Genomic DNA, 72,089 nt, shown 5'->3' on the forward strand with positions numbered 1-72,089 from the left:
AGTATCAGTAATTATACATGGTTATGGTACCGTGCGCTATAATACAATTACACACTATTCACACTCTCGCTAGACGGCAGAGCTCACGCTATCTAGCAAGATATACACGCTACTACAACAATCTTTAACACTTTTACAATTCCCAACTAATCTATTGGCCAGTACCTTGATGGACTACCTAAAACTATCTACATACGTTTTGGTTAGCCACTCTGCCCAAGCACCACATATAGCAAACTAGAGGGCGGAATTTACAACAGCACCCTTTTAGTCTATTTACTCTATCAAAAATCTAGTGGGTTCCAAATTTACACGCCTTCCCACTTAGCCAAGATAGGTTGAGATCTAGCGAACCGAATTTACACAGGCGCCGCTTAGTCTCCCGGTCCCTCTGACCTAGCGAACGTAATATACACCCTAGAACGCTAGTCTAGACAAGACACCGGTGTCCGGCTAGGGCTATTTACACCAGACTCCAAACCAAAATTAAACGGGCTGACTACAGGGCGTTTAATTGAGCGGTGCGCCTTCGCTCCTTCCCTCCACTGGAAGGGGCAGATTCCAAATAACCCCTTATGGGCCTACCGCACAATCGGTATTCGGTACCCCTAGTGGGTCCGCCGTCTAAAACAGCGGTCGTCTTACCTCCTCGTTCCTGAACCTGAGTTCACACTCATCGACGGGGACACCCCAGCACTTACTACGTAGAGGCCGATGATCTCCTGGACAACAAACCAGTGGCGCCGAGACGAAGGGTGGTCCACGCAGAAGTTCAGGGGTGCAGCCGTAGAGAACGTGGGCAAAGATAGACCGTCTCACGCCTCTGCTTCTCAGCTACCGTTGAACGATGAGCTTCACGGCCAATGCACCAAATGATACAGGAGAAACTGACAGAAGCCAAGCACAGAGAGATGGATAAAGGTTTCTTCAGGAAGGAAGAGATTCTTTATTCGATTCACCGAACGGGACTCAGAGGGACTAATGTCACCAAAATACAACAAGATCTGAGCCCCGGACAATAGTGTAGGCTCCTTATATTGGCATGTAACTCCTCCCATAATAAGCTCCACCCACACATACTCTTACCCAATCAATCGAACAAGAACTACATCCTGTATTCTCGCACATGCTCCGTACACTACTGATTGTATCTTTGCCACGTGCAACCAACCGACCGATACACCAGTATATGCACGTACACATGCCACGTGGTAATCTCGGCCTACTAAATTTATTTTTACCGAGATTCCACCACATAATGTGTTTATATAATGCAGAGTGTGTGTGTTTGTGTAGGTATGTAATGTGTGTGAAATGGGGGGGGATTTTTTATTTTACTTTTTTGGGGGGGGTTTTTGTCCCCCCTCCCTGCTTCTTACTTGGCCAGGGAGGGTTGGATATAGCATTCGCTGATGGTCCGTTGGCATGGACTCCCAAATACATAAATGAAACCAAGAAGGCTGCACTCATGCATTCATTGGTCTGGCCGATATTCAGCATTTTCTGTAATATCGGTATTGGCCTATAAGCTCTTACTTGCCTTCCCAGCAGCTCCCCTGTCTAACCCTGTCTAACTCTTGCGGCCTGCGTGCCACGAGGAGCGTTGCCATGGAAGGAAGGAATCTTGGTTAGTATCCTTTTTTTTTTTTTTAACCTATAAAAATAGGTACTTTGCCAATGATAACTCAACCTAGGTCAAGGCTGTGGCGGAACCACTGCCTGTCCGTGAATTGCCTTTCTTTATATTGTGTGTGTTTTCCCATTCTTTCATATATTGTGCCCGTTCCCCGTTCGGGAGGTCTTCCACGAAGGGAATCCGTTCACCTCATTTAGAATGTTAGGTCAGAACGTTCACACCTCGCTACACAGGTGGCAAACTACAAACCGCAAAGGGAAACCGTTAATGAGTGCTTCCCTGGGAGGTACAGACGAACACCACCAGGGAGGAGCATTCTTAATTTGTTTTCCAAATCATTCGTCTCTCCAACAAGGAACTTCCCGGTGCCCCATTGGAATGTTCGCACTTGCAACATAAACATGAAACCGCAAGAGAAGTAATTAATGAGTGCTCCCCTGGGTGGCCGCCATTTCGTATAGATGAACGCCATCCATGGGGAGCATTCGTATCCCGAAAAGAGACGCTTCCATTGCTGGGTTTCACACAGGGACCTCGTGAGCGGAGCCTGGTTGAGGAAGGTGCCACTGTGAGGTTTCCTGAGGTTGGTGGGGACTCATGGGGTACTGGCTAGGTTGGCGGGCTTGTCGGTGCCTGCATGGACAAAGAGATAAGCTCTTTTTCAGCAGGCGAGCTTTTCTGTGCCTGGGAGACAAAGGGATGGTCTCTTTTTACTATGCCTGGACTTCCAGGAAGAGGACACCCTGGCGAACATAGGGAAGCCCTGTGTTCACAGTGGCGGGCTTTGGGGACAAAGAGAACAAAGTCCCTTCCCGCGCTAGGGTCCTAGGGAGGGAGAGGATCTTGGGATGTGACCATGTCTGTTTGTCTAGGAAACCCCTTGCACGGGTTATGCATAAAAACTGTGTGTGGCCAATCATGTGTTGTTGTACCTCCAGGACTCTGTGTCGTTCAGTTACTGGGGGGAAATGGGTCTATTTGTACTTTACATGGTGCTTGACCGGCTGAAGTAAGGGAAATAGTGGAGGTAACCAGCCGGGTAACCCGTGGTCCGCTACAAAGGCGTTGGGCGAATGGAGCATCATGTGGTCCATTCATTTGAAGACATACCATGTGTACTCTGAGAATGTCTCTGCCCAGGAGAATACTTATATTTGTTTTCTTGTCGATAGTCTGTATCTCTTTAGCTATAGCCCTTAGATGAGCATGGTGTAGAGTGGTGTGGGGATCTCTTTTTTGTTAGATGAGATCTGATTGCACTCGATGAGTATAGGTAAGGGTAACTCTAGATTGCCTCTGAGAGAAGCTATGATGAGTACATTGGTTCTTCTTCCAGAGACCTCTGTAATGCCACGGTATGTACCCAAAGGGTAGGCATCTCCCTTTAAGTTGAAAAGATCAAAGATCAAAGATCAAATCTTGCAAATGATTGATTGCTCTGATCGTCCAGGATGGCATACACTTTAAGAGATTTTGCTGGAGGACCTTTGGGATATACATTAACTAAACATATTTTGTCACAGGATTTGTCACAAAGGTCATGTTCGCAGATTTCTGTGCAGGAAGAAGACACTGTTGTTGCTGTTTGGTCTGTAAGTACCATGCTTTGTCACAGGAGGGGAGTCTGCAGAAGATGCAGAGGTGTACTGAGATGGATACAGTCTTTGGCAAATTGCTCAGTAGAAGCACACCATCTGAAGCACACCCCATATGTCTTTAGAAGCTTCATGCATTCCTGGAGTGGTGTCTTTCTAAAGAAGACACACTTTTTAAAGGGATGAGGTTTCTTACGAATAGGACATAGTCAGTTAGGATTCTCAATCTTTTTACTCGGTTTGCTCTTGTCTAGAGCTGACGGGGAAGGGCATTAGTCTTTTTCCACAGATAATGGATCCCTGCTGTTTCTGAGATAAGAGCACAGGCTGTCATAAGTCTGAGGAGGGGAGCCAAGGACATTGAACGCACTGTAGGAAAAACTGGGGTCATTTTTTTTATTTCTGCAATATTCCTAATGAACTTGCAGAAGTAGGGGAATGGGGGAAAGTAGACTTGATTCTCTCTTTTATACTTTGACCCAAGTGCAGTGCACTTTTCCTAAATATTGAATTGCAGCTTGGAAACATTTGGGTTTACTCTACAAGCAGTGTCCAGATAGCTGAGACCAGGAAAATAAACATCTGCCTTGGACAGCTGGAGCTCTAAAAGAAGGTCACTGAGTTTGATTGTCCTTGCCGGATATTTTTGATCAATTCTGTAGTCATTTAAACAAAGTATTCTTTATGGCCTTTGGGGCTGCCAATGCTTCTCGTTTTTGCCTAGCAGCAATGACGCTAGGTGCTGGGTTATTGATGTGAACAGCTCTTTACATATTTTGTAGACTGTGGGCCAAACCACCTGATTGCAGTTCTAAAGGCACTTTGCCAGCTTCTATAATTTTCTGGTTGATCATCAAACAAGGAAAGGACAGTTTTGGTAAACTCACAGTGAGCCATGTACCTTGTGAACTCCGATTTCTCTGACTTTGTCAGGGAACTGCAGCTTACATAGTTCCATAACTAAAAAGACACATGAATCCATCCATTTAAGCCTAACATTTGGTTTTGCTGCTGATCCAAAAGTCGGCATAAAAACCAGTTTGAAGCACTTCTAACATGTTGTTCATGTTTTTGTGGTATTCTGTCTAAGTGACTCATCGTAGTATGGGGCACCTAGGTATTTAGCCCTGGAGTAAAGTCTATAGACCTGGTCAAGCATGCGTTTGGAGCAGAATGGTTTCCAGGAATTTGGCGCATCGGCTCACATCTAAAGTTTTGTGCCTTGAGCTTGCTGCTGCTCTGCAGCGTGTGAAGAAAGGTCAGGGTAGTTAATGGGTAGTGCATTGTACTGACTTTGAACGCAGGGTTTTGCTAAAGTGTTTGTTCCCTGTTGCTTTGTAAGAATGTCTCTACGGTCAGGAACATTTGAGGCAATAGGGGGTTCACTATATTGGTTCAGTACATAGTCTCTAGTGAGCCTAAGGGGATCCTCAATATCCACATCACTTAAGCTGGCACTGTCTCCCTAACTCCCACTAGAGGCTTATTCTAGAACCCTTAGCGTTGCCATAGCTTTCTTTAGAACTTCTATTCTATTTCTGCTCTTTTGTGACCTGCATTTTAGTCATCCTGTGCACCTGTATCTTTGTAGCCTCTGGCTTTGCACTGGCTTGGGTAAGCTGTTGGCTCGGTGTTGAACTCTTTGAATATGGTGAGGATTTTGACTGTGAAGAATCTGACAGCTTTCAATGCTTTCTAGATGTGGAATTGTGGGAAGCAGTCTCTTGGAGTTGAGCGATTCTGGCTCAACTCTTTTACTCTGGCTTGATGTACTGTTATAGATATTTTTCTGAATTAAGGCATTGCAAATTTTCTATTTCCTTTAAAATATCTTCAGAATGTATCTGTTCTAAATAAGAGACATAAAGTTAGCTGTACACAAGATAGTGTATGAGTTGTAGAAAGCTGTCCCAGCTCCCTTTAGTAATGACACATCACAAGAGAGACGTGAGATAGTGGAAAAACAACTCTTCCCCTGTTCCCAAAGCCATTTCATTTTCTGCAATGTTTCATAGTTTATGCCCTTAAGCGTTTCAATGATCTTCCAGACAGACTTTGTGCTGCATTTGCTTCTAGCTGGATTGACATTTATAATTTCCTCGACTGTGATATGTTGCTTTTCCTGTGATGATAGTGGGCTCTTCTCGCTGCCATCTCTTACACAGATGAGGTGGGTGAGAAGGGAGCTGTTGAGTAACTGGTTGGTTAGCGGGCTGTGTGGTAGAGGTATAACTAATTTCACACTGGCACACAGGCCGCAGCTGTAGGTTGTCTTAAAAGTGCAGCAGACAATGTCAGCTTAGCAAAACTGGCATGTAGAAGGCTATCTCAGGTGAAGTCTTAATCTTCAGGATGATAATCCTTGTAAATACGTACAGAAATGCAGGTGAAAAGACATACGTTCTTGCCAACATAATAGAGAAAGTGGCTGCTACATGACCAGTCTAATGAACAGCACTAGAATGAACAAGACGGTAGGAGTTGGCTGAATACAACTTAAGTAAGGAAGACCAGCCGGGACAAAATAACCATCATATGATAGGGGCCAGCAGCAAACAGCAGATACAACACAGAACACACACCAAAAAATACAAAATAAACCCTGAGTCATGGGACATGACAATAGAGAATAATGTGACAAAATGAGCCAGGAAGAGATCAACATGAAAAAGACTGGAGAGGATAAAACGAATATAAGAGAGAAAAAAGACAGTGTGGGAACGAGAGGTATGTATAACCTTATTGATGTATAGCCCTCCATGTAGGATTAAGTAATTATTCACTTAGCAGGAAATGATGGTTGACTGATAACACACCGGTAGGAACAAAAATCACTGTTACATAAGACTATATAGAGTTGCATATGTAGATAATTACCCTTTAAGTACTTTAATAATCTTTAATAGTTGATCCATAACAGTGTCACTTTATATCCATTAGCAATCAATTTGTATTCGGAGATACTTTTAAACAGAAAACAAACTTTTTGATATAACTGCGGAGCAATTCATCCCTAAACCCATAAATCAGGGGGCTTAGGGTCCGAGGCAGGCACATGAGGAATAGGAAGCTAACTTTTGATGTCAGAATATAATATTCTTTAGAAGACGTGTCTATAAAATTGTGGGTGAAGGCACTCATGCATAATAGTAGCTGTAAGGCGTGGAACATAACGGTTTTACCGGCTTTAGAAGCCGATGAGTTTTTTGATTCAATGTTCAGAGCAATTATTATAATCTGGATATATGTGAAAATGACAGTAAGCCCCACTAGCAAAAAGCTCAATATATCAGAGGCACCTTTTATGATTTGTCTCACTTGTGTATTTAAAAAAAACTGTTGGGCACATCTAAGACTAAGCAAATAGAAATTAGTATTTTCATTGTGAACCATAATAAAGAAATCTGCAATGTTTGGAATAAACCCAATTATCCATATCACTGCAATAGCAATAAGAGAGTTATGTCTGGAGCACAGCTCCATGTGTCGTAGTGGGAAACATATGACCACGTAGCGTTCCAGAGACATGACCGCAAGGTTGTATGGGGTCACCTTGAACGATGCCGCTAGCACGTTTACTATGATGTAGCAGATCGGCACTGGGATGTACAATGGGACATAGAGTGTAGACAAAAATAGAAAAAAGGACAGAGAAACAAATATTGTGTCAACGATAAGCATATGAGCAAATAGTAAATAGCGAGGTTTCTCCCGGACTTGAGCAACAGAGAAAAAGATGATCAGAATCACGGTGGCCAAGTACAAAAAAACCAAAAACAATAGCAACATTAACGTTAAGAAAAATGGTATCATCATTTCATACAAAGTTCTGTTGAATGTAGAGATTTCGGTCATATTGCTGTATGGTGGATTTTCCATTGTGGAATTCATGATGTTTATTCTCTCTGGGTAGGCTTTTGTTGGAACCTGTGAAAATCAAGGGTTTGTCATTGCAAATAAGGTCTCGGCAGCTAAAGAACATATATTCCTGCAGTGAATTCACTTAATTTCATTACAAATGTTTTTCTTTCGACTTTAGCTTAATGAAACAGTTTTGGCCTATAGATCATGCCCCTGCAGTCTCACTACTCAAATCTCTGCCATTTAGAAGTATAATCACTTTGCTTATGCACACTAGTCACACCTCCCTGCATGTGACTTGCACAGCCTTCCTAAACACTTCCTATAAGGAGTCTGTGACAAAGGCTCCTTACCCTGGATGTTTGTCATGAGCTCCTGGAGGAGCCTGCTAGCTAGCCTCCTGCCAAAGGAGTATGGGCCTCATACAAAGACCCTGTTCGGGAGTTAAATCTCCCCTGACGCCATTAGCAGCTTTCCCTGGGTGCCCCTGGTTCGGCAGTTTCCCTTCATTCGAATGGAACCAAACACTAGCTCCCTGTTGTCTGTTCGCATAAAGAAACCCATGAATTGTCCTCAGCGGTACTTAGCTGTGATCGTTATGGAACTAAATTTGGCATGAGGACTTTGTGGGTTCCCGGTCACCTCAGCGGGATTTAACCGCAAATGTTATGGAACGGTTTTTGGTATGAGGTGACCGTGCGGCTCCTGGAAAACTTGGTCCAGGGTTTTGAATGACTTTGAAATTCGCAGATCATCACTTTTTGGAGTGAAGGTGCCTGAGACCAAGGGGAACAAATACTACCCACGACCCAGGTGGAGCACCCCGTATTGCAGCCACAGGATCTCCTGAAAGTTGACCGGCCAAAGCACCAAACGCCCTGGAACTGTTTTGGGCATAGGACCATGTGTGCGGCCGGTCAGAACTTTGACATGGTGGCATTTCCTCTACACTGCATGGATCTGAGCACTGTTTGGAGAACTCGGGAGCTCAGATCAGAGCTATTTAAAGATGTACTTTCTGTGGGGTTATTATATATTTTTATGATGTTTTGGGGCATTTTTATGGTTTATGCTTAGTTATTCTGACAAAGATATCCATGGGAATGTTCTGGGCATGTTGTGGGAGTGTTCTGGGCATGTTTGACTGTATCCCAGATGCATATAAAAGCAGGCCATCTGGCCAGAATAAATTATTCCTGTTGTACCCTTCATCAAGTCTAGACTGATGTTTGGGTAGTTCAGAGCTTTAATCACTACTTTACTTGGGATTTGGGATAACTACAGCTGATATACTCAGGAAGAGTACAGAGTCATCTAATGTTTACACTTCCTCCATGGTAATTTGTTTAATTTAGAATTTCTTATATCCTACTCTGTTAATAGCTTGCTAGACGCTGCAGGAGACTACTGTGTGTTATTAAAGTTCAATTTACAGAGCAGGAGATACAAACCTTTAAAGTAAGTTTCATCTGATTGAAAATGAAACCATTTTGTTTCATGCAAGCAGTGTCAGTCACAACCAGAGAAGATGTGGCTAGGGCTGCATAAACAGAAACAAAAGTGATTTAACTCCTATATGGAAGTGAATTAAGCATTGAAACTTCAAAGGCATGATCTACACACAAAAACTGCTTCATTATCCCTTAGAGATGGCAGGCATTCTATGTCGTCCTTTTTGGGTCATCATAAACGCCGGCGGGCGGCATAGAACGTCCCCACCGTCCAGGGCACTTACTGGGTTCCCGTCGTTCCCATGTCGGCGGTCACGATCTTGGGGTCTGCCTGGGAGCTCAGGCAGACCCCCGCTCTGCCCAATCCGCCCCCTCCCCTGGCCATGTAATCGTGGGGTCTTTGCGATCACATGACTAGAATAGCCAGCTTATGCAGTGCCTGCCTGAACTATCAGGCAGTTCCCCTCATGCCTGTAAAAAAAGTTTTAAAAAGTTAGCAAAAATGATTAAACCATTTGTAAATTAAATAAAAAGTACTTGGATCATATATATATATATATATATATATGATCTAAGTACTTTTATATAATATATATATATATATATATATATATAAATAAAATAATAAATAAAATGAAAAAAATGATATGCCAGTTTTAATTTGTTCTAATTGTACTTTGATATTAATATACATATATATTAAATTCAAAATTTAGAATGACGGTATAAATACATATAAGTATCTATATATAGCTATATGCAAATAAAAATTAAAACACACATATATATATATATAAAAAGGAGAAAGTTCTTGCACTCACGCTGTAAATTGCCTTAAGAAACGGGTGCTTAGCCAGGGCTTGATTATCCAGAATATCCAACAAGGTAGCAGCACCTGTGCTGCTACCTTGTTGGATATTCTATATATATATATATATATATATATATATATATATATACATAATAAATATATATAATATTTTTACATAATTAAGTCATTTTATTAATTACAATCTGAGGGACCTACCCGACAACACAGGCAGAAAGTCCAGAGAATTTGGCTCGCAAGCCCTATATTTAACGCTGTAACTTTCCAGAACACCATAAAACCTGTACATCGGGGTACTGTTTTACTTGGGAGACTTCGCTGAACACAAATATTAGTGTTTAAAAACAGTAAAACATATCACAGCGATGATATTGTCAGTATAAATTCATTTTTTTGCATTTTTCACACACAAACTGTACTTTCACTGACGATATGATTGTTGTGATACGTTTGACTATTTTTAAAAACTAATATATTTCTCCCGAGTATAACAGTACCCCACATGTGCAGGTTTTATGGTGTTTTTAAGTTAAAAATAAGGCTTGAATTTCCTTTTTTTTTCACATTGAAATTTGCCAGATTGGTTATGTTGCCTTTGAGACGGTGTGGTAGCCCAGGAATGAGAATTACCCCCATGATGGCATACTATTTGCAAAAGTAGACAATCCAAGGTATTGCAAATGGGGTATGTTCTGTCTTTTTTAGTAGCCACTTGGTCACAGACACTGGCCAAAATTAACTTCAAAATTAATTTCTACATTTTTTGAAACATTTTATTCATATTAAATTATGTTTAATATACAAATATTTGATGTTAAATGTAAGCCCTGTTTCCCCTGAATAAAATGATATATGATAAGTGTGGCTGTACATAATATGAAAGAGGTGAATTACGCCTGAACAGACATATGCGCAAATTCAAGATTTTGTTTTGATCACAACTTGTTCAACTGCCTCACTCCTTAAGGGGTTGTGAGTGACTATAGTGTCTCTTAAAATAAATAGAGTCCAATTTAACTATTATCAATTATCAATCACAAAAAAATTATTACGGTGGACTGATGTTGCATTATTGACAGAAAACATTTAAATAGAAATGTGAAATCCATTATTTTTTTTTTTAAATAGATAAACCAGTTACCAAACTTCTGTACTACATAATAACAAAATAAATGTGTTTGAAACAAATCCAATTCTGAGCTGAATAGTTGTCATGTCTCCAAAAACATGAAGTAGGTCTGCTATGGAACTATAGGACAGAGGTAAACGGTCATCAAATTTGCACTTCTTGTTTTTTAAACGTTTTATTATACTTAATGAAACGTAATGACTTTTAAATGATCTATATTGAAATGCCAACATGGTGACTCAGACAGATAAAAAGGTAAAATATCCTCAATAATTCTTCTCTCTACATATTAGATAGGTTATCGATTCCCACTCTTCGTTTTACCTCTATATTATTTCAGCTAACAAAAAAAAATAAAATCTTTTGACAATATATTAATGTCAAGCCCCAATGGGGAGATATACATTCCCCTGATTCCTCTTCTGCAACCGTCACTAGTCTAATACTATCCTTACCTTTTGTGTCATTTTACCCCACTCCCTCTAGCATGTAAGCTCATTGAGCAGGGCCCTCAACCCCTCTGTTCCTGTGTCACTATACCCCACTCCCTCTAGCATGTAAGCTCATTGAGCAGGCCCTCAACCCCTCTGTTACTGTGTGTCCAACTTGTCTGGTTACAACTGCATGTCTGTTCGTCCACCCATTGTAAAGCGCTGCGGAATTTGACGGTGCTCTATAAATAATATTATAATAATAATATATATATATGTATCTGTTTGTTTGTAGTTAGATGCCACCGGGGTTTGCTAACTAAACAATTAATTGCTGTGAATTGTTCAACAGATTACAGGCATACCCCACTTTTAAGTACACAATAGGACCAGAGCATGTATGTAAAACGAAAATGTACTTTAAGTGAAGCAATACCTATTTTTACTTCCCAATGCATGTACTGCATTGCAATAGTCATTTACAGGCATAACTGATACTGCAACTGTAGATTGCCAGGGGGCTTTTAATCATAGTGTTAAGCCTGTGTTAAACCCATTTGTCTGCATTGAAGCTTATAAGGTACAGCATGTACTCCTGAGAAATTTAGTTATTTTATATATAAAAAAAAAAATAATTGCACTTACTGTATACAAGTCTTTAGCACCAGCATATCACTACCCTTCAAGAGTTGCAGATTATGTAAAGGCGCCGAGGTGCAATACAGCAAGATGGCATGTGCCATATAAATTGGAAAACACAGGGAAATGTTTATTGCACCATGATCCCAAAAAAAGGGGAGGGAAACTGAAGAGCTGCTCTGGGCGAGAATAGAACCTTCCATTACCTGTTCCCTTGCTGACAGAAGCGATGCGGGAATGTCCGTACTCGCAAGGCACCTTTACGCACACTCGCGGGTATGTCCATACTAGCGAGTGTACGTAAAGTGAGAATATGTAAAGCGGGGTCTGTATTAAGTATAGTCCAGTATTATCCAAGTCAGAATAATATGCCCATTTGAGTTGTTGTAACTAAAATTTTGAAATTTATCTCACAACATGTGTAATTCGTAGGAGTTATTTCAGTAAACAATAAATTGTCATCGCATTGAATTGAAAAAAAAGCAATTTTTAAGCTAAAATAGTCAAAATGTGAGAATTTTTCGAAATAAGCTATTTATGTCAAAATTTCACATTTAAGGTGTGAGTAGCTGAACTGAAAGCATCGCTGACCTTTTTCGAATTTGGCTACAGAGAAAGGTTTGTAAAACCCACTCTCGCAACCCTCGGAATGGACATTAATACAGTTAAATAAAAACTATAACGTTAGGAATACATGGTTGTATCCCTACCACAATAGAGTTCCTTTAAATGAGAAATTAACCTTGAATTATCAGTGAATAGCCCTGTTAGTGTTACTGAATAAGCCCATCGTCTCTCCTTGCCCCAATTCCAAAACTCTGTGCACCCTCTATATATAGAATTATTCACTAAAGACTGAAATGTAGTTAACTGAAAGCAGAATTGTAAGATTCATGGTATAGCAGCGACAATAGGTAAACTGGAGGTTTTGTCTACAGTTCTGCACTTTGAAAAAAATATATCCTGGAGAAAACTCTATCCGAAGACAGATAGGTTGCTGTCACTTCAGCAACTGAGGTATTCTCTGATCTGTACTTATTTATCTATTTTCATTTATCACTCCTCGTCTCCCTGCTCTTTCCAACTACTGCAGTACCTTGAGATTCATGGTTCCTTTTTCGAAACTCCTTTAGATAGGTTTATCACCAGTGAGTGAGAACAATAACTTCATTGAGGAGGGTTCACTGTCTCACAGATACTGCCCCCCTCCTCTATTTACAGGATAATCTGAGGAAACTGGTATCCATCTACTTTCATTAAGCCTCTGTGTACTACTCACTTATTTTAACCCCTTAAGGACAGACGACGGATATATTCCGTCATGATTCCCTTTTATTCCAGAAGTTAAGGGGTTAATATAGGTCTCTACCACTATACAACGTTATTTAGTCGTCGTTACCTTGTATGATGACATGCTACAGGTGCTGGGAATTTCCCAACTAGAATAACTCACCTGTCCTACACTAACCAGTGCTGCACACATTCAGTAACATTATTCACTTCCAGAATGCTGAGATTAAATCGCTGACAAATTCCTTTAATAAGTGATTGATTCGGTAAATACTAAATTTATTTTCATACTTACTGTAGCTCTGTGTTCCAATGGTTAAATCACATCGCTCTCTATCCTGCAGGCTCTTTGCTCTTAGGATAAATTCAGTCCCAGTATTTATCTCCTTCTCACACCCTGTATTATTCCTCTGTGGGCCTGATTGGAGGCAGAGTAAATCACACAGCGGGCTGTATAGACAGGGTTAAACGCCAAGAGCTTATTCTTCCGTAACAAATGCTTTTCCCAAATGATATAATGTTTTTCCAATGGAGAATAGTTTAACAAGCAACTTGTCAGTTTTAATATATTCACTATAAATTGTTTCTTGTCTGACTACGGATTGTACATAAACAATTTTGTTTTTAGAATGCTGACCAAAGACCTTTATTTTAAGGAGAGCCTGTAATGACAGGTTAAGTTTCAAGGAACCCTTTTCAAGGAATCATTTAAATAAAGTTGTTATGGTGCCAGGAAGTCCCTGGTGTTGTCTCACCTTTATAAGTTTAAACCCAAAGTCTGTGTTCCAGCACCGAATCTCCCTGCTTCTCTGTCCTTCTCATTTCCCAAAGTCTTTAAGCATTGGGTAATATTGCTCTCAGCCAATCATTGCACTGCTGTCCGAGTCTGCAAGAGCCTTCCAATTTCAAGATTTTGAAGAAAAAAAAAAGGACAATGAGGCAGGGGGATTTGGTGCTGGAACACAGACTTTGGGGTTAAACCATCCGGAAACGACAGCGCCAGAAACCTCCTGGCCGCATAGCTTTAATGCATAATTAATTTTGATGAAGTTGTTATGTGTCCAAACTGGTCCTTTAACAGAAATCCTCATAGCTACTAAATATATACTTTATCATAGAGATACATTTATATATTCAATACAAAATGTTTAGATATTAAAGAAAAACTAGTGTGTTAGTAATATAAACCTGTATTACTAATGCTTTAGTGTCCCCAATCCCCATCTGCCTTAAATAAACAAAATATGTTCTTACCTTTTTCCAGCACCAAGGTTCCCTCGGGTTGTTTATCTCTCTGCCTCCCAGGATATCATGGAGGTGGTATGGCCTCCTGTGATGGAAGCGACCACAGACTTTTGGAGAAATTTGAAGGCCAGATTCCTGCTTACAGATTATGGGATTGGTTCCACGAGCCTCTGAAAGAGGCTATTGTCACTGTGGGGAGAGGTAAGGGGGCCCTGGATGATTATTGTGCTTCCCAGATGCACTTGAGGACCTCTGGGGATCGCCTGTACTTGTTTTATACATAGTGTGCCTGACCGAGACATACTCTGGAATGGTTTCTTGGACTGGGTCTGAGCTGAGGTTCAGTCAATTTTAAAGCGGGTATCACCGAGTCCCTCAACCTCCAAATAGAGTGCAAGGAGAACAGAGTAAACCGTGCTATACCTGTTACTCCTTGTCGGATTGAAGAATAGCCACAATCCGATAAAACTTTAATCCGCAGATTAGGGAGCTATTTGGACAGCTAGGGCTAGCTGTGGGATCCTTACCTGGCACACATTTTGTGTGCTGTGCCTCTAGGAATGTGACGGCACAGCAGGAGCCAATTGTGTTAGCTCAGAATGATGTATTTACATCCCCAGACAAAGTCGCACCAGGGAGGGACAATTGTACTGTACACTGCATTGTATGGAAGAACCCTGGCAGGAAGAGTCAACTTTGCTGTGTATAATAGCTGTGTGCTGTGCAATAAAATAATTCTAACTCCTACATTCATCGTCTATTGCTATAAAAGCTATAGTGAAGCTATAATCTCAGTTTTACAAGAGAGAAAGTCTCCTGAGCTATAACCACTGCAGCCTTGTCCACCTTGTCGGGTCGCGAACGAACAACTGTCGAATGTTCGGGTTGCAAACAGGACACAGGGTCGACGCACAGATTCTCCTGTTAGAATGGAAGGTGACGGGCACCGGGGAGCTTATTCTTCCAACGGGAGTTCACAGGAAGGGGACGGTAGAGGTCTCTCTTCAGGTGGGCACGGCCAATGGGGTCAGGACACCGGGCGGCAAAGGAGGAGTGTTACAAATCGCTATTTGTAACTGGCCCTTTAAATGGAAAATTGCCCTGCTTCCCTGGATTGTGGAGAAGCCTATTTGCCAGCCTCCTTCCTCATGACTATGGCCCCTGGAAGATTGTGCCCCTGAAAACTTATTAACCTATATTGGGCTGCTGCTGACCCTTTAAGAACTGTCTGGGGCCATATTGAGACTTTGGGTAACAATACCCTTTAAGACTATGGCCCCTGGAAGGTATTACCTGTTAAAGACTCTTTTAGCAGATTGGATTTTATAAGACTGTCCCTTTACAGTGCTGCAGCTTTAAATGGGCACTTCGGATGCAGCCGAAGTGCTGAAGTATTCGAAGTGGCCGCCATTCAACAAACGAACACGTGGCGGCGGCCATCTTTGTTCATTCGAACGAGGTCAGCGGTATGTGTAGCCAAATTCATGGAACTGAAATCGGCTACACATTTTACCGAACACCGCTGACCCTTACCTTCTCCTACACTTCGTTTTTCAGCTCCAGAGACTAAGTCCCATTTGAAATGTCGTTTTTTCGGCATGAAATTGACCGGCCGCACAGCCCAAATCTATGGAACTGTTTTGGGCAGGAAATTGTGCTTGCGGTCGGTCATAAAGGGACCTCCGGCTAACTTTTGATCCGCTGGAGGGATTTGGCTGATTTTGGAAGTGTTTATGTTTGATGTATGCTGAGTCTGAATATGTAATTTATGGAGATTGAATGTATAGTTTTAAAGTTACAGTGTATGTGTGAAAACTGTATTTTTACTGTATGCTATAATTAGGTTATATGTTTATCTGAGGGGAGGAGACGTGGGGGTGGTACCATGTATGTGATTGGTTAATTTCATCCTCCCCCTGGGAGTGTCCTGTGTGTACCTTTTTGTAATAAAAAAGCAGGCTGGGTGTCCCAGTCCTCAGTTCGTCTTGACCCTTCAAAACGTAGCCTCGTCTCGTGCTCTTCGGCAGGCGGTATCTGAGGTCCGCAGGTCTAGGAAGGTTTCATTGTGGACGCTGAAGTCCTTGAGTGGCCGTTTGAATTGTGGGTAGGGTGTTTAATAGATTCCTGGCTATGGGTTGCTAGTGGTGTTTCGTTCCCTCACCATTTTTTGCGTGTCTCTGCTTCCATGAAGGCCTATTTGGAGGTCTGGTCGGTTTTTCTGGGGGATTTTAATGGTCGGGTGTTTTTTCAGGAGGCGGCGGTTGCTTCACCGGACTTAGAATTGTTCACGGATGTGGGGGTTACTCTGCTGGGCATTAAACTGCGGAACCTTGGTAGGAGGCATGGAAGGCCAGCCCGCTTATTCGCAACTTGGCATTTCTGGATTTTTTTCCATTGGTGGTGGCTTTGTGGGGGTGGCAGTTGCAGAGCAGGAAGATGATATTTTTCTCTGATAACTTGTCAGTAGTGGACGCTGTTGACGGTTTATCTGCTTCCTCCATCCCTGTTGTTCGGCTACTTCGCCATTTTGACTTGTATTGCATGAAGTTTAATGTGATTTTTCGGGCGCGACATGTGCCCGGGTTCTTGAATGTTGTTGCTGATTCACACTCTTGTTTTCAGTGGTTGAGGTTTCGTTCGGCGGCTCCGGGCGCACAGGAGGAGGGGGTTCCCTGTCCGTCGGAGGTGTGGCAGTTCAAGAAATCTTGTTTGGTGAACTTATAAAAGGGTCACTGGCGCCATCCACATGAGCAGCCTACGTCAAGGTTTAGCAGGATTGGGACATGGCAGTATCTTGTGCGTGGGGTCACGGCTCTGGCTAGATTTGAGACTCTTATGGTTCTTGTGTAGGCGATTTGCTTCAGGTGTGTCTCCTTCGGTTGTGGGGTAGAACATGACCGCGCTAGCATTCTTGTTCAAGCTTAATAGTTGGGAGGACATGACTAAGCATTTCATTGTCCGTCAAACACTTAACGGCTACCATAAGGGGCAGACGTTGCGGGTCGCGCGGCGGCCAGTATCGTTTTAGGTCCTCCAAGGTTTGATTGGCGCACTCCCGGAGGTTTGTTTTTCGTCTCATGAAGTTCTTTTGTTTTCCGTGGCATTTCGGGTGTGGGAACTAGTCAGTTGCAATCGTTTTGGTGGAGGGGGTTTGCAGCATTCGGATGTTGAATTATGGGAAGTTCAGGTGGTACTACATTTAAGTCGGTCTAAGACTGAGGTCTTTGGTACGGGTTGCTCGGTTGTGCTGTTTTCATTGCCAGGTGTCAAAGTTTTTCCAGTCTATTCAGACTATTCTTTTGCTTTTAGGGCAATACATGCGGGGGTTTGTGATTCGTTTTTGGTTCACGCTAATGGGTCCTCCTTATCGAGGTTCCAATTCGGTTAGCTTTGGCACATATGGGTTTGGCTCCGTTGCAGTTTGGGACACATCTTTCCGGATCGGGGCTGCGACGAAGGCTACCTGGCTCGGCTTGAAGGAGGACTTTGGTTAAGATGATTGGTAGGTGGGAATCTGTGCGTTTTAAAACATATGTGAGACCTGACCGTTTACTTTAGGGCCAAGTGGGTTTCTTGCGGGTACATGTGTTAATCTGTTTTCTTCACATGGTTGGAATGCCGGGGCTGGGGGGGGGGGGGGAGGAATGTGGAACATGTTTGTGTACTTGTGTTAACCTGTTTTTCTCCCAAAGGCTGGAATGCTTGGGTGATTGGACACTCATTCGTCTACTGGGCAAAAAAAAATTGCTTGAGCAGATGATGACGGATGTTGATACTTTGAGGCAGATGGTCCCAGGGGTGGTGGTCTCAGATGATTCCCAGTTTGCACTGTCATGCTAGGGACGTGAGGGCGTTAGAAAATAAGCAGGGGTAAGGAGAATAGAATTATGGCGAATTATATTTGTCCAGTTGGGGGGGTCGTTAGGCATCGGGATTTGAAAGCTAAGCTTCCTGGATATTACCGGCCTGATGGTGTTCATCTTCCCGATGTGGGTCTGGACTTTATGTTGCTAGGTTTTCAAGATGGTTTACAGAAGACTGTGTTTTTGTTGCGGGGCGCTCAGGTAGCTTAAGGAGCTGTGGCGGGGGATGGATAGAAAAGTTAGGGGGTAGGTCATTTGTTCATAGGTATGATAGTTTTAGTTCGCTAAGAACAGTTAGGTTTGGAATGTTATTGGAAGGTTCGAGCTCGTTGCTAGCTCCGAACCTGGTGTGTGTAGATTGTATCTTGATATGCCTCTACATTGTAAAAGCTGGAAAATGATGCTCTTATGGCAATGGTTTATGTTTTATGTTTACATTTATCTATAGGTAGTATCAATGATTGTCTATGTGGGTCATTGTCGGGATAGCTTTGTTAAAGGAATGGGGGTTAATATTGTATTATGTATTGTGTTGACAATGACCTTATAAGTTTATATGTTTATCTTTAAATCATTAAAGCTGTGATAATTTAATGGGGTGTGGGGTAGATTAAGCATATGCCAAAAGAGGACTATGCATATGTCATGTAATCTTCAAAGGTTTTTGGTAGACAACATGTCTCCAAAACTAGATATATTTTACCCAACTGACAGGAATGAATACAATTTCACCCCTGGCATTATTAGCATCTTATTGAAAAAAATTATGGTTCCAGACTAATTGTACAGACACTTAGGATTATGATAGCAAGGGCTATAATAATAGGCATATATCTTATGAGACATACATATATTTTATTATCTCATCTGTTTTTGGGTTCTTATCACACACAATGTAACTAATATTAAAATATAGAGATACATGTGTTTTTATCTGCTAGTAAGTGAGATTAAACATACATGCATAGCTTGGAGAAAAATATTGATAGGATTAATAAAAAAAAACTACAATTGAATCCTATATAATTATCAAGTTATAATGATATATTCTTAAGCCAACCAACCAGAGTGCTCTGAGCCTAATTGCAGGGCGGGGCAAGGCTTTATAAAGCCTTTTTTTTTAAAGTGCGACGGTTATTATGGATTTTTATTTGCCCTTTTTTGAGGCTGAAAAAAAAAGGATTTTTTTAAAAAAAGACATCAAATAGTAAGTTGTATTAATTTTTTTACAGGTACCTAGTTATTGGTCCCCCCTCACTATTTTTAGGGTGATGGGGGTAGGTAGGGGTTTATTAATTTTGTTAGGAGGTGGTGACTAGGGGACCCCTATTCACCTGGGGGGTTTACATTTTTATTTAGGGCCCCCATCCACTGCTCAAGGGAGGGGGCCGGTGGGGAGGACAATAGGTCCGCCCCCTTATTGGTATTTAGGGCCCCCACCTACTGGGGGTCCACCCTTATTCTAATTTAGGGCCCCCACCCACCACTCAGGGGTAGGGGCCGGGGGGAGTACAATAGGTCCCCCCCCCCCCCCATTATTTTACTTTCGGACCCCACCCGCCACTCAGGGGTGGGGGCCGAGGGGGAGGACAATAGGTCAACACCCCTATTCTTCTTTAGGGCCCCCACCCGCCGCTCGTGGGTGGGGGCCGGGGAGGAAGACAATAGATAATTTAGGTAATTGAAGTAATTTAGAGCCGGGAGGGGCAATTGATTTTTTTTGTTTTGTTTGTTTTTTAAACAGTGAGCAGCCACTAATATTTACTTAGTATTAGTAAATTTGGCTGAAAGACCAATTTAGGTCTTTCAGCCTTTTGGTAGATAGCTCCCTAATACCGTGGGAATTAGGGAGTTATCTACTAAGCGGCTGCAAGAGAACATCCGAAGTCCTGAAATGCCCAACCGAAGTGCCGAAGTCCCAAATTTCAGATTACCGAACCGAATATTTTCCCCATGCACATCCCTAGGCAAAATACTTCGACCCAGCAAGGCGACATCTGATGTCCTAAAAATAGCCTAGGAAACAGACGTAACGGAGGTACTCAATCGGAGTACCAGCAGACCGTTACAGCTGTCCAAGTTATAGATAGGATAATATATCCATTTATTTGTGAGGGGACTATGTCTTTCCAGTTGACTGTTGGTATACTCAATGTAGAGTTTATAATTTCTCTATAGGTTATCTCTTTCAGTCTTGTTTAGTGGTTTTTGGGACTTTATGGCTAGCTAAGAATAATCCCATAATACACCGGGAAGAGGGTGGAATAACCTCTTGGGGCTCCTTATGTCATTATTCCTGCTTAATTCCTGTTAAACATATTTGCTCCACTCTGGATTTCTTGAAACCAACCCTTATTGTTATTGGGCTGAAGTCTTTGATAAGGTGCAAGTTAAGAAGTTAGCACCCCCTCCCAACCCCACACTGCACCGATGATTGTGCTAATGATCTACTGCCTGATACCTTTCAAACCAGCTATAGATTATATCATTTATATTCTGACGAAAACAAGGCTATGGAGGATTGCATTGCAGAAGATCTTATTCGTAAATCCTCTTTGTCTGCTGGGGCAGAACTACGAATTACCATTTGGATGCATTAAAGAGGCCTAAATAAAATTACCATCAAAATTCATATACTATTCTATGAAGCATGCATAGTCAGAGTGAGCATTTTATATGGCAAGGTGTGGTAGCTATGGTGACAGCTTACACATCGTAAATTTCTGTGCATTACCAGACGGTGACTAACATGGAATGGGTCAGAAAACACATTACACGTTATTGGCTGGCAGCCGATAAAATATGGTGACTGGGTTCAAAACCAGACAGTAACTAGTAGTCATTCCATGCTACCAGCTGTTGTTAAATGTAACAGCTTAAGTTTGTAACTATATGCTGACATGGTTGAGAAAGAGCCCTTTGGTATTCACTATAACTTTGATCTTTTGGGCACTGATATATGTTCATAGATTTAATCCACACTAAGGATTTCACAACAATGGAATAGAGTTGGAAAATAAATGGCTATACTTTCTCTTTTCCTATCTACAGCAAAACTAATGTGGGAAATGCCAACCTGAAAATCAAGGAAGGGAGTAAAACAAAAGAGAAAAGAGTAGATGTTAAACAAGCAAAACCTTCAGTCTTCGGTCCACCAGTCTACAGTATACTGAATCTTCAGTTTGTCAGTCCATAGTATACAAAGGCTGAAGCCTTTGTATCCACAGTAAAATTAATCTTCAGTTGACCTGGAACTTTAACACCTTGGGAATAAAAGATGGAGTAAATAGCATTCCAGAGAGCTCACAGAGCACCTGCATCACCTTGGAGGAAACAAGTTGGGAAAATAAAAAGCCAAGAGTATTTCCTCCAAGATGGAGCTTTTGAGAAACAGCAAAACAGACCTATATCACAGCATTTATTTGTTGATTGCTTTTGAATTAGAATTGTGGACACATCTTGTCCGATCAGGGCCAATCCAAGTGTCACAGACGCCTGGGTGCAAAAACGGTTTGGCCCCCCTGGTGGGCGTGGTCATATTACTAACCCCTCCTCTATTCAAATGTCCAGTCTAGACATGCATATTTCTATGGCAAAAACTCCACCTCTCCATCTGTTTACTCCTTTTTGTAATCAGACACACTCACTGAGAGACAGAGACACACACACTGATTTGACACACACTGACAGTCACATACACACTGAAAGATACACACTCAATGACACACACACACACACACACACAGAGAAACATACATAGTGACAGACACGCACTGACACACACATTGACACATACACTCACTGACAGATACACACTGACAGACACACTCACTGACAAATTCTTGCTAACACACTCACAAATTAATTTCCTTACTTGTTGATTTATGGTTTGAACCCCATCCAGCCACCCCTCTCCCTCTGGTAAATTTCAGCAGAGTAGACATGTGCTATAATATTGATAACAATAAATTAAAGTCATTGCCCAGCCCCCATCCCGCCATATAACATCATATGTCCCCAAAACAAAAGGCAATGACCCATCCTTCCTGTAAATATATAATTAACAAAAACAACAGTAATAACAAACATCATAAACATGGTATAAGTGCTAAACTTTGTTAAATAGCCACGGTAGCGGTATACCTGGATATTCTTACCACCCACCAGGTTATGAGCCACCACCGACCTCGAAACCTACCAAAGTTCATAATGAACCGTTTAACCAAACTCTTCACAAGCAGCCTAACTGCCCTATTCTATTTACACTACCCCAGAGCCTGTTTGTCCCCTATCTTTTCTCCCTCTAGCCCCGCCACAAGCTCAGACCTTGATCCCTTAAGCCGTCTGAGCTCCGCCACCCCTAATGAACAAGGCCCTACTCAATCCTTCTTGGAACCCCAGATTCAAGAGATCACACCCCACGTCCGTGAGGTGGACCCCGTACTGCCTTAAATACCCAGGACAACCTGTCCTCAAGCTCTCTGTGTCGAATCACCACCCCCTGACCTTTCTAACAAAATTGGCCTTACACTTTACCCGGCAGCGCTCGATAACGGCCGTATCCCTGGCATGACGGCACTGGAGTCGGGGGACCATTTGGGACCAGATGACCTAAACCCCAGGGACCAAGTCCCATAGCCAGTTAATGTCCTGTTTCATCCATTTTACTAATAGTCTTTGGGACACCATGCCCAAATTATTGCCCCCTGCATGTAACAGTAGGAAATCAGGAGGCCTTCCCATTTCCATTAAGCCTAAACACTGCCCCAATAACATCGCCCCAACTAGCTCCCTGGTAACCGAACAACTTAATTGCGATCTGGTTGAGTGGAAAGCCCAGCTGCTGTCATTGTAAACGAGCTGCAGTTCTCCTCTTAACCCAGAACACGAATGAATGTCCCATGATCCAAGCAACTCGACCTGAGGAAACAAAACAGAACTATCAGCTGAGAGGCACCCGCGGAGAATCCCCAAACCCCTTACTTGAATCACACCAGCATCCCCAATCACACGTAGGAGAGAAACCAAACTGATTCCCATCTCCCTATTTTCTTCAGCAGCTCATCGCCGAGCCCCAGGCGCGTGGCTTCCGTAGCTGCCCCAAAGGAGTACGTCCCGAATTGTTCCTGAGCAAACTGGAAGTGCGACAACTACCGCCAGGGAAGCGCCCCTTGCCAGGAGCTCAAACTTAAACCACAATAGTGCATCAAGGCGCACATCCCGCACGTTTCCAGCTCCAGCTGACGAGGCCTCCCAAAACTCCTAAACCTTACAGTATGCCTTCCATGTGCCAGGAGCCAAGGAAGCCTTCACAAGTCCCCCAAACTGTCCGAGCTTCTTCAGCACTCATGTCACCGCCTTTCGGAACCGGGACCACTGAAAGCGAGACAAAGCATCAGCCACGATATTCAAGTAACCAGGGACAAGTCGCGTGCTGAAGACCACATTGTGGGGCATACACATAAGGACAAATTTGCGCAAAAGCTGCACCACCGGCACCGACAGCCAATTGGCCGCATGTAACACGGACATGTTGTCCGTGTGGAAAACCAGATACTTCCTATCTTTCAGCAAGTGACCCCATAGTGACGCCACCAGAAGCGGAAACAGCTCGAGGAAAGCCAAGTTGCACATCAAGGCGCTCGCCACCCATGGTCTCGGACAAGGCGCTGCACTCCAGCATCCCCCGAAGTACGCCCCGAAGCCCAGAACTTCTCCGCCACCCACATGATGGTCTGCAGTAGGTGGAAACAGTGCTGAGAGTCAGCAGGTCCTACACACAAAAAGTCGTCCAAGTAGTGGACCACCGACTGACACCCTGCCTCCGTCTTCACCACCCACTCTAAGAACGTGCTAAACTTCTCAAAGTACACGCACGAAATCAAGCAACCCATTGGGAGGCACATACGAGCCGTCAAAAGGCACAACCCAAAAGGTCTACCAGCAGGAGGCGAAACGCCGCCTCCACATCCACCTTTGCCATGAGGGCCCCGACTCCCTAACCAGCTCGACCGCCTGGTCGAATGATGAGTAGGAGACTGAGTACAGATTGCATCGATATCGTCATTCACAGACATGGTCCACCTCTATAAATGCTGATGTTTTAGCCATTTGGAGCTTTCAGGTGTGTGTTAACACAACACCAAGGAGGAAAGACATCAGCAATTATAGGAGAGGTGGTGAATCAAACTGAACTTCCCCGCTGCCTTCTTAGGGACGACCCCCCAGTGGGGACACTCGCAAATTGGGCAAAGGGAGGGAGGCAAACTGGCCTGCTATCCTGAGCCATCCCAGCTGCACTTCCTTATCCAGCTTCTCCCGCACCACCTCTGAGAATTCAAAAAACGACTTCAAGTTACATACACTACCCGACGCCCCCCTTTCTTGAAAAGGGATATAAATCCCCTCCCCGAAGCCGCATCTGCCTTGTTACCGTATTGGCTTAGCCACGATAGCATCATGTCGAGCTTCGCCCGCAAGGCTATGGGCACCTCCGCAGCCTGAGCACTCATGCTTAATCCTGCACCCAGTGCCCCACTTGCACTTCCTGTTCCGAACGCAGACTGAAAGGGTGTCTACTTCTGCGCCATCATAAGCTATATCCATAACGGCAGGTCCATCTGGTCCCTTCGCATCACAGGGTTCACCGCAAGTCGCTGCTGGAATTGCTCATCGTATTTCCACCACGTCAGTCCGCCGTACGTGCCTTAGGCCTCCCACACCCCATCCAGGTAGCAGAATAATGAGGAACACAGGTCCAGCGACTTCTAACCAATAACACTGGCTAAGATGCAGAAAGCACGCAGCCAGTTCCACAAGGACTTGGGTATCTTCAGATACCACTTATGTTTCTCCTCCTCCTCCTCCTTTGCATCCTTCTTGTCCTCCTCCTTGAGGTCCAAGCAGTCCTCCAGCGGCAATAGTGAAAAGATTTAGCAGAACTCACCTTTCCATATCGTCTCTTTCACCTCCAGCTTACAATGCACCCCCAACAGGCCCGCATCAGGAATGCCGCCGGACAGTTCCGCCCTCTCAATACCCAACTCTGATACAACCGCCGTCGCCTCAGCCGCTGCCTCAACCCTCGCTGCCGCCACTACCCCAGCACCCGACTCTGAATGCCCGCCGGAGCTCCCCACACCCGAAACCCGTAGACCACACTTCAGCAACATCTCTCCCTGCAGTCACAAACTTGCCCCAGGAGTCAATCAAACATTGCAGTGATTCAATAAAATTTTGTGAGTGCTGTGTAGTATCCAACTCACCAACCAAGTCCGTAGCCAGCGTAGGCCCCTGGGCTGCGTTACAGGATTCGACAGGGCCAGGGCTGACCACCCGTGCATACACAAACCCAACTGGGGAATCCACCCGATGCCTTGATCGCCGCAAAGAAGATCAGCTCCGTTACCTGCAATGAGAAGAGACATTCCTAGGCAGGGTGCATCGTTCACCAGATAGCCCCCTGCTGTGACCCTGGGATCACCTGCCGGGTTGCGAGGCATCCCGCCTCCTATCCTGGCCAACCTGGCTGCTGCAGATACCTGACTCAGGGCTGTCTACCTCAGAGCTCGCCGGGCTCCCCCTCTCTTTCCTGGATTTGCTGGAGGGCCGCACCTCCCTGGACAAGCCCGCCTTCCTTCGAGACTGGTGTCTACCACGCCGTTCCTTCTTGCTCCCCAAAGTGCGACCAGCCTGGCCCACCCGCCTTGCCAGGAACCCTTCGTAGTCACCCTGAACATCTGAAGCGTGGCCTGCCGCATGCCTGCCGACTGTAACCAAGGGACCCAGAGGGCAGTGCCTCCTCACCCTGTGCTGCGCGCCTACTCCTGCATGGCCGACTGTGCCTCTGCTCTTCCTGAGATGCCCGGAGGGGACCCAGACGATGCCATGGGGTGACTCCTGCACCACCAGGCCACGACACCGTCAAGCGACGTCCATGCCGTGCTGAACCTGCAGGACTCCTAAGGCCGTCCTCCCGACCGCCCCCCCTAGGCCACCCGTGTGCGACTCCCAAAAGGCCCCAGCCCAGTCCCATTGACACCCCTAGTGGAGAAGGGGCCCACTGCAGTTACCCCAGACAGAGTAATTCCCCGGGCCTTGTGACGGTCCCTGAATGCCCCGGGATCCCCATGAACTGCATCAACCCCCCCAGGGGGACCAGCTGCCCCACACCCCCCGGGGTCACTTGCCTGCTTGTGGGCTGCTTCTCCAGCGAGACTGCTTCTGGTCCTCCTGGCAATAGCAGGCTCACTATGCTGTCTCCCACCGCTAGGGGCCGCTCTCTCAGCAGACGGCCCCGTCACCAGCAGTCCTGGGCGCCCCCTGCCGGTCGCAGCAGAACCTGTGCTCTGCCCGGCTTTCCCCGGCATGCTCCCGCGCCCCCGGCCTCACCAGGGGGCGGAGCACCATCGCTACATCCCATGCCTGGGCCTCCAGCCTAGCGGCTCCGATCCGCCATCTCCTCACTGCTTCCGCCGGCGGCCCTGACATCCCTGCCCGGTGTAAGCCTCTGCGGCGGTCTCCTCATCTGTGCCGGGCGGCCGATACCGCCACCATTCCCGATCCCCACCAGGGCCGGTCCCAGGCTCTCCTGCACCCATGCTGCTCCACGTTCCTGTGCCGCCGCTCTCACTTCAGCCAGGAGCTGCTCCAATGGATCCATCTTCTGGGCCTTGAACCTGCCGCAAAAGAAAGCAGAAAACCCACCAGGCCCAAACTGCAGGCTAAAATTTCACACAACTTAGGCCAGGTAAGCAGATTAAAAGTGCTTACTTCTAAAATGGCTGCCTATTTATACTGGGCCAACCCCTTAACACTAACTCCACTCCCAAAAGGGGCCTTCCCCCTATGCCTGCCTCCTAGCTCTGTCAAGCCCCTTTCCACTAAGCTGCGCTTGTTCCATAGGGTTACAAGATCTCTGTGGATCGTGCTTGTAAGGGAGAGCTGTTACTGCACCTGAGTTCCAGGACTGAACATGACCCCAGTGGTTTGTTACACTTGCAATACATATATGATCAAAATCTTATATTACACTGTTAAAGGAAGATAGGTTACACACCTGGAAGGCAGGAGTAGTTTGTTAAAAAGAGAAAACACAAAGATTTGTGCAGGGTCATTTATGGAAAGGTCATTTTTAATAACATAATAGTTAGCAACTAATTTACTGGGCTGCAAAAGTTTTCAGTTGTGAGATGCCTCTATTGACTCATCCTCACGACTGGTATCTTCCCTGATGTAGCAGTGTACTGGAAAAATAAACCAGAAGAAAAATTCAGACATCATTCGACGAACTTCACCGAATAGACACAGTGAATGCTGATTTTAAGAGCCAGATGATCCAGTTTGAATTTACAGTTCCAATCTTAATAAAATAACCATTAAATAGTTGACATCCAGCAACAATGTAAACTGTTTCCTTCGCCATTCAGATGATTGCTGCACTGCACCAATTAGCATCTCCTCACCCTGGCTCAATGTTTCTCTATGAGTAGCATTTGGCGTCTCAATACAGAGCGTGAAGATGCCGAATGTCAATCAAAGTTTACAGGACACACGACAACCAGAAGAGGTGGCTTCGAATGCAATTTAAACAGAAAAGACAGTGTTTGCATTGCCGAGATTGCAAGGACAGGCTTTTTACACCAGAAACACTATATTAGGTTGTAGTGGTTCTGGTGCTTAGAGTATCCCTTAATCTATGAATTATCTTTGTGCAGATGGATTGGCCACATATCTTATTAATATGTAACTAAAATACAAAACATGATTACTTCTACTTAGAGGCCTGAACATGGCTCTATGGCCTCCCTTTCCTTCAAACAATTAGTTACAGAATCTGTCCACTTTTTCCTCCCCCCATTTTTATCAAACACTATGGATCGGGGGAGAGAGGCAGTTTTGTATACCCTCTATATTTTTCAAGTTTTCAGTTAAACTTAAAGAATTAATTGTCCCATCCCTAAAAGAGGGAACTGATTAAAAGTGCCCAAACACCCACCACCAGTGGCGTACATACCAGGGTCGCGGCTGCGACCGGGCCCGGCCCACCAGGGGGCCCGGCCGCCCTGCGACCCAGGTATGTATGTCTCTGGGCCAGCCTCTTCTCCTGGGGGGCCCAGGAGCCGGCCACCTTCGGGCCCCCCGGGCTGGCCCTGCTGTCACCCGGCTGGCGGGCGCGCGAGGGAGCACTCTCCTCTGAGTGCTTCCTCTTCAACTCCCTCTCGCACAGCACTGATACCGGAACCGGAAGATGACGTCATCTTCCGGTTCCGGTATCAGTACGCGGTGCACGAGGGAGCTGAAGAGGAAGCACTCAGCCAGGGAGAGTGCTCCCTCGCGCGCCCGCAGGACCAGCAACACCACTGGACCCCAGGGATCCCCTCAGCTCTCCCACAGGTAAGGAGGCTGGGGGGATTAAATTAAAAAAACAAAACATGTGTGTGTGTCTGTGTGTGTGTGTTAGTGTTAGAGTATGTGTGTTAGTGTTAGAGTGTGTGTGTAAGTGTGTGTGTGTGTGTGTGTGTGTTAGAGTGTGTGTGTTAGTGTTAGATTGTGTGTGTTAGTGTGTGTTTTTGTGTTAGAGTGTGTGTGTTAGTGTGTTAGAGTGTGTGTGTTAGTGTGTGCGTCTGTTAGTGATTGCGTGTCTGTCAGTGAGTGTGTATGTATGTCTGTCACTGAGTGTGTGTCTGTCAGTAAATGTGTGCGTCTGTTCATGAGAGTGTGTGTGTGTCTTAAGCACTTACCTTTCTCCAGCGCCGGACTCCCTTGGCGCTGGGGATCTCTCCGCCCCGATCCGCCTCTCGGCTCCGAATGCACATGCGTGGCAAGAGCCACGCGCGCATTCAAACCACCCATAGGAAAGCATTACTCAATGCTTTCCTATGGACGTTCAGCGTCTTCTCACTGTGATTTTCACAGTGAGAATCGCAGAAAATCCTCTAGCGGCTGTCAATGAGACAGCCACTAGAGGCTGGATTAACCCTCAGTGAAACATAGCAGTTTCTCTGAAACTGCTATGTTTACAGCTGCAGGGTTAAAACTAGAGAGACCTGACACCCAGACCACTTCATTGAGCTGATTTGATCTGGGTGTCTGTAGTGGTCCTTTAAGTGTATGTGTTTATGCATGCACTGGCGTACATACCGCTGTCACACGGGTCGCAGCGTAAGAGCGCGCGGGGGGGGCACGGATCAGTTTTCGCACCGGGGCCCCATGGGTTGTGTGTACGCCACTGCCCACCACTCATGGATGTACATGACAGCATTGGAAATATTGGGTTATTATTAGCTAAATCAAACCGGTCCATCTTTAAACCCAAATATCTAAGCAGAAGCCAGCGTATCACAGCACACCCCTAGGCAAGTATCATTTGTGACCAATGCCTAGAGAGACGCATATGGACATGAAAGAGAAACCAGCCTGGGAAGATTATTTAAAGGGACTCTATAGGCATCCATAACACTTCAGGACACCCCCTGCCCCCCCTCGCCCCCCCCCCCCCCCCCAGCTCAAACCATTTACATTCTGCAGATACAGCAATGTGTTTATTGCAGAATTACCCTGTCTCATACTGACAGTTACTAAGACCATTTTGACAAACAGAATGAAACTCCAATATTTTAATCAGTTGCAGAAAACAGCATCGCCATCTAGTGAATATCTAAGGGTATTGCAACTTCTATCATTTCCAATGGAACACTTCAATTCTTATGATGGCATTAATGCACTCCTCCCAACAGAGAAAATGGCCAAAATGGGTCACTTTCACTTTTGGGGGTGGGCTGGAAGTGTGGATGGTGGTGGATGATTTGGATGAAATTATAATTCACAACAAAGTCACCTATCCTATTTACACAGACTAATTCCTCAGCACATATATGATACTTTAAATACACATTAAAGCCAGGATTATTGGCTTGCAGATATGTTATACACACAACTGATTCTGAGTTCATAATTTAAATAGACATTAGGATAATGCAGAGGGACAGGGGATTTTGTTCAGTTGGGATTATGATTTAACCATTTGCTGACAGAATTCTCATCACTTACAAACTCAGTGACAGTCTAAATATTCTTCAAATTGTGATTTGGTTAGCAGCGAGACACCGAGACATGCTGGACTTATCACTAGTGGAGTTATCCCAGGCCTCAGATTGTTTGACACCGTGCCATCGTCTTGGGGTGCTCTTCTACGCCAGTGGTTCCCAACCCAGTCCTCAAGTAACCCCCCTAACAGTCCAGGATTTAGGGATCACCCAGTTGTATCTAAGGAGTTTTATAAAAAAATAAATAAAAAAAATAAACACTTTAGACACAACAGGGGAATCCCTAAATCCGGGACTGGTAGGGGATACTTGAGGACTGGGTTGGGAACCCATGCTCTACACTGTAGGCATTGTTGGTGGGAGCTGTGCTCACAGTCATTCTGATCATTGAATGTTTTGGTATGAGGCAGTCCAGACATACCCTCTTGTCTGATCTCTGGGACAGGCTGTGACATAGATCTGACGTCCCAGTCCATTTTGCAGGACTGGATGCAGTCTATACCCAGTATGGACAGATCTGTGTATAATGGCTATTGCTGGAGGCTTCACTATTAACAGTACTTTTCTTTTACCACATCCACAAATTATAGCTGTCTGTTTACAAAATGGCATTAGTAACCACGTGCATGTTGACTGATTGACTTCTATATTTCTTTTCACTTTTGAACTCGCAAACTCCACCCGGAGGTCATTTTTTTAAATGTTGTCGACATCTGCTGTTTTAGGTATTTCTTGGGTCAGATTAAAGCGACATTGAACTTTCCTATAAAATCCTCATCCTTTCCTGCTCACACTGTAAACCCCTTCACAGAAGCTGTACTGTGAGTGTACTCAGCACTGTGTCCTGTCCAGGTCAGAAGTAGACCAGGACACAATGTTGTGTATCCACATGTGCAAACAGTACACGTCCATCGAGTAAAGGTGTGAGCAGGAATGAGGAGGCAGAGTGTACTTTGTGTTCTATGAACACTTGGACAACTCGATGGGAAATATAGATTTTTTTAATTCAACATCAACATGCAATGGCAGGATCTAGTGCGACATTGCAAAATAAAAATAAATATAACTCTGCTTTGTACATAGATATAGGTGAGATTGTTATGGCATAGACACATTAATGACTGCTATAGCAATAGCAGTAAAGTTTTAGCTAAATACATTGCCCAGGTATTTTACCATCTATTTATGTATTTATAAAATCTGACCCAAGAAATACATAAAAGAGCAGATGTCAACAACATTTAAAAAAAAAAAATGACCTCAGAGTGGGGTTTGCAAGTTTAAACAGCAAACTGTTGTTTTGCTGTCTTTCTACAAACCTAATGCCGGTCTGCAAGCTGACAATTAATTGTTTACACAGGGGATCGCCTTTAATATTAAGTGAGCATTTGATCTACAAAGCTAAAGCGACACAAGTTAGTTCTCACCCAGTGGCATTCATTAAAAGCAAAGTAGATAAAACTTATGACAATATTTTGGTTCATTAAGTCAATTAGGCTAGCACCGGTTAAATGGTAATCAACCTCTAAATAATGACTTGCCATATGGTAAAGAACTCGTTCATCAAGATGTTTGCTCAACAAGATGCCCCGGGGAAAAATGTGTACAATGCAATCCTCCTGGATATTATTCTGCAATGTGAACCCAGTACACTGCTTATTCCAATGATTATTGCAAGTATGAGTACTGATGCGTGTTATTGCATTGGCATGAGAAGAGATTTCTTCATACAAAGAATTAAAGTATTTGGAATAGGAGTAAACTAGTTCATAAACACATATTTAAGTGGGATTCTACCATTTCCTACATTGATTATTGTATATGATTTTGTGAAATAGCAAGCGATAGTATTTATACAATATCAATTTATCTCTGATGACAGAACCCTTCTATGTGTGCCTCAATGTTTAATGATTACCAATTTTGAAGACGTTTCTACTTTTTATGCAAACAGTCTTACTTTTCCCATAATCTATCAATTATTCCCTCTGTTTCTGCAAGTTAAGGCAGTTTTGGAGGTAATTTTACTGATGCTTTCCTATGGGGAATTGAGCGATGCTGGAGGTCCTCACACAGCGTGGGGACGTCCAGCGACGCTCTAGCACAGAAAACCTGTGCTAGAAACCAGGAAGTGCCCTCTAGTGGCTGTCTAGTAGACAGCCACTAGAGGTGGAGTTAACCCTGCAATGTAACTTGCAAGGTTAAGGGTAGTGGCCAATGGGCAGAAGTGGTCTGGGTGCCTACAGTGTCCCTTTAAGGGATATGTAATTCAGCCCCAACAGACTTGATGATTGGAACTGCTATAGGTATTGATACCAGCCGTACCGCTTCTGCTATCCATGTTACATTTACAGTTTTGTAAACAGACTGGTTTGTGGTAAATGCCTGGTCCTGTGCCCGGGCCTGCAAGCTATGTGACTTGGGCTCTCACAGAGCAAGTCATTAAAAGTAAACTGTGTTTTCTAATGTGGCGTTTATTGTAGCATTTAACCATTTATCTCAGATTTTAGAGAAGGAAACTACAACGTCATAGCTGGAGTAATTTGTGTAAAACATTGAGATTATAACAAGGAATGGATGATTGAGTGAATTAATTTTCTTTTTCATTTGTTGATGAATAATGTCATTACAGTGCAAAAATAATTAACTGTTTTGGAGAAATATTGAATGGACGTTTGAAACATGTTCTGTGACCACAAATCTCTAACTCTGTCCAGTTCCTAACTTTCTCTAATAAATTAACACTTTCTCTTCATTTGCAAACGGTGAGTCAGACGACAACCTTATGAAAAGTCAAATTATCATCATTAAAAATGTTAAAGAAGCTTTAGGGAGTTCATTGAATTACCCAGTGGCCTTAATGAAGCTATTTTCCTGTAACGCTGACCTGTGGGAGTCATTAAGACAATAAATTGAACAACTAGCAGGTGTTAAGTTTGTTGATTATCAAGGTGCTAAACAGTGGAACTGGGAGACAATTAGGAATTCACAAGAGACTCATCGAAGAAAGAGCAAAACGGTAATTTAACGAATGGTAATTACGTTAATACAAACACTGCTGACGTTCATTGTTGTTTTAGAGAATGATTATTGCAGGTTGATTATTTTATAATTATTTAAATCTGAAGTCTGTTTATTATAGAGGAATTAACCATTTCAGTACTCCTAACTTTTGTGTCTTTAGGATTGTATATTTGTAAAGTGCTTTGAGTCTCGCAGGGAGAAAAGCGCTATAAAAATTGCAAATTATTATTATTATATTATTACTACTATGGTCACAACCTGCCATCTGCTAAAAGCAAAACAATACTGCTAACATGTAGGCACTAAAAGTCTTATATACTTAGCTATAAAGAGGATTTTCTGCTTTGCAATTGTTAAAAAAGGAGTATGTTTGGATATTTTATTGTATATATATTTTTCATATGAATTTAATATTATTTTACATATTCATAAGTGAATTAAGCTAGGAGGAAACAGGAAAAAATTCCCAGATTTTACTATTAACATGACGTAAAGTCATGATTTTATTAAAGACACGGAGGCGAGTATTATGATTATCTCTTTCTTTATTACTCTCAGCAGCAAAGATAGAGGAATATAAATATTATCAAAATGAAAGAAAAAAACTGTATAGGCACACAGGCAACCAATCACATAACAGAGGAAGTGACTATAAAAGGCCTGTGTCTCCCACAATCCCCCTCTTTCTTGCGAACCGAAGCCCAGAAAACATGAACGTCATCACACACCGGTAAGAACAGGAAACAGCAACAAACTGAACTTCAAGCTACAAAAGAGAGAGAAATATGGTAAAATCCAAACTCCAAACTGAAACTCAACAAACAAAATTCGTCAGGAGCAGTCTAGGAACTCAAACCTAGAATATAGAAAATTACCATTAGTACCAAACCATAGAAACTTGAAACCTCATCAGTAAATATACACAATATATATATATATATATATATATATATATATATATATATATATATATATAATAAACAGACTGGATTGCAGCATACCTGAAAGTCCAACAGCATCTCATCCCAAAACCCAACACCGGGAGGGTGGGTGGGAATAATACTCGCCTCCGTGTCTTTAATAAAAACATGACTTTACGTCATGTTAATAGTAAAATCTGGGAATTTTATTAAAGACATGGAGGCTCCTATTATGCAAGTTCAAAGCTGAACCACCATATGAGATGCCATGTGATCAATCGGCCTGAAGTAGAAAATCACTAAACTGGATTCTTGCCACCAGACAACAGCCCGTAAGGTATCCTCCAAACGACAACTGCCCTTTGAGGCCTTGGACATCATACCTCCATGTACCAAGTGGGATGTAACAAACGACATGTCGATACCGGCCAACAAGGCAGTCATAAAACCCATCACGCCAATGTAGGAGTGGACACCGGTAGGTGGGGAGCGTGGAAGGAAAAGAACAAACTGCACGGTCCGGAGAACGTAGTGGCTGCGTAACCTCCAGGTAAGTCTTCAGACACTCCACCGGCCATAGTGTCAAAAACGTCCTGAACGTAGTGTAAAAATTCCAGCTCCAGGTGGCCTAGCAAGGTGAATCCTCTACATAGATGACCTATGAAGGATGTCGACCGAAATTCCCAAAATCCAATGTCGAGGGTTAGATACGGAAACCAGTGTTGGTCTCACGCATCCACCGGACCACACTTGTCATGATGACCGAAGGCCGATCGATTACCCGGCGTCCATGTGATACAGAGGAGATGGGGAGTTGATTGCGGAACATCCAAGATAATCCAAGCACCCCGAAAGGAGTCACGTCATCCGGTGTAGAAGGCCTTGGTCCACTAAGAGTGTTCCCATTCGGTCTAGAAGGGCTCTGAACGCTTGGGATCAAACCTGGGCAAACTATCGCCATTCTCAGTAATCGAGGGAACCATGGGCGCGCCCTCCGCAGAGTAGCAATCAACACCAACGCAACCTAGTGCTGGGCCAATTGCAAGAGCCTGCGAGCAACCAAATCGAACGGAGGGAAGGCATACAATCCTGAATGAATGAGTCAATCGCTGCAGTCGATAGGTACCATCCTCCAGCCGTAAAACTTTGGCAACTAGGTGTTAAGGCAAGATGCCAACAGATCCACCTCGAACAGCTTCCACAACCATTCCAAACCTGGAAAAACGCTGAAGCATGTAAGCGTCAGTCTCCAGAATCTCTTGAACAATCATGAATTCCAATCGGCCCAAGAAGTGTCCAGGCCTGGAATGTGTTCTGCTGTCACCGGGACGTTGTGAAGACAAAATTGCCAGAGGTCCTATGCCACGATTAGCCACGTGCGCGACTTCATGCCCCCTGGATGGTTGATGGAACTCATCACTGACATATAGTCCACCCAGAGGATAACGCAGCTGTTCGCGTGACCGTGGCAACATGGCGAAAAGCAAAAGGCTCCCGCCAAGACTTACATGCAGTCGATGTGCAACATCTTCCCAAACTCGGACCACTTGTCTCTGGAAGAAAAGGTTCACGGCTCGAGGAGGGTCCTGCTGATCCAGGCCTCCCAATGAGCCAAGACATCGGATCAATCTCTTTCTGGAGCCATCGTCCAACTTCCGCCTTGCCACATAAGAGTGACCTGGACAGAGAGAGGAGTCCTTCTGACTTGAAGGGGTCGAAAGTAAGGTGTTCCTAGAGATGTAGCCTGGATGGAAGTCATAGGCAGGTCGGGTACCCTCACTAAACGCCTGATCGGCAGGCCCACTGCTCTAAGAGTCCATATCACTACTTTCGTCATGGCTTTCATCCTGGAGCTAGAGAGGAACAGGCACTGCCTGATATAATTACACTGTGAAACCCAAGAAACTTCACCGCCTGTGAGGGATACAGAAACTGACTTCCCAAGTGCTTAGAAAAAACAAAAACCCCAAATCTGAAGCACCGTAATCGGCTAGTTGACATGCAACCGGAAGTGGTACCCTGACAGGGACATGACCAAGATGTAGTCTAGGTAGATATTCAGACGGATACCCCTAGTACCCCTTGGTGGGACCCCCAGAAACCGATGAGAGACCGAACAGTAGCCATTGAAAACTTTGAACGTTTCCTTCTCCAGGCAAAGAAACAGAGAAAAAAATCCTTGGATTCCTTGTTTATAGGAACCGTGACGCGATGGTCCTTCAGTTCCAGATTGGCCAACCAATCTGACGCCCGGAGATGATCCTGGAGGCAGTGGATACCCATCATATGGAAGTGTTGGTACCAAGGGAAAAACATAGAGAGGTCAGGGAAGAAGCACGGGGTGAAACCCTCCTCCCTGCTAAGGTACCAATATTAGGCTGACCTGAAGCTCGGTAATCGCACGGCAACTCTTGGATCGCCCCTAACGCGAGCAGATCGCAGGTCTCCGTGGAGAGCAACAATTCCTGTCCCCCTGACAGGCAAGTGCTATGGGGACAAAAATGCTGAACAGGTTAGGATAGAAAAAACTCTAGACGGTAGCCCCGCACCGCTCTGAGAGACCATGAGCCTATAGTCAAGGCAGCCCATCCGTAATAAAAATCTGGGCCAAACCTGCCCACCACCCATCCTCGAGGATGAGGGGAACAATGGGTATCCATCAGAAGGGCATCCGCCCGACGTGTTTCCACAAGGGTGGTAGGGATTTAATGTTTTCCCCCTTGATGTGGAGGAGTGTGGAGGCTAGGGTTCATGGAAATCCCGTAAAGGGAGGAGAAGGAGCCTTGACATGTTCGGAACGAGTCCATGAAATCACAGCCAGACGTGCGGCTCCTGTCACGCCCGGCCTCACCAAACTTTGGAGAAAAAATCCATTCCAATTTTCCTGGGGTTTATCAATAGCTGTGAATGTCTCCCACTAGGACCCCAGTTCCTTAACAAAATTCTGCTCCCAAACAGCAGCCCTTCAGCTGAGTGACCGGTTCGGAGATGGCCATATTCACCAATTGGGGCCAACCTTCAAAAGAATCGCCTTCTGGCGTTCGGCCATTACGGCCATAGAAATAATGGCACTAGTGCCAATAGCTGATGCACCTGGCCGTTCAGAGTCCCCGCCGTAGCGGAATCAAGTAGTACATACACCTTGTACAAGGAAAGGGGTGGGGGCAACAGCGTGTCCATAAGTAAAACTGAAATTCTCCAGGGAGAAGTCAGATCTAGTGCGGTTACCAACCTGATTCGTTTAAGAACTGGGGATTACCGCGAGGACCCAAAAGGGGTTGGACCCCTAACACCCACCCGAGCGGGAGTACCTGAACAGGGGCAGTAGCCCCAGTAAGGGTCGCCATGGTGGGGGAACCATCCTACCATAACCTCAGAATCCGTCTCCTCACTCCGGTCGGCGGCCGACCTCTTATCACGGGGACTAGCCCGTATTCATAGTCTGGTCTTTTATGCCCGACCAGGGGCTCATTTGCGCGGTGGGAGCGCGCCATCTTTGACTGCCTCAGCGAGTCCGTCATAACAGGCAGGACCTGCATCAAGGAGTGGGAGACGAGGAGATAAGCCTCCGCCATAGCCTTACGGGCCCTGGGCGAGGCAGGGCAGAAGGAGGGGGGGGGTGCCCATACCCAGGAGAGCAGGGCTAGCCACCAGAGGCACTAAGGGAGCTTGTGTAAAAAAAACTGGGGAAGCGAAGACGACTCCGTTCCCAGGGCTGAGGTAAAAAAAGCTCCTTGGCATGCTATATTGGAGACTAGTATGGCCTGTCAAACTTCCCAGAGGTCACAGTCTCCCCAGTTGCACCTGAGAAAAATCATCAGAATGGCCCTCACAGGGCCGCCACCAGAAATTTTGGGGCCCCTAACTCAGCTCAGGGTCTGGGCCCCCTGGGGCCCGCCTCCAAATATGCCCACTGGGTCAGTGGCGGATCCAGAGCCTGATCTCGGGAGGGGCACTTGTAGATTATTTAACTAAATAATCCAGACACAATAACCACTACAGCTCAGTGTAGTGGTTATGGTGCCAATAGTGCCGGGACCCCCTCCCAGAGTAAGTAGTCAAACCGTTTAAGAACAGTTTGACAACTTACCTGAGGTCTGCTGGGAAATGGGGCTGTCATAGGGCATAGGAGCAGTGGTGTGTGTGAGTGGTGCAATGTGTGAGGGATGCAGTGTGTGTGTGTGTGTGTGAGGGGGACAGTGTGTGAAGGTTGCAGTGTGTGAGTGAGGGCGGCAGTGTATGTCAGGGGTGCAGTGTGTGTGTGTGTGTCAGTATGTGTGTGTGACAGTTGCAGTGTATGTATGGGGCAGTGTGTGTGTATGGGGGGGCAGTGTATGTGTGTCTGGGGAGCAGTGTATGTGGGCAGTGTATGTGTGTATGGGGGCAGTGTGTGTGTATGGGGAGCAGTGTGTGTGTATGGGGGGCAGTGTGTGTGTATGGGAGGCAGTGTGTGTGTATGGGGGCAGTGTGTGTATGGGGGGGCAGTGTGTGTGTATGGGGGGCAGTGTGATCTCCCCTCCGGTCCGCAGGCACATTGCAGGGCTAGCACCTGCATGTGCTGGCAGGGGAGAGGGAGACCGTCGGTTTTCTCGGGGGGGGGGGGGACTGGGGGGACAATTGCCCCGTTGCCCCCCTCCCCCCCGAATCCGCCTCAAAATACCGCCCACAGGAATACACACACAGACACAAACACACACACTGATACAAAAGGACACAAATACATACTAACAGACACACATACTGAAACAGGCATACAGGCATACATACTGACACACACATACTGGGACATACACACAGGCATACATAGTGACAGACAGACACATACTAACATACATACAGACACACATGCACGAGGACATAAAGACACATACATACAGACACCGACATACATACATTCATACATGCAGACATACTGACAGACATACAGACACTGACATCCATACACACATTCATAATGGCATACAGACATACACAGACATACATTCATAATGGCATACAGACATACATACATACATTCAGACTGACATACCCATGAGCATACCCAACACACATGCCCCTTCCCAGTCCTGTGGCAACTCCGAATAGGCCTTCTTACCACAGATCCAGCACAAATTTGCTGGGGCTTTCCAACTAGATGTGATAGATAGATCAAACCACACGTCCTTTAAATTGGCATATCTTGCAAACGGGTTAGATGGTTCTGAGACATTTGAAGCCGACCACCAAGTTGTATTCTTTGTATCATCATCATACGCTTTTTGCCCTAGACAAGTTAATTCTCCTACAGAAGTATTAAACATCATTCCTTTCCTTGCTATGCAAACATAACCTATGATGGAGGTTTTCAATCTCCACTCAGATTTACCTCTAACACTCATCTGATAATCGGCTTGTGAAGATATTAATTGTTCAACTGCCTCAGAACCGGACATTACCTCCTTTGCTTCCCAAGGCCATTGGTCTCCCATGTTAGTACCTCCACACACATAGCAGTTGGTTACATTAAGACTACCAGCAATACTCTCAGCTAAATCTATGAACAGGTTTTTAGCGTTATGGGGAATCTTATTATCTACACTCATCTCTTCATAAAAGGAATGGAATACCTGATGAGTTTGGGAGGTTACAGTATCGGTCTCTATCCCTATAAACAATATTGTACCAGGGTCTAAACCCGTCCCATATATTTGAAACCCAAATAAGTTACCATATCTATCTAAGAATTGGTCAGGATTATTTATAAGAATATGGACTGGATTGCATTCCATAGACTTACAGTATGGATTGGTAGGCAACTTAGTAACAATCATATCCTTGTCTGCTGTCTGTCCCCAAGTTGCCCACCCCACACAAGACCAATATGGGCAAAAATGATATTCCCTATTTGGGCATCATGGGCAAAAATGATATTCCCTATTTGGGCATACTTATTTTTACTACTGGGACAAATATATTTATCATTAGACCCATACGTTCTCTCCCATCTAAGATCCCCACATACATTCCACGGCTTTCTACCACTTGATATCGCTTTACATGCATCAAATAGCAGAACACCCGAAGAATGTACGGATTCTAACACTGTTTTATTTATTAGGGTCCCCTGAGGATCTCCATTCCTGAGGGTCAACCAAATTGTACGAGGTTGATACTCCGGATTGAAGCACTTAGGTTCTCCTACTCCTAAATGGCATACACTATACTCTATATTTAAGTATCTACACCTAGACACATCACCTTTACACTCATATTGCGAATGCCAAATTAGGGTCTGGGAAATATGATTACCTGTTCTTGTAGTCTTAATGCAAACCTCACAGCTAGGAGTGTCGGTACCTCTACCTTCCTGAATATAAAAAGACATATAAATAAACATTATCATTAGCACATCTTTCGTCGGCTGCATCCTCAATCTTCGTCCGTGCGATGGCACCTCAGCTTCCAGGATGTAAGGGCTGCAGGGAATGGAGTTCTGCTCGTCTTCACAGGGGTCCCTTCGAGACTTTCCTGACTTTTAATAACACGTTGGTGAGCGGACAGGCGTTATTATGGCCGTCTAAACACTCACTTACCAATCTCTGAAACAATAAAATTTGTAATCCACAAGGTTTCCTCGTCACTCCGACTGAGTCGTGCGCTTTAACCGGATCTTGCAGGGATTCTCTGGATCTGTTGTAGCTTGCCAATAATCTACTGCTGCTCGTTTAACCCTGGAGTGATGAATCCACGGAGTCACTTCGGCCACTTTTATCGCTGTAGGGGTAGACAAAAGAACAACATAAGGACCCCTCCACTTAGGCCCTAACGGTATATTATTCCACTCTTTAATCCACACTTGGTCTCCTGGATGGTAACTATGAACAGGGGGATAAATATTCACAGGTAATCTATCTTGTACCCATTTCTGTACCTCCTCCATAGTTTTACCCAACTCTACAACCTGCTGCCGGGTAATTCCTTCTCCCAACTGACTCAAATCCCCCCTTAAGTTACCAAGTACGGGAGGTGGACGCCCATACATGATTTCAAAAGGAGAGAGACCCATCCTTCTGGTAGGTGTACTTCGAATACGCAACAGAGCTATAGGCAAAAAAACGTTCCACTTCAGTTGGGTTTCCTGACACATCTTTGCCAACTGATTCTTAATAGTTCTATTCATTCTTTCTACTTTACCAGAACTCTGAGGTCTATATGCTGTATGAAGTCTCCACTTAATACCAAGCATATGAGTCAGTTGTTGTAGGCACTGATGAACAAAGGCTGGACCATTGTCCGATCCTATAGAGCAGGGTAGTCCATATCGGGGTATTATTTCTCGTAGCAGGAATCTCACAACTTCTCCTGCTTTCTCTGTACGAGTAGGACATGCTTCTACCCAGCCTGAATAGGTGCACACAACTACTAGTAGGTAGCGATGTCCACCAGATTTAGGCATAACTGTATAGTCAATTTGTAGATCGGACATAGGGAGTCCCCCCATATACTGAACTCCTGGTGGCTTTACTGGTCCTTGCCTTGCATTATTTTTAGCACATGTTACACATCTTCGTACAATGGCTTGAGTTAAGTTGGACAATCTTGGTATGTAGAAATGTTTTCTGAGAGATTCTTCTGTACTATCTCTTCCAGAATGTGTCCCGTTGTGATAGTTTTGGACAATTTCTACCGCTAGTGATGCTGGAATAACTATTCTCCCATCTTCTAACTGATACCATTTGTTCTCCAGGTACTTTCCAGGTTCAGTCTTTAACCACTCCTCTGTCAGGATCGGGACAGGGATCCAACACACAGAGTACAAACAGTAGCCAGATACGTATACCGGACCTTAGAATGGCCGGACTAACGTAAGTAGTACAGTATAGAATGGTCAAAGACAAGCCGAGGTCGAGGGTAACAGAAGACAGGTAAGCGAGAGACAAGCCGAATCAAGGGTAACAGAGATAAGCAGAGTAAGGTAAACAAGCCGGGTCAAAACCAAAAGGGATAATAGAATACACAAACACAAGCACTGAGTGACTAGAACAAACTAGAACCACGACAGGGCAATGAGCTAATGAAAGAAGCTCTGTTAAATACCCTGTTCAGAGCAGTAACCACGCCTCCAAGGCGTCTTGATTGGTCCTGCAGCAATTGACTGACAGGTCGATCCGGGGGAGTGTCCTGATGACTACTTCCTGCCTAGATGCTGTAAAAGGCAGTCACTCCCTCGCGGCCGGCCTAGCATGACCGGATAGACCGCCGGGAAGGGAGCCATCAGGCCGTCTGGATGGAGGAACAGCTAAGTCTCTACCTCTTTCGGTAGAGACCACAGGTACCCTGACAGTACCCCCCCTCGGGACGAGATGGTAAGCGAGAGTGATACGCCCTGCGGAGACGGGGAGCATGAACATCCTCCTGAGGTACCCAACTCCTCTCCTCAGGACCATATCCCTTCCAATCAACCAGATATTGTACTCTCCCCCGGGAGATTCGAGAATCAATAATAGAGTTAACCTCATACTCCTCCTGACCCTCCACCTGAACGGGGCGAGGAGGGGCTATTGTGGAGGAAAATCTGTTACATATGAGTGGTTTCAGCAATGAAACGTGAAACAAGTTCAGGATGCGTAAGGTATTAGGAAGAGCTAAACGATACGCAACTGGATTGATACGGGTCAGCACCCTGTAGGGTCCAATATAACGAGGAGCGAACTTCATGGATGGCACTTTTAAACGGATGTTCCTCGTGCTCAGCCATACCCTATCACCTGGAACAAAGACCGGAGCCGCCCTTCTACGTTTATCAGCGTGTTTCTTAACCAACATAGAGTTGTGCACAAGGATTTGTCGAGTTTGATCCCACAACTTCCTCAAATTGGCAACATGAACATCAACCGACGGCACCCCCTGGGAAGGAGAATCCGAAGGAAGAATAGACGGATGAAAACCATAATTCATGAAGAAGGGGCTTGAATGAGTAGAATCGCAAACGAGATTGTTGTGTGCAAACTCCGCCCAAGGAATCAAACCGACCCAATCATCCTGGTGTTCAGAAACAAAGCATCGTAAATATTGTTCAATTTTCTGGTTGGTACGTTCAGCAGCTCCGTTAGACTGAGGATGATAGGCAGAAGAAAAGTTTAATTTAATACCAAGTTAAGAGCAGAAGGACCTCCAAAAGCGGGAAACAAATTGGGAGCCTCTGTCCGATACAATTTGAGAGGGTATCCCATGTAGGCGAAAAATCTCCATAGCGAATATCACTGCTAATTCGGGAGAAGACGGGAGTTTAGGCAGGGGAATGAAGTGTGCCATCTTAGTAAACCTGTCAACCACGGTGAGGATAACAGTCTGTCTTTTAGAGATAGGTAGATCGACAATAAAGTCCATGGCCAAACAGGACCATGGTTTTTCTGGAACCTCCAAGGGGTGCAGGAATCCACATGGAAGCGTATGGGGTTGTTTGGTTTTAGTACAAACTTCACATGCAGCGATGAACTCCTCAATATCCCTCCGTAAAGCAGGCCACCAGAAGTCCTTAGAGATCAACGCGTAAGTTTTGCGAATACCAGGATGTCCCGCCATCTTGCTATTATGTAAACACTGTAAAAGTTCCAGTTGAAGAGCAGGAGGAACGAAATGACGGCCCGCAGGAGTCTGTTTAGGTGCTAGATGTTGCAACTTAATGATCTCGGCCAGTAATGGAGAATGAATCCTGAGATTCGTATTAGCAATGATATTGCATTTCGGAACTATAGAAGAAAGAACTGGTTCAGGTACAGTAGAAGGTTCATATTGGCGAGATAATGCCTCGGCTTTAGAGTTTTTAGAACCAGGTCTGTAAGTCAGTACATAATTGAAGTGAGTCAGGAATAAGGACCAACGAGCTTGTCTAGAGGATAAGCGCTTAGCCTCCCCAATATAGGACAAGTTTTTGTGGTCTGTCAAAATCGTAATAGGGTGTAGGGTCCCCTCCAACAAATGTCTCCACTCCTTTAAGGCTTTAATGACTGCTAACAGTTCCCTTTCCCCGATGTCATATCTGCTCTCAGGCCCAGAAAATTTCTTAGAGAAGAAACCACAAGGGTGTAACGGTTTATCCACCCCTAACCTTTGAGACAGAACAGCCCCAACTGCTGTCTCAGAGGCATCGACCTCAAGCAAGAAAGGCAGAGTCGTATCAGGATGGACTAGAATGGGAGCCGAGGCAAAAAGTTCCTTGAGAGTCTTGAAAGCACCAAGAGCTTCCTTAGACCAGAACTTAGTATCAGCCCCTTGTTTGGTCATATTGGTAATAGGCGCAATGATAGAGGAGTATCCTTTAATGAAGCGCCTATAGTAGTTGGAAAAACCAATAAACCTTTGGATAGCTTTGAGTCCTTTGGGCAAGGGCCAGTCTAAAATAGATTGGAGTTTTACAGGATCCATTTTAAACCCCTCCCCAGAAATCACGTATCCAAGAAAGTCTACCTGAGACTGATCAAAACTGCACTTCTCCAATTTGCAATATAGGCCATGTTGCAGCAGCTTGTGTAATACCTTTCTGACCTGTCTATGGTGAGTCTCAATCTCCTTAGAGTGTATTAGTATGTCGTCCAGGTAAACAATAACACAATCATGCTGAAACTCCCTAAGTACCTCATTAATCAAATCTTGAAATACTGCAGGTGCATTGCAGAGTCCAAATGGCATAACAGTGTATTCGTAATGGCCATACCGGGTATTGAATGCCGTCATCCACTCGTGACCTTGCTGGATTCTCACCAAATTGTAAGCCCCTCTGAGATCTAACTTGGTGAAGATTCTGGAGCCCTTAAGACGATCAAATAACTCGGTAATCAGTGGGATAGGATAGGCATTTCTGACAGTTATTTTATTCAAGCCTCGGTAATCGATACATGGTCTCAGCGTGCCATCCTTCTTCTTAATGAAAAAGAACCCAGCCCCGGCCGGAGAAGAAGACCTCCTGATGAATCCCTTTTCTAAATTCTCCCGAATATACTCCTCTAGAACCGAGTTTTCCTGAACAGACAAAGGATATACATGGCCCCTCGGAGGCATAGTGCCGGGTAGAAGCTTAATCTTACAGTCAAATGACCTGTGTGGAGGCAAAGAATCGGCATTCTTCTTGTCAAATACTGCCCTTAAGTCTAGGTAAAGGTCTGGTATTTGTATTTCTGTGGACTGAGTAGGATTCTCCGGTATGTTAATATTAGCTAATGGGGAAACCTTGCACAAACACCGATCCTGGCAGCCCTGGCCCCACGAGAGTATCTCTCCTAACTCCCAATCGATAATAGGGTTATGTTTTTTCAACCATGGGTACCCCAGAACTATGGGAACGGAAGGAGACGAAATGAGCATAAGAGATAACTTCTCCACGTGTAGGATACCAACATTTAACTCAATGGGTATGGTCTCACGAAAGATAACAGGGTCTAGTAGTGGTCTACCATCTATGGCCTCAACGGCCAAAGGTGTCTCCGTTAGCTGGGATGGGAAATTGTTCTTACTAGCAAAGGCTTGGTCGATAAAATTCTCAGCAGCACCGGAATCTATCAATGCCATAGCCCTTCCTACTTCCTTCCCCCAAGTTAAGGAAACTGGTAGCAGAAGCCTGTGATCTTTATAATTCGGAGTAGAGGACAAAATAGAAACACCCAAGGCCTGTCCTCTAGAGAGACTTGGGTGCGAGCGTTTCCCGGGCGGTTAGAACGGTTCGAGAGTAAATGACCCTTGGCCCCACAGTACATACACAAACCCTCTCTTCTCCTGTGTTGTCTTTCCTCCTCAGAGAGGCGGGTATACCCTATCTGCATAGGTTCAGTAAACAAAGATATCGTGGAGTCAGGACTTGGAAAAGCGGGAGCTAACCTAAAAGAAGGTCTCTGGTTCCTCTCTCGAGTGTTCTGTCTCTCTCTTAGACGTTCATCTATACGAGAGATGAACGAAATTAAATCCTCTAAATTCTCAGGGAGTTCTCTGGTAGCAACCTCATCAAGGATTACATCAGATAGGCCATTCAAAAATACATCCATATACGCCTGCTCATTCCACTTGATTTCTGCCGCCAGAGACCTGAACTCTAGTGCATAATCCACCAGTGTTCGGTTCTCCTGTCTCAGGCGCAACAGTAATCTGGCTGCATTAACCTTTCTACCTGGAGGGTCAAATGTTCTTCTAAAAGCAGCTACAAATGCGTTATAGTTATAAACTAATGGGTTATCGTTCTCCCATAGTGGGTTGGCCCATCTCAGAGCTTTCTCAATGAGTAGGGTGATAATAAATCCTACTTTTGCCCTATCTGTAGGATAAGAGCGAGGTTGCAATTCAAAGTGGATACTAATTTGGTTTAAAAAACCACGACACTTCTCAGGAGCCCCACCATAGCGTACTGGGGGGGTAATGTGAGAAGAAGCATCCACTGTGGCTACCTCTAGACCTGAACCGACAGGAGAAACAGGGGTATTACGTATCTCCTCTGGTGGATTATTGGCACAAGCTAATAGAGCCTGTAGCGCAAGCGCCATCTGATCCATTCTGTGATCCATGGCTTCAAACCTAGGAGCAGGAGCAGCCAGCTTACTGTTTGTACTTGCAGGATCCATTGGCCCTGTCGTAATGTCAGGATCGGGACAGGGATCCAACACGCAGAGTACAAACAGTAGCCAGATACGTATACCGGACCTTAGAATGGCCGGACTAACGTAAGTAGTACAGTATAGAATGGTCAAAGACAAGCCGAGGTCGAGGGTAACAGAAGACAGGTAAGCGAGAGACAAGCCGAATCAAGGGTAACAGAGATAAGCAGAGTAAGGTAAACAAGCCGGGTCAAAACCAAAAGGGATAATAGAATACACAAGCACTGAGTGACTAGAACAAACTAGAACCACGACAGGGCAATGAGCTAATGAAAGAAGTTCTGTTAAATACCCTGTTCAGAGCAGTAACCACGCCTCCAAGGCGTCTTGATTGGTCCTGCAGCAATTGACTGACAGGTCGATCCGGGGGAGTGTCCTGATGACTACTTCCTGCCTAGATGCTGTAAAAGGCAGTCACTCCCTCGCGGACGGCCTAGCATGACCGGATAGACCGCGGGGAAGGGAGCCATCAGGCCGTCTGGATGGAGGAACAGCTAAGTCTCTACCTCTTTCGGAGGTAGAGACCACAGGTACCCTGACATCCTCTTCCTGAGCTGTATGAACTGGAGTCCATTTAGACAGTGGAGTCGGTATAAGAGCAGATATATGTTCCACATATTCCTGTCTTCCTGATTCAGCGGCACGCTTAGCTGCATTATCTGCCATCCGATTTCCTTTGGTTACATCACCATCGCCTCTCAGATGCGCTCGACAATGTATAATACCAACTTCTTTCGGTTCCCATACTGCTTCCAATAGTTGTAGTATTTCAGCTGCGTACTTGATTTCTTTGCCCTCTGAATTCAATAGTCCTCTTTCTTTATACAAAGCTCCGTGGGCATGAGTGGTTAAAAACGCATACTTGGAGTCCGTGTAGATGTTCACTCTTAAACCTTCAGCCAATTGTAACGCTCGTGTTAGTGCTATCAATTCTGCCTTCTGTGCTGATGTTCCTTTTGACAGTGGCCGAGCTTCTATCACCTTGTCTATCGTTGTTACTGCATATCCTGCATAGCGAATCCCTTCTTTCACATAACTACTGCCGTCTGTATAATATTGGACATCGGGGTTCTGGATGGGAAAATCACGAAGATCTGGTCTACTTGAAAATACTTCATCCATCACCTCCAAACAATCGTGTTGACTTTCAGTAGGTTGTGGCAAAAGGGTAGCTGGATTTAAGGCATTGACAGTCTCTAAATGCACTCTTGGGTTTTCACACAACATTGCTTGATACTTGGTCATACGGCTGTTACTGAACCAATGATTGCCTTTGTAATCCAACAATGTCTGTACTGCGTGTGGGACTCCTACATAAAGTTCTTGACCCAGAGTGAGTTTGTTGGCTTCAGCTACCAGCAGGGCGGCTGCGGCTACGGCTCTCAGACAAGGTGGAAGACCACTGGCCACTGCATCCAGCTGCTTAGACATATAGGCAACAGGTCTTTGCCATGATCCCAAGTACTGTGTCAATACTCCCACAGCCATTCTTCTTTGCTCGTGTACATACAAGTAGAATGGTCGTGTGTGATCAGGTAGACCTAATGCTGGGGCACTCATCAAAGCCTTCTTCACATCTTCAAATGCCTTTTGCTGTTCTGGGGTCCATAAGAAGGGGTCGTGTTCTGTACCCTTGATAGCTGCATACAGAGGTTTCGCCAGTATCGCATAACTGGGAATCCATATCCTACAGAAGCCTGCTGCCCCCAAAAATTCTCGCACTTGTCTTCTATTCTTGGGTATTGGTATTTGGCACACAGCTTCTTTTCTCTCTGGCCCCATTATTCTTTGACCTTCAGAGATATGGAATCCCAGATATTTGACAGTTGGCAGACACAACTGAGCCTTCTTCCTAGACACCTTGTATCCTGCCTTCCAGAGAATGTGTAGTAGATCGTGTGTTGCTTGCTGACATATTTCTCTTGTGACTGCGGCTATCAACAAGTCATCTACATATTGTAATAATACACACTCTCCTGGGATGGACTTGAAATCCAGTAAGTCTTGACTTAAAGCTGAACCAATTAGGGTAGGTGAATTTTTAAACCCTTGGGGCAGTCTTGTCCAAGTCATCTGGCGTTTCGAGCCCGTTACAGCATTTTCCCATTGGAAAGCGAAGATACATTGGCTTTCTGCAGCAATCCGGAGGCAAAAGAAGGCATCTTTGAGGTCTAAGACTGTAAAATAGGTAGCCCCGCCCGGAATTAAAGCAAGCAGATTATACGGATTGGGCACAACTGGGTGTATACTTACAACCGCATCATTGACTGCTCTCAAGTCCTGCACAGGACGATACTCATCTGTACCAGGCTTTTGAACAGGCAGCAATGGGGTGTTCCAGGGGGAAGTACAGAATTTTAGGATACCATACCGTATGAACTTATCCAGATAAGATTGAATATTCTTCTTAGCCTTCTGCGGGATATGATATTGCCGTAGGCTCACTGGATAAACCCCAAGTTTTAGTTCAATTCGAATGGTTGGAATATTGCGGGCCAGTCCTGGTGGGCTGTTCTCTGCCCAAACTCCTGGTATGTTGAATAAGGATTCATCACTCTTAGGGTTTTGGCTAGTCAACGCTGTATAAAGTCGCCACTCTTCTTCCTTTGGTACAGATAATGTCATAATACCTGAAGGTCCATTAAACTTTAAAGATGTTGTTCCATTTGGTAGGAACGTTATCTGCGCTTGTAGTTTGGATAGCAAATCACGTCCCAGCAATTGGACTGGACATTCAGGCATATAAAGGAATTGATGTTTTACTACGTGGCCTCCCAATGCACATTGTCGACTTTTAAGAACCGGTTTTGCAGCACTTCTTCCTGTTGCTCCTATTACGGTGATAGTTCTTCCAGATGGAGGAGCAACCAGACCAGATCAGTCACCACCGAATGTTCAGCACCAGTATCATGAATGCACTCCTTTTTCCCCCTATTGATACTTCGACCATAGGCTCCGCTCGGCCAAGGGGGATGGAGCCCGGTCGGTATCAATAGTCTTCCATGACCGTGTCAGCCAATCCTACAAAGTCCCTATCTTCTCTATCGCGGGACCTTTGCGCTGCGGGATAATATCTGTCTTCTCTTACACTTCCTCTATTACCATTACTCCCTCCGGGACCTCCTCTACCTCTCGCTCTACCTCTAAAGTTTCCATATCCTGCCCTGGGTGGGTCTCTCTCATACTGCTCTCTTTTTGGACACTCGCTTCTCCAATGCCCTTCTTCTCTACAGTATGCGCACTGATTCCTACTCAGGGGTTCCCTATTCCACTTACTATCGCCTCTATCTGGGCCCCGTCTATCTACGCCTGCGATCGCTACCGCTAGCATATCCGCCTTTTTACGCATCTTGCGCTCTTCCTCTTTCTTACTCTCTGATTCCCTATTCATGTAAACCTTATTAGCTACCTCCATGAGTTCGGTGATGGACATTCCTACGAACCCTTCTAACTTTTGTAGCTTGCGCTTAATATCTCCGTAGGCTTGGCTGACAAAGGCAGAGTTTATCATTCGGGAATTCTCAGGGGCTTCCGGATTAAAGGGGGTATACAAGCGGTATGCCTCCAATAATCGGTCATAAAAGACACTGGGCGGTTCATCACTTTTCTGTATCACCTCAGCCGTCTTAGACATATTTATAGCCTTCTTCCCTCCGGCTTTCATGCCAGCAATTATAGCGTCTCTATAGGCTTTTAAATGAACCATGTCTGCGCCATTAACATCCCATTCGGGATCAGCATTAGGATAATGAGTTGCGGCCCATGCTGCTGGATTAGCTTGATTTAATGTACGGGCTTCTTCTTCCAGCGCTTTAATGGCCGCTTGGTTTATCCTAGTCCTCTCCTCGTTGTTAAACAATGTCATTAATAATTGCTGGCAATCATCCCAAGTAGGATTATGCGTCTGGACTATCGAGGTGAACAGGTCGGTCATGGCTTGTGGTTTGTCAGTATATGAGGAATTATGGGTTTTCCAATTCAAGAGATCGGTAGTTGTGAATGGGACATATACGAAGACTGAGTCAGCATACACCATTTGACCTACATCATTAAGGTATGCTGACCCGGGAGTCAAACGAAGTGGCATCTGATAATGTTTAGGTTTTTTGGGTACCGGTCAGTTGTCGGGTTAGTACAGGGCTTCGTTGAGGGGCGTCGGTTAGGGGTTCCAGTCGAGGGGTAGTAAGGCATGGGGATGTAGAAGCTTTATTGTGGGGAAGGTCGGTGAATAGAATATTCCGAGCCGGGCTAGAGGAAGCCTGACCGGAAGCTTGAAATGGCGCCAAATCAGGATATGTGGTTTTAACGGGGGTTGGTACCGTAAGGGGAGGTTTAGTAATGAGGGGGATGGATTCTGAGCAAGAGGAGGAAGCGGATGGGGACCACGGGGAAAGGGGTGTAGAACTTCCTGTATCACTTCCCCTTGAGGAGAAATAAGGGGGAGGCATAGGGATCTCGGACTCAGGGGGCGTGTCCAAAATGGGCGTAACCATGGCCCTAGTGGACAAACGAGTCCTGGCCACCATGAGGCGACATTGCTCCTCGTGGCATATTCGGATCCATCTTGGCGAGTCGTTTACGGCCTGCCTCCAACAATCAATGTATGGAAACTGTCCGTAAAGTTCAGGCCTACCTGATATAGCCACGTGTACACGCTGTACCAGATTTGGATCTAAACTGCCACGTGGCAGCCATGCGGCAACCAAAGTAGGCCATTCCCTAGTACACAAAGTGATCAAACGTGCAGGAGACATTTTAACCCCAAAATCACATACTGTAAATCCCTTTTTAAAATTCTTTAACATGCATCCTAAGGGATCCAAAATCGTCGAGTCCGACGCGTCCATACTTATCAATGGAGCGTCGTTTCCAACGAATACTACACACGCACTCTATCCAACGGTCACACCCGTTCCCTCGGCAACAGCACCACGTGGTACAGTTACCAAGTGAAACGTACACAATAAAAACACTCAGGGAATTCCCGTACACACACAGCTGTTACACCAGTCACTAAGTAATCGATATTATGCCCTTTGGCGAAACTATACAGTCACCCACGATATAATTCCCTATATATGAATTACCCGTCTATAACATACCCCAGTAACATCGTCTTTACAAACAGCAGTTACAGTACGGTTAGCATAGGTCAAAGTACAATTTAAGGTCACAGTACAATTAATAGTCGTTATGGTGTTAGACATGCAATAGACGACAATTATTAGTATTCATATACAGTGTCAGTAAATATACAGGGTTATGGTACCGTGCACTATAATACAGCTACACTATTAACACTCTCGCTAGACGGCAGAGCTCACGCTATCTAGCAAGATATACACGCTACTAAACAATCTTTAACACATTTACAATTCCCAACTAATCTATTGGCCAGTACCTTGATGGACTACCTAAAACTATCTACATCCGTTTTGGTTAGCCACACTGCCCAAGCACCACATATAGCGAACTAGAGGGCGGAATTTACAACAGAACCCTTTTAGTCTATCTACTCTATCAAAAGTCTAGTGGGTTCCAAATTTACACGCCTTCCCACTTAGCCAAGATAGGTTGAGAGCTAGCGGACCGAATTTACACAGACGCCGCTTAGTCTCCCGGTCCCTCCGACCTAGCGAACAAATTGTACACCCTAGAACGCTAGTCTAGACAAGACACCGGTGTCCGGCTAGGGCTATTTACACAGAACCCCGCCTGACTCCAAACCAAATTAAACGGTCTTACTAAAGAGCGTTCAATTGAGCGGTGCGCCTTCGCTCCTTCCCTCCGACAGAGGGGGCAGATTCCGTACACAAATGACCCCTTATGGGCCTACCGCACAATCGGTATACCCCTAGTGGGTCCGCCGTCTAAAACAGCGGTCGTCTTACCTCCTCGTTCCTGAACCTGAGTTCACACTCATCGACGGGGACACCCCAGCACTTACTACGTAGAGGCCGATGATCTCCTGGACAACAGACCAGTGGCGCCGAGACGAAGGTCCACGCAGAAGTTCAGGGGTGCAGCCGTAGAGAACGTGGGCAAAGATAGACCGTCTCACGCCTCTGCTTCTCAGCTACCGTTGAACGATGAGCTTCCCGGCCAATGCACCAAATGATACCGGAGAAACTGACGGAAGCCAAGCACAGAGAGATGGACACAGGTTTCTTCAGGAAGGAAGAGATTCTTTATTCGGTTCACCGATCGGGACTCAGAGGGACTAATGTCACCAAAATACAACAAGTTCTGAGCCCCGGACAATAGTGCAGGCTCCTTATATAGGCACATAACTCCTCCCATATTAAGCTCCACCCGCACATTCTCTTAACCAATCAATACAAATAAGAATTAACTTCCTGCTTGACCGCATGGCTTGTCCAGCACAATGGAGGAGGGGAATACTACATCCGGTATTCTTGCACATGCTCCGTACACTACTGATCGTATCTTGCCTCGTGCAACCAACCGACCGATACGTCAGCATATGCACGTACACATGCCACGTGGTAATCTCGGCCTACTAAATTTATTTTTACCGAGATTCCACCACAGTATTTATACAATATTGACTTATCTCTGATGACAGAACCCTGCTATGTGTGCCTGAATGTTTAATAATTACCAATTTTGAAGACGTTTCTACTTTTTATGCAAATAGTCTTACTTTTCCCATAATCTATCAATTATTCCCTCTGTTTCTGCAAGTTAAGGCAGTTTTGGAGGTAATTCTACTGATGCTTTCCTATGGGGAATTGAGCGAAGCTGGAGGTCCTCACACAGCGTGAGGACGTCCAGCGACGCTCTAGCACAGAAAACCTGTGCTAGAAACCAGGAAGTGCCCTCTAGTGGCTGTCTAGTAGACAGCCACTAGAGGTGGAGTTAACCCTGCAATGTAACTTGCAAGGTTAAGGGTAGTGGCCAATGGGCAGAAGTGGTCTGGGTGCCTACAGTGTCCCTTTAAGGGATATGTAATTCAGCCCCAAGAGACTTGATGATTGGAACTGCTATAGGTATTGATACCAGCCGTACCGCTTCTGCTATCCACGTTACATTTACAGTTTTGTAAACAGACTGGTTTGTGGTATAACATGTATGTACATGTTGATGTAAGAAGGCAATATTTGTCAGGAATGAAATTATTCAGATCCTGTTGCAAGGGGATTCTATTTAAAAAGAGAGGGACGAAATCTGAAAAAAATGGAAGTTACCTGTCATTTGTATAGTTTCCATAGCATTCTGCGAAAGCTTAGAAAAAACACAGGACTATTTACCAACATAAAAGCAAAGGCAAAGTAAATTTAAAATGTAAGTCCACAGACAGGGCCAGATTAACATAGGGGCTGATGGAGCTGCAGCTCCAGGCCCAGGCCCATTTTTTTTTTTTTTTTTTACACACACTACTCTTAGGTTTGCCACCTGACTGGTATTTTACTGGCACAGTCGTTATTTGAGGCTGCCTGGCCTTGCTGGTATTGCAGTAATACCGGCAATACAAATGCAGGTATTTTTCTCAGAATAAATGGAGATTACTCTGCAATACCAGCACCAGCCAGTAGGGGTTACTGTCTGTGGAGAGAGGCAGGGATAGGAAGTTACAGCATATCCCTGCCTCTCTCTACTACTCACTGATCTGTGGGGGGGGGGGGGGGGCAGCAACACAGCACAGAGTCCAGACAGCAGCTCTACAGCTCAGGTAAGTGAGGCATGGGGGTGAAAGCAGCAGGGACACATGGGGACACTAGGGGACACAGACACTAGGGGACACATGGGGACACTGAGACAGTAGGGGACACTCAGACACTAGGCACATGGGGACACAGACACTGGGAGACCTGGGAACACTGAGACACTTGAAAACATGGGGACACTGAGACACTAGGGGACACTCAGACACTAGGACACATGGGGACACAGACACTGGGAGACCTGGGAACACTGAGACACTTGAAAACATGGGGACACTGAGACACTAGGGGACACTGAGACACTAGGGGACATATGGGGGCACTGAGACACTAGAGGACACAGACCCTAGGGGACACATGGGGACACAGACACTAGGGGACACTGCGATACTAGGACACATGGAGACACATACACTGGGAGACCTGGGAACACTGAGACACTTGGGGACACTGGAAAACATGGGGACACTGAGACACTGGGACACATGGGGATGCTGAGACACATGGGGATGCTGTGAGACATAGGGACATTGGGAGACACTGAGACATTGAGACACAGAGACACTATGTCCCCATGTCTCCCAGTGTCCCCATGTCCCCCAGCCAGTGTCCCTAGTGTGCCCAAGACTCCCAGTGTCTGTGTCCCATGTCTCTCAGTGTGCCTAGTGGCCCCATGTGTCCCTATATGTCCCAGTGTCCCCATGTCTATGTCCACAACTGTCCCCATGTCTCCCAGTGTCCTCAAGTGTTGGTCTCCCAGCCAGTGTCCCCGAGTCTCCCAGTGTCTCTGTGTTCCCATATCTCTGTGTCCCCAAATGTTTCAGTGTCCCCATGCCTCCCAGTGTCTGTTTTCCTAGTGTCTCAGTGTGCCTAGTGTCCCCATGTCTCCCAGTGTCCCTATATGTCCCAGTGTCCCCATGTCTATGTCCACAACTTTCCCCATGTCTCCCAGTGTCCCCAAGTGTCCGTCTCCCAGCCAGTGTCCCCTAGTCTCCCAGTGTCTGTGTTCCCATGTCTCTGTGTCCCTAGTGTCTTGGTGTCCTCAAATGTTTCAGTGTCCCCATGTCTCCCAGTCTCTGTGTCCCTAGTGACTCAGTGTCCCCATTTCTCCCAGTTTCCCTAAATGTCTCAGTGTCCCCATGTCTCTGTGTCCTCAGTATCCTAGTGACATGGGGACACACTGAGACATTGGGACACTGGGAGAAATGGGGAAACTGAGACACTGGGAGACTAGGTGACTGAGACACTGGGAGACAGGGAAACACTGGGAGCAATCCATCTATACAGCAGAATCAAACTGAGTAGTTTGTTGGTGATTTTACAGAATTTTCTCTGATGTCACTCCTTGTGATTTACATCATGTGATGTCACGCATAACTAATTAATTATACAAATGATTAAGGCAGGTATTTTTTTCCAAGAAAGGTGGCAACCTTAACTACTCTTCACATACTCTTGCTTAAAGGAGCACTATAGGGTCAGGAACACAATCTATTATGTTAAAACCACCACTCTGGCCCCTTCTTGCCTTCCTAAATATAGTAAGATCTTACTTGTATTCAAGTCTGCAGCTGCTGGCTCTGCCTCTGAACTGACTGTCTGCTGACATCATCAGAAGTGGTGGTTTGAGCAAATTACAATACTTCCCAATAGGATTGGCTGAGACTGTCAACTAGGCAGATCAGGGGCAGAGCCAGCACAAGTCCAACGTAGCCCTGGCCAATCAGCATCTCCTCATAAAGATAAATTGAATCAATGCATCTCTATGAGGAAAGTTCAGTGTCTGCATGCAGAGGGTGGAGACACTGAATGGCAGTGCAGCACACTAGGCAGTACTGCCCCAGGAAGAACCTCTAGCAGCCATCTAAGGAGCGACCAAAGGAGTTATTTTCTCTGAAAAGACAGTGTTTACTGCAAAAAGCCTGAATGGAATGATTCTACTAACCAGAACAAATACAATAAGCTGTAGTTGTTCTGGTGACTATAGTGTCCCTTTAAGTTTGGAAGCTTAAGAGGGATGTATGGGAACAAACTTGTGTGGACTGGCTGACAATAAAATTAGTTTAGGTAATGCAGACGTGGGTCTCTCTAACACTGTGGCATGTTCCCTTTCTTCTATACTCACTACATACACCTTTTCTCTGCTTGAGAAAGGAATGACAGATAGGGTGAGAGGGGCACATGGAGAGAGGTGATATGCATGAGGTAAGAAAGGGACACAGGGAAAGGTGACAGGGATGAGAGAGGAAGGGGCAAGGGGAGACGAGGCATGACATGAATGAGAAAATGAAGAGACATGGGGACAAGAAAAGAGTTTCTTAATTTTGATATTTTAGCGGTTTAGTAGAGTGCTCCCTAGTTTGGTATCTCTATATATGGCAATCCCACATAAGGAAACCAAATCAGGGGGCCGTCTACTAAACAGCTTAAATCAAAATGTAGAAATGGGCTCCTTTCCTGTGTTTTTTTATTAATACCACTATTATTTTCATTAATATATTACATTATTGGCTATAATAGATGGATGGATGCATCACTCCTTCCATACACAGGACATGGAAAAAGGTTCATGGCCCCTGGTCTAAGCAATCCCAGTGACAGTGTCTAGGCCTGTCACCCAAGTCACTGGATTGATTAGGCAGGTTCTAGGGCTCGTATCACTATCCGGTTCCAAGAGGTAAGTATGAAAAACTTTTGTAGTGGCCCAAGATGAGCTAAAACCAGCTTGAGATCTAAGCAGGCCCCACTGAAGTGCAGGTTATTTGCTGTTGTCCGTTCTCAGTATTCTCTTGCACCCTGTTTTTTGCTCTCCCCAAGTATGAGGGCACATCGTTTGATCGCTCCAGACACTTTCTCTTTACTGGGAGACATGGGGCAGGAGCATATCAGAAAGTGGGGCTGAGACAAGGAAAGTGACGGCAGCCAGGCACAGTCAAGATGCCCGCAATCTGGTAGGTACCATGGCTACAATAGCTAGGCAGCTACCGAGAGATTTCATTATTATGTACATTAACCAGTACTACTTGCAAATTATTTTACGTACTGTTTTGGGGGGGAAAAAAACAGTCATATTAATAACATAATGTTTGCTGATCAGACAAGGGAATAAGAGCCCTACAAAGTATTTGCCTGGTAGCAAAGTCACATTGCATGCACTATATGCACCCTCTTCATTGTACTGGTGATCTATGTATTGTATTGTTTGAATGTTAGCTACCAGGGGTGTTGCTAGGTGCCTAAACAAATACTTGGGACATGAGACCAAAGAAAATCCACTCTACTGAATAATCTAATGAGGGAGGCTCATTGCTTGTTTATCTGTACTTGTCAAACACCACACAAGTCCCTGAGGAAGTCCTATTTTGTTGGATGAAACGCGTAGGACCCCTGGTGGTGACATAGAGGGACTACATTGATGATTTTAAACCTTGATGTAAGTTATTAAATACTTATTTTGTACTTCACTCTGAATGTGCATCTTATTTTTATTATATTTTCTTCTTGAGCACATATAAATACATCTATGGAGATTTCAACCCAGATAGAAGATTTGGAACTACTATTCTAAAAAGAAAAAAATCTCAAGGCATGCAAACTTCTGTGAAAGTGTGAGTGGCAATTTGTGAACGCAATTTCTACTTAAACCTATATACACCGTTATACACTATGTTGTTTTATTTGTAATTGGTTCAGCAGATCATCCCTTATTTTTTGTCTGTATTTGTGTGGAAGACAAGAGGAAGTCTTCTGGGATATCATTGGAAATTTCATCCTATACAGGAAAGTTTCTTTCTGCTGATATAAATTAAGCACTTATTACACTGTGGTGGGTGTACACACACATTGTTTTTTTGTACTTGATTAATCTAATGATACTGGGAGCGGCAGAGGTATGGTGGGTGTGAAAGGAGGGAAAGTGTGGTGGGTGCAGTTGTTGGGGATATGGGGGGTGTTAAGAGAAGGGCGGCACATGGTGAGTGTTAAAGAAAGGAAGCAAGAGGATTTCTGAGTAGGTGGGTATGAATGATGTTGGAGGGGAAATTATGGCTACAGGTGGGGGCATACTAGCTGCTAAGGAAGGTAAAGAGTGACCATCTAAAATAGTGAGATGGGGACAGAGTGAGCATCCAATGCTGCCTCATCTGAACAAGAGTGATGTAATATCTACTCAGAGCTGAAATATCACACTAAAAATATTGTATGCCCCCAAAACGTCTGAGCCAGGTTCATATAGTAATATTTCATAATCTACCTTTCTTGAGCCACGTGTGCCAGTGGACCTTACTACGATAATTTCACTTTCCCACCTCTACTTCTAGTGCCAAAACATTTCGGAGCCACATAATCCTCCAATAATATTTAATCTCACTCTCCTTTTGCTCCATTTCTACAATAATACTTCTGATCACATAATTCTTCTAAATGCTACTATTGATAAAGTCACTTTCTCTGACATTCCTTAGAAATTCAGATCACATAACTCCATTCAGAATAAATATAGACAGGCACCTCTATAATCATATTCACTAACTATCCCGATTTATGTCTTATTCATCTTTCCTACTGCAATGAGTTTTCAAAAGCCTTCTTCAAGTGGTCTTCAAGCCACTTTCTATATTTAATAATATATCTACACACACTGTGCAACCACATGTTAATATGGCAACACAGGCCGTTCTCGCAAGAGTTGCAGTGAGAAGCAGCTGGAAAGACAAGATGGTGCTGACTGGGCCCCTTCTCACCACATGCTATTGTCAGGATCGTGACAGGGATCCAACACGCAGAATGCAAACAGGAGATAGGTACGTATACCGGACCTTAGAATGGCCGGACTAATGTAAGGAGCAGGTAAAAATAGTCTGAGACAAGCCGAGGTCAAGGAAACGAGAGACAAGCGGGTCAAAAGGACAAGAGAGGTAAGCAGGGTCGAGAATACAAAGCCGAATCAAAAACCAAAGAGCAATAGACATAAGAGCACTGAGTGACCAGACTAGCTAGAACCACGACAGGGCAATGAACCATTCCAAATAATGCTCTTTTATACCTTAGCTCTTAATTGTTGAGTCTGCCCCCAATAAGTCCTGATTCGCGGTCTCTGGCGGATCGGGCCGTGATTGACGTTATGGCGTCGGCTAATGAGTGCCGCGTCATAAAAGGATGCGGAGCTATCGCGTCCAGCGTGCAAACGGCCGGAGAGACTGACGAGATCGGGCGCGCCAGCCCCCTTTTGAGGACGGACGTCTAGGTGTCTAGCCTCCTCTGAGGTAGACACCGTAGGTACCGTGACAGCTATGTTGAATCGCTTCCTCATCTCATCCTGACACATAATCAGATACCTCCTTGCACTATACACACTGCCACTTCTCACTTCACTCTACCATGGGCATCCGCAGGAGGGGGCATGGGTGGGCACTTTCCTTACCCCCCCCACACGGATTTTTCAGCTTGTGCGGCTATTTTTGCAATACTGGCACCGGCCAGTAAGCGCTGTGAATGGAGAAAGGCAGGGATAGAAGCTACATCTTATCCCTGCTTCTTTCTCCTGACTGCATCCGCAGGGGAGCAGCACAGAGTGCAGCCAGCAAGCATGGGGGGGGGGGGAGGAGGGCAACTTACAGATCAGGTAAGTGAGGGATGGGGAGGGCAACCTACAGATCAGGTAAGTGAGGGATGGGGGGCAACCTACAGATCAGGTAAGTGAGGGATGGGGGGGAGACAGCCTACAGGAAGGTAAAGTAGAAGGAGCAGAAAGGTCAGGGGGGATCAGCAAGGAATGGGGGCAACAAGAAGCAGGAAGGGTGAAGTAGAAGGTTTTCAAGGAGCAGGAGGGTGAAGTAGAAGGAGCAGAAATCAGCAGGAAGGGTCAGCAAGGAGCAGGAAGGGTCAGCAAGAAAGAGCAGCAAGGAGGGTGAAGTAGAAGGAGCAGAAATGAGCAGGAAGGGTCAGCAAGGAGCAAGAGGAGACAGCAAGAAGTAGGAAGGGTCTGCAAGAAGCAGGAGGGGTCATCAAGGAGTAGGAAGGGTATGCAAGGGGCAGGAGGGGTCAGCAAGGAGTAGGAAGGTTATGCAAGGGGCAGAAGGGGTCAGCAAGGAGTAGGAAGAGTATGCAAGAGGCAGGAGGGGTCAGCTAGGGGCAGAGGCGGGGTCAGCAAGGAGTAGGAAGGGTATGCAAGGGGCAGGAGGGGTCAGCAAGGAGTAGGAAGGGGCAGCAAGGAGCAGGAGGGTGAAGTAGTAGGAGCAGAAATGAGCAGGAGGGGTCAGCAAGGGGCAGGAGGGGTCAGCAAGGGGCAGGAAGGGTCAGCAAGGGTCTGCAAGGGGCAGGAAGGGTGTCACGGCTAGTAATGTGGTCCAGCACGCAGAAACTATGTAAACATATACATAAGTAAGAAAAGGAAAATAACAGGATAGAGCGTAAACCGGACCTTAGAATGGCCGGACTAATACGCTAGAGACAGAGAATGGTCAAAGGGAAAGCCGAGGTCAAGGAAGCCAGAAAATACACAATACCGATTAAACAAGCCGAGTCAGGGAAACCAGAGATCAGAATAACCAGGGAAAAGCCAAGGATCAGGATACCAGGAAATCAGAAACACGAAAATAGCACTCTCAGGAAATCAGGAAACTGAAACCATGACAGGGCAAAGTACTGGGAAAAACTAGGGGTTTAAATACCCCTCTCTAGGCTATGATTGGTCAGAGGGCGACCTCTGACCCCAAAACATGCGTGTGCGTTGACGTTGTGATGTCACGCACACGTTGGTATAATTCTCGGGGGCGGAGCTACTCTTAGGCGCGACCACGTGGTCGGCGCCATGTTTGATTCGGGCGTGATGCCCGGAAGACCGGAAGGAGCGGTTCCCGGCTCGCCGACGAGCAGGTAAGCTCGTGTTGTCGGCGCGGCCGTGCCGGTCGGGCACGGCCGTGAGGCTCGGCGGGCCGGTGACCGCAACAAAGGGTCTGCAACGGGTAGGAGGGGTCAGAAAGAGAAAGGAGCAGAAGGGCGCAAAATAAGCAGAAAGGTAAAGGAGCAGAAGGAGCCAAGGAGGAGAGAAGACAGTGTCAGAAGAAAAAGAAGACTGTGTCAAATGAAGGAGAAGAAAATGAGATTGGAGCAGGAAGGACAAGTGAAGTGATCCCTCCACTTCATTCTGGACACCACATCATAAGGCTTTGGTACCTGGGCCTGGCAGGAAACTTTGAACCTTCTCATCTCCCCAGGTAAAAAATATCAGTATTAATATGTTTTCAAATGTGTTTACTGAGTGTCAGGAAACACAGAGGGCCGCTAGGTAGGGGTGCCGCTGATTGGCTACAATGGTCAGCTGGCAGTCTAAGCCAATCAGTAGCTCCCCATTCATAAAAAATGTAAAAAAAAATATGAATCAAGAACTAACGATTGGCTTAGAGCGTCAGCTGACCACTCTAGCCAATCAGCGGCACACATGCCTGACGTCAATCTGCACTTCCTGACACTCCGTTTCAGAAGCCGAATACCACTGAGCAACCTGGAGATCTGGAGCTGGAGGAAGCCTTTGGGATTAAACCATTTGAGCGTATTAACCCCTTAAAGGAAAGAGAGCGCTCAGGGGCCTCCTGGCATCATAGCATTTTCATTTAGATGAAGTTGTTATGGTGACTAGAATGTTTCTTTAATTTGCTTAAAGGAACACTATAGTGTCACGAATACAAACATGTATTCCTAACACCATAGTTGTGAAAACGCTATACACCCTGTCTTTATGTGATAATGACTATGCTCCTCCCCTTCATGACACTGTCAAAAAGGGGCCAAGCATGGATGGCATTACAATTATGAGCATGAGCATTACAACCTAGATTAATTGGCCTGTGCTGGCTCTGCCCCTGATCTGCCTCCTTGACAGTCTCAGCCAATCCAATTTTCTATGGAAAAGCATTGTGATTGGCTCACAACACCACTTCTGATGATGTCAGCCAAGCAGGCAGATCAGGGCAGAACTGTGGTGGAATCTCAGTAAAAATAAATTTAGTAGGCCGAGATTACCACGTGGCATGTGTACGTGCATATGCTGACGTATCGATCAGTTGGTTGCACGAGGCAAGATACGATCAGTAGTGTACGGAGCATGTGCAAGAATACAGAATGTAGTATTCCCCCTCCTCCATTGTGCTGGACAAGCCATGCGGTCAAGCAGGAAGTTAATTCTTATTTGTATTGATTGGTCAAGAGAATGTGCGGGTGGAGCTTAATATGGGAGGAGTTATGTGCCTATATAAGGAGCCTGCACTATTGTCCGGGACTCAGAACTTGTGGTATTTTGGTGACGCTAGTCCCTCTGAGTCCCGATCGGTGATCCAATAAAGAATCTCTTCCTTCCTGAAGAAACCTGTGTCCATCTCTCTGTGCTTCGCTTCCGTCAGTTTCTCCGGTATCAGAACCAGCAGCATTAGAACGGAATAAAAGTAAGATTTTGCTTTATACAGATGGGGCAGGGGGCTAGATGGAGGTTTTAGCACAATAGGGTCAGGAATACATGTTTGTGTTCCTGACTCTATAGTGTTCCTTTATACGTGGATATAGACAGGAATAAAAGGAAAATAACAACTGCAGTCCACACACCCCAATTGCAGTGGTGACCTGTAGCATTTGAATAGGCTTTTTATTGCTGACACATTTATACATATACATATATATATATATAAATAATGTTATAATATACATATACACATATAATATAATGTTCGATAGAAACATTTAAATACATAAAGGGAATCAACACAGTAAAGGAGGAGACTATATTTAAAAGAAGAAAAACTACCACAACCAGAGGACATAGTCTTAAATTAGAGGGACAAAGGTTTAAAAATAATATCAGGAAGTTTTACTTTACTGAGAGGGTAGTGGATGCATGGAATAGCCTTCCAGCTGAAGTGGTAGACGTTAACACAGTAAAGGAGTTTAAACATGTGTGGGATAGGCATAAGGCTATCCTAACTATAAGATAAGGACAGAGACTAATGAAAGTATTTAGAAAATTTGGCAGACTAGATGGGCCGAATGGTTCTTATCTGCCGTCACATTCTATGTTTCTATGTTTCTATATTATTTTCTATTTTTATTTTTTTGCTGCTTTAGATATAAAACATAAATATGGTAGCTTATACCGAATAGTATTCACTGCATCAGGGAGGAGGAAAGCTTCCAGTAGATTGTTGAAGACTTTACATGCACAATGTATAGATTACATGCATATGTATACACCTAAAAGTGACTTTTGTTGGAATAAAATGGTGTTTCGATGGAATATCATCACATATCTATCTGGTAGTGGACACATTTTAGAATGGAGGAGGGGAACAAAAGCTCAAGAAATAGGTAGAGAAGGGTGGCTAGGGAGTGACAGGATTAGTTTGAACAACTCAAAACATGCCAGGGTTTATTAAAAAAACAGAACTGGGGGCGTGGCCTACAGAGTTTGCAAGCAGACGTGTTTCCCCTGAGCTCTGTTAAGGCCTAGGAGAAAGACGAGAAAAGAGCCACAAAACCAGCGTTTACAGCACTAAAATCGACACCCCCCACACACAGAGGCAATGGGGCCCAAGAACAAGAAGAACTTACCGACAGCCAGATATTCGGCTTTCTTTTGAGAGGCCGGCGGCACAACACCAGTCCAAAATGGCGCCGGAGGATCAGGGGGCACCAGAGTCATCAGAACCCCAAGAGGAGGAAGACCCGCTGATTTCTCCCCGCTCAGGAGATGTGTCCTGCCAATCAGAATCCGACGAGGACGAGGCACCCTCAACAAAGGGGGATATCAGGAGGTTGCTTGCCGACCTCCAGGCTACCCAGGCTGAAGTCGGTGAGGTCACAGGGTACAGGAAATGGAGAGCAGAGAGGCTGTCAGGAAAAAAACATATGCAAGCCACGGACAACAAACTGGATAGCATTTTCTCCCAGGTGCAACAACTGACCCAAGCAGTGACTAACCTAGAAACAAAGGTGCGGACATACAATTCTTTGCCCTAACAAAAAGGAGGATGTTGGCTCCAATAGGCAGAAGGCTCAGAGAACACTCCATAAGGTACCGCTAGGGAATAGGGGGATCCCTACTGGTGACCAGTGGAGATGAGACGGCGACACTGACGTCGGCAGAAGATCCAGAGCCACTGCTGCAGAAGCTCGGTCTCTCAGCTCGCACACGAGCAACCACTTCAGAGGCACCCTCAGAGACACCTAGAAGCGACCGGGAACCCACAAATAGCGGCATCCTTGAGTCTCCACAGCGGCTTAAGACACCGACCAAGACGCCTCAACTCACATTGAGAGGCCAAGACCCAAACTCAGGCGGGCAACACAAGGTCAAGAAACTCACTTGAACTGACCCGAGCCAAGCCTGCACAGGGGCGGGTCAAGCCGCCTATGTCCCAAACACCTGGAGTCATCACCCAGATACCAGAATTCATAGAATGTTCAATGCAGTTGTCACTCAGGATGTTCCTTTTTTTCCTTTCTCTATAATGTTCTTCAACACTACTCTGCATAATCTGTACCGAGACAGCCCACAAGAGTGCGCAAATTGAGTCCAAAGTAATATACTTACCTGGAAGGACATTACCATATAGAGTATGTTATTTTCAGTTATAAAATGATAAAACTGAACATCAACATGATTAACTCAATAAAATACAAATTGAAAAACAAAACAAAAAAAACAAAAAAACAGAACTAAATTTCCAAAAGATATGAACTGTGGGGGAGGTAGCAATTCTATACAATATGATTGTTACAAACTGCTATTTGTAACTGGCCCTTTAAATGGAAAATTGCCCTGCTTCCCTGGATTGTGGAGAAGCCTAATTGCCAGCCTCCTTCCTCATGACTATGGCCCCTGGAAGATTGTGCCCCTGAAAACTTATGGATTTTTATTGGGTGTGTATGGCCCTTTAAGAACTGTCTAGGGACATATTGTGACCTTGGTGAACAATGCCCCTTTAAAACTATGTCCCCAGACCTGTAAAATAACTTGTTCCTGGCTTTCTCCCTCTTGGTTCAGTAAATGGGGCTTACTGAACCAAGTACCACACAGGCAGACCACCCAGAAGTGGAAGTGTGCCATCAATTTACCTCCCAGGCTGTGAGGCTACTGCAGGTTAATTGTCGAACGCTGGGTGGCCGCCATTCGACAGTCGAACACGACATCTTTCTTTGTTCATTCGAACTAGGTCAGCGGTGTGTGTAGCAAAATTCATGGAACTGAAATCGGCTACACATTTCACCGAACACCACTGACCCTTACCTTCTCCCATTCTGAACATTCAGCTGCAGAGACTAAGTCCCGTTCGAAGATTCGAACGCTCGTTCGAATGGGACTTAGTCGTTTTTCTGCATGAAATTGACCGACCGCACAGTCCAAATCTATGGAACTGTTTTGGGCAGGAAAATGTGCTTGCGGTCGGTCATAAAGGACTTCCACTTAACTTTTTATCCACTGGAGGGATTTGTAGGATTTTTGGAAGTGTTTATGTTTGAAGTATGCTGAGTTCAAATATGTAATTATGGAGATTGAATGTACGGTTTTAAAGTTACAGTGTATGTGTAAAAACTGTATTTTTACTGTCTGTGATAATTATGTTAAATCATAATTATATCACAGACAGAGGGGAGGATTTTGTGTATAATTACTGGGAGTGTTTTCAATGATGTACGTGTATGATTGGTTATTTTGTACTTCCCTGTGGGCGGTCCTGTATTTGCAAAATTGTAATAAAAACCAGGCTGGGTGTGCCAGCACCTCAGACCTCTGCTGACCCTCTAACTTGCAGCCTTGACTCATGTTTGTAGGGGACAGCTATAATCACTACAGGGATTGCTATGCTCTTCATACTCCCTTAGCTACTGAGCTCTTGTAAGAGCTCTTGTTCCTGACCCTGCTTCGCTCTACAGAAGGAAGAGGTTCACCTACTGGAACCTGGAGCCTGGTCGTAGGTCCAGGGCGCAGAACAGACGGCGAGATACTAGCCCAGCAGCGGTGGTTTGTGGAGTCTGCAGTACTCATGGTTGCTATGCAGTAGTTATGGTGTCTACGGTGCTGATAGTCCTTTGGTGAGCGCTAGGAGCATCCTTTTCTACGGTCCAACTTCCAGCCTGGAGGCAACCATAACAATGATGTTTAGTAAATAAACTTCAAATAGTTCCACATTGCTTTTTCTAAGCAAATAGCACAGTTCCTGATAAAAAGTATAGTGTTTATCAATTTAGTCAAAATGTGATATCTACCGTATTTTTCACTCCATAAGACACACCTGACCATAAGACGCTCCTACTTTTTAGCGGAGGAAAACAAGAAAAAAAATATTCTGAATCAAATGGTGTACTAAACTATTTAATAAACTATATCAGAATAATATTGCAACCACAAAGTGAACAGCACTCAACAGTGGCATTAAAAACCATCACCACGGTCATTAACAATAGAGACTTTAAGGTTCAAGTACTCTTCTAGTTTTCTGTGAACCCCAAGAACTCATCATTGCTCGAGTCAGAATTTATGAAGCTCAGTTGTTCACAATCACGGACATCACTTTCTTCACTACCTTCATATAAGATTCCATCTTCGTTTCCATCCAAAGCATTGCTAATGCCACATTTTTTGAATGACTGTAGAACGAAATCCTCCTTCACTGAGTGCCATGATGTTTTCACCCATTCACAAACTTGAGTGATAGTGGGCCTCTTCATTCGTCCAGTAGATGTCAGATCATGATTACCAGCAGCCATCCATTTGTTCCACTATTCTCGAATAAAGACCTCAAATGGTTTGTTGATGGAAACGTCGAGAGGTTGCAACTGGCTGGGAATTACAGCTAGATGAGTCTTCACTTCTTTAAAGCACTTTTTTGTAGTTTCACTAATATGTGCTCTAAACTGGTCAAGTACTAATAAGGCAGGTTTTTTCAGAAGCCCTCCATGACGTTTGGACCTCACTTTTTCAACCCATACTCTCATTCCATTTTGTCCATCCATCCTCTCTCATGAACATGTACAACTCCTCCTCTTGGAATCACTTCTTTTGGAAATGTTTTCCTTTTGAAAAGTAATATGGGTGGCAATTTGGTGCCACCTGCACAGCAAGACAACACAACCGTGTGATGGGTTCTCTCATGTCCAGAGGTTTTCACGGTGATAGTTTTGGCACCTTTCAGATCAACAGTCCTATTAGATGGCACATCAAAGGTTAGCGGGACTTCATCCATATTACCAATCTGGACAATTTCAAGCCCAGTTTTCTTCCTAGCATCAATTAAAAATTTATGAAAAGATGGAATCTTATTTTCATATTCTTTGGGCATTTTTTGCACAATTCTAGTTTTGGTGCGCATAGCAAGGCCACATCGCCTCAAATATGTAGCGCCACGATGGTGATCCAGTAAAATTGTGAATGCCTTTCTCTACAGCAATGCATTTGGCTTCATATATTAACATTTTTGTAGAGACTGAGAAGCCATTATTCCGGTGATGTGTGATCCATTCTTTCATGGCCACGTCAAACTGTGGCCACTCTGCAGCATTTCCATGAAAAGTGTGCTTACTTTTATTCGCTTTTTGCAGCGGATCCTCCTGTTTCCTCCACTCTCTTACCATTTTTCCAGTTGGAGGTTGTGACGGACCGCTGGCACTCCGACCGAGTACCTCGGCCAATCGATGCTCCTAGGGCTTCCCGAGGACTCAGAGCACTCCACCAGACACCATAATCACTGCAGACCCCAATTCCGGCGATGCAGCTGCGCCGGGGTCTCGCTGACCTTCACTCACCCTGGACCCAGGGCCAGGATCCAGCTTCCAGTGGGCAGGCCTCTCTTCCTCCAGAGAGCGTAGCAGGAACAAGCTCTTACAAGAGCTCACTCTGGGGAGTATAGTGTGATTATAGCAATCCCCAAGACTGTAGTTCTCCAATCCCCCAAACATGAGCCAAGACTTCACGAAGGGGTAAAGCAGGTCTGTTTAATGTAAGCAAGCATTCACAATTTATACAATTCCTCTGGCCCCCTGGGCCGGATGGAACACAGGCACACAAACCAATCAGAACAATATAACAATGTCCAACACTCCCACATACAGCACACAAGCCCTCCCCTCTGCCTGGGATATAATTAAAATAACTAACACACTAACCTAATTATCCACAGGCAGAAAAACACAAGTTTTCTCCAAAGTATAGAAAACACCCCAAAACACAACATATCCCTGGATAGCCCTGATATGGGTGAACAACATATCCAAAAATCACCCAGATCAGAGCAAGGGTTCAGGAAATTCCTGGAAGTCATATTTGACAGACCGCAAGCATGGCTTTCATGCCCAAAAGAGCTCCATAGATTTAGGCTGTGCGGTCGGTCTATTTCTCATAATTCAGAATACCAAGTTCAGTTCAAACAGGCGAACAGCCACCATTCGTGCAAATGTCAGTGTTAAAGTGCTGTTCGAATGGTCGAACGGTGTTCGACTCCAGTTGAAGTACAGAGAAGGTAAAGTTCAGTGTTCGACTGATTTAAAATAGCCGCCGCCACGTGTTCGTTTGTCGAATGGCGGCCACTTTGACTACTTCAGCTGTATCCAAAGTGACAATTAAAAGTTGCAGAACTGCTCCAAAGTAACTTAAAGGGGCAGAAAGAGTAGTTTAAGGTCCAATAAGCCCAAACAGAGCTTTTGAAGGGCAATAGAGCCCAGGGGCCATAGTCGCAGGGCAAGAGGCTGGCAAGCAGGCCCCTCCAAGCACAAGTGGCGAGGTCACTTTCGCCACAGAAGTGGCCCAAAATGTCTCTCCGCTGCTCTGTTTCCATGCTCCTTAGCATATTTTACTACCTCTAGTTTAAAAGGAATCATATATGCTAGTCTTTTTTACTTTATCATCCTTGTATGTAGAATGGGGGAGGTTTTCAGCAAGAAAATACAGTGATGAAGGAACTGTCAGTAATGTATCTCTAATGTTTACCACTCAAGGCTGACCATTTGCGTTATCTCTGAGCATGGTCTTAATTCAATCAGAAAACACACTCTGGTGGCACAAAGCAGATAGAATTGCATCCATATTAAAGATACCGAATTTACAACATATGGCCGACAGAGAAAAAAAAATGGACTTTGTGCATCATATGTATAAATTAATAATTAATAATGGGAGTCAATTATTACTTCATACATATGATGTACAAAGTCCATTATTTTGTTTGTTTTTGCCCCTTAAGTAGAATTGCAGCCAGCATAGTTTTTTTTTAACTAAGCTAGGGACAGTGCTTAAAGGAGTGAGCTAAAAGAAGGTGCGCGTGCGCACTGCTGTCTCAGTATGCTTCCCGACCGGGATCTGCTTTTTGCCCCTGCAAATGGGCTTGGCGATTTGGCTCCAGGGAACACACATTCCCTCCATAAGACAAACAGACTTTTGCCCTTATGAGGAGGAAAAAAGTGCGTTTTATGGAGAGAAACATACAGTATTTCAGTAGTAAAACACACACACAAAAAAAAAAAGGATGCCTCTAGTTACTATAGACATACAATCACATGGTAGCAATGTATTATTCAATGAAATATGGAACATATGAAATCATTTTCACTCTGGACCTGTGGGAACCACCAAGAGTACTGCAGACGATTTTGCTTCACGCACAAGAGTTTTGTGGGTGACTATGGTTGTCCTAGAAAATTCAGGTAGTCCATTCTCAATGTAAAACCAGTTAAACAAACAAAGATCAACAAAGGACTACTACCATGTGAATATTTATCTGTGCCTTTCTCATATTTTTGCCCTGACTGGAAAGACAACATGCTCAGTCCATATCATATAAAATATACACACAGATGTGTTAGATATGTTTAAAAATAGTGCAAATATCTTCTAATCTTTCTTTTTGAAACGGTGCTGTGTGCCTGAGACATAATGCCAAATTTTAAGGAGCCACTATATCACCTTCAAGTCCAATGGAAATAAAATCTATCAAGTCCATCTCCAAACCAGGGTCCCACCTTGGCAAACCCACCGCGTACAAAATCAAGGAACCACACCAATCTCATGTTACTCTTCCTCTAAATCCTTCTGTTAAGGCTAGTAAGGTTAAGGCCCTTACTAGCCTTAACAGAAACATGGCTCTCCCCCTCTGACACTGCTACCCCTGCATCTCTATCTTTGGTGGCCTTCAACTTACCCACAACCCAAGACACTCTGAATGTAAAGGTGGTAGTGTAGGGTTTATAATCTCACCTCACTGCTCCTTCAAACCTCTACCCACCCTCCCCCTTCCCTCTCTTTCTCATCATTTGAAATCCATTAAATTCGCCTTTTCAAACCTTTCTCTGCTAACATTGCTGTAATTTATCTCCCCCCCCTCCCCCCCCGGTTCCCCTCTGCTCTTCCTTGACCACTTTGCTTCCTGGCTACCCTACTTCCTCTCCTCTAACATGCCATCCCTAATTCTCGGGGACTTCAATATTCCCATTAACCCAACACTGACCTCAGCAGCCTCTAAACTACTTTCAATTACTTCCTCCTGAGCTTTCTCAGTGGGCTACTTCTCCCACCCATGTAGCTGGCAATACCCTCTACCTCATTTTCTCTTATGCATGTACAGTGTCTAATATCTCCAACACCCCATTTCCCCTCTCTGACCACCACCTCTTATTATTTGCCCTCACCCAACAACCTCAGCCAAACCCTCCCCCCCCCCCCCCCTCAACTCAGGAGGAACTTTAATACTTTAATTCTATTGACCTCCAGCTACTGTCAGCTGACATTGATTCACAACTCCTATCCATCCCTTCCCTCTCCTGTCCCTCACTGGATATCTCCTGGACTTGCTGAAATGAAATTATTTAAGATAATGCTGACTTTGGTCTCTCTAACACTGTGGCATGTTCCCTTTCTTCTACACTCACTACATCCACCTTTTCTCTGTCTCAGACTGTATACCAGTAGCTTCTGCCTGCTAGTAAGAAGACAAGTGGACATGTGAGTGCTAGTGGACCATCCTTAGAAAGCATGGACCGAGCGCATCATTAGACATATTTATGCCAGGCTCAGGATGCTGTTGGCCAGCATGCATGATTGGAAGGCAGCCTGACATGCATTCTTTGGGCAGCCATGCCTCCTTTTTGGGTTTGTTCGTCCCTTTCGGGAGTTGTGGTTACATGATCCACGTCACTGGCCGAACCTTTTACACTGCCCATTGACTTCCTGCTTCATCAGACACTGCTGTGAGGGGGTATGGATTTACTTCAGAGATGAAAGCATGAATTCGAGAGATAAGCATATTTTAAGAGAATTTGAGTTTTCTTATAGCTGCATCCTATGCAGGGGCGGGCTGGGCCGGGGGGCAGGGAGGCAATTGCCCCCCAGGCCGCCCGAAATTCTTTTAGGACCGGCCGCGGTGGGCCGGACCTTTAAATGCTGCAGCCGCCAAGCGCTCTGTAAAGAGCGCTCAGACGGCTGCAGCAGCTTCTCCCCTCCCTCCCCTCCCCTGTAGCGTGGCCGAGCCGGTCTCCGGTCCGCAGTCCCGGCCGGAGTGATGGGAAGGTGCACACTGAGTGTGCACTTCCTGTCAGTCCGGCCAGTTACAGGAAACAGAAACTCCTGTTCCGCGCGGAGTTTCTGTTTCCTGTAACCGGCCGGACTGACAGGAAGTGCACACTGAGCGTGCACCTTCCTATCACTCCGGCCGGGACTGCAGACCGGAAAGCAGCTCGGCCACGCTACAGGGGAGGGGGTGAGGGGAGGGGGGGGAATAAGAAGAGGGGAGGGGGGGAATAAGAAGAGAGGAGAGGGTGAGGGGAATAAGAAGAGGGGAGAGGGGGGATA

The 72,089-nt window shown here is 45.1% G+C and overlaps 1 protein-coding gene across 1 annotated transcript; it reads right to left on the bottom strand.

Annotated features, from left to right (window-relative positions):
• Positions 1-35,120: 35,120 nt before the first annotated feature.
• Positions 35,121-50,517, bottom strand: LOC134585587 (uncharacterized; the record flags this gene model as incomplete). Its single annotated transcript, XM_063441028.1, has 4 exons — positions 35,121-35,664; positions 36,344-36,447; positions 47,331-49,325; positions 49,777-50,517. Coding segments are annotated over 4 exons (3,384 nt in total), but the record flags the coding sequence as incomplete, so codon positions are not given.
• Between the last annotated feature and the right edge of the window lie 21,572 nt (positions 50,518-72,089).

Source organism: Pelobates fuscus, chromosome 1, assembly GCF_036172605.1.
Source record: "Pelobates fuscus isolate aPelFus1 chromosome 1, aPelFus1.pri, whole genome shotgun sequence".
NCBI classification, from domain to species: Eukaryota; Metazoa; Chordata; class Amphibia; order Anura; family Pelobatidae; genus Pelobates; species Pelobates fuscus.